We start from the raw sequence: 72,089 nt of genomic DNA on the forward strand, positions 1-72,089 counted from the left end.
GCACCTAGATTACAAATTCTCTTAGCTTCCCTGGTGGAATCCTGGAGTAACTGTTCTTGGTAGAAAATAATCGGGTTAAATTCTGAATTTTCTAATCTCTATATTTTCACATCGAAACATACAAGGTTTATTACGGCCGTCGTTAATGGAGAGACAGAGGTGATGCTTCCTCCAGTAATCCGGATAGGCCTATGGAACATCTTGGTGTATTATATACCATGACCTTTCCCAATAACTCACAAGTTACTAAGGTTATGAGGAAAATTATCATTTCATGAAAATTAATTGTAATTTTACATGGTCATTAGTTTGTTTGCATGAACCATGTTTTATGTGTTCTGTCTTGTACAGAAATAACTGTAAAGAAAACTGCAATTCAGTTGACCTCATAAAAGTAACTTTTCAAATACGTATGTATTACTCTTGTTTGCGTATGTCTATACAGCTTGCCACATGTGATGGCCGATGAACGCGCAGTCACAGAAAGCCGGACAGAGTCCTATCCTGGTAGCTAGCTGGTGGCCACGCCTTCCTTAGAAGGAGCGGGAATTCAAAGGACAAGGTACGGCTGTCACAGCCACGTGATGGCTATAAACACAACAGTTCTGTGTTGGTTTTATTTGTGCTTGCAAACCCGTAGATATAGACCAAAATAAAGCTTATATTTGATGGAATATAACCCATAAGAATCTCTCCCTCATTAGTTTTTATGAAGGCTTCAAGACCTATTTCAACATATGGGCCATCCATAATTTTAACTTTCATTTCAGACAAAGAAAATGGTGTGGTTGAAGCACTGCTGTTGCTGTTTCAGTTTGAGAACCGGAGGAATAGTTGTGGGATGGATAGACGCTGTAAGTACTAGGCTATTTAAAGTACTGACGCAATGAATTGGTCAATTTCACATACACACACACACACATTCGTGAATAAACACACCATTATTGGTGTCGTAAGGAATTTTTGTAGGAGTGTATGGTTGTTGACATAAAGTTGACTAGGTAGTCTAGTAGCAATATCAAATTACACAAAATTATGAAGTGGTTCCTTCATCTTGCTACTTTATCGAGCTAATTAACTGATAGAGGTAAAGGTGGTATTATGAGCCATTCATATATTATGAGCCCCCCCAATATCTGTTCATGTAGTGGCCTCAACCTGGCGGCGACGATTTTAACTGCTAATTTAGTAACGCCTTTTGCCGCCAGAGAGTTATCGTTCAGTTGCTGCTGATAGTTTATGAGTAAACGTGTTCTTTTTGTTTTCTCGATCTGAAAAACTTTGAAAGGTAAGTGTTTTGCTTTTAATTGCAGTACTTATTCATTTAAATTCATCCTAATGCATTATTGCATTGGATAAAGCATGTTTGAAAGATTGTTTTTGTGTAGATACTATGTAATTTTGCAAGTAACAAAGATTCGTTATGCATGTTCCAATTCCAATATGGCAAGGGTTGTAAAATGAGCCCCCATCGAGCTTGGTATATGAGCCCCCAAACTTTAAGGGGCTCATATTATATACACTACAGGAGTGGTTTCAACTTTGTCTTTTCAGATGTCACGAAAAGTGCTAGGTCCAAAAAACAAGACCAAAGGAAAAAAACTGGAATACTGAAGATATGGTTAAGGTGATGAAGACTGTGAGAAACAAAGATATGGGATTGAAAATGGCATCTAAAATGTTTCTTGTTCCAAGACCTACTCTTCAAAGGCTTGTTCGAGTTGACAAACCACCGGAAGAAGCCGCTTTAACAAAATTAGGGAGAAAACCTATAATGGGTGAGGAGCTGGAAACAGAGTTAGTCGAGTATTTACGTATCGTGGAAAGTAAATTCTATGGTCTTACGAGACAAGATGTTCGCAGGGTAGCTTACCAACTGTGTGAAAGAAATGGAATTAATCACCTATTCACAGAACAGGGGTTAGCTGGTAGAGTTTGGTTCGACCACTTCATGAATCGTCATAACAGTGTTTTATCTCTTTTGAAACCTGCTGCGACATCGCTTTCAAAAGCAAATGGCTTTAACAAAAAGGCAGTCGACAATTTCTTTGATATCCTGGAAGTCGAGTACGCCAAACACAACTACCCGGCAGACAGAGTATTTAATGTCGTTCAAAGCAAAATCCTTCGAATCATTGGGTTGGGTTGAGAGAAAAAGACAAGTGGGAGTTTTAAGTTCTGCTGAACGGCGGTCTCTCGTGACAGTAGTCTGCTGCATGAGTGCAGGGGGAACTTTTGTACCTCCTATCTACATTTTTCTTAGGAAAAATATGTCTGAGCTTCTCATGAAAGGCGCTCCACCTGGGGCAATTGGTGGATGTCACCCGTCCGGATGGATACAAGCAAACATTTTCACAGACTGACTAACGCACTTTATTGACAAAATTAAACCCTCAAAAAATTACCCTGTGCTCCTTATTCTAGATGGCCACAACTCCCACACCAAAAACATTGACATTGTGAATCTTGCTCGAGAAAATGGCATATCCATTGTAAGTTTACCCCCATACACATCGCATAAACTGCAGCCTCTTAACTGCGCTTTGAAACATCACTACAGTGAAAACATACGCAAGTGAGAGACCAGTTGGACCCTATGATATTGCCGAACTATTGGGAAAGGCTTATTTGACTTGCCAGACCGGATCCATTGCTGTGATTGGGTTTCAGGTTACAGGATTATATCCATGTAACCAGAATGTTTTTTCTGCTGTGGATTTTGTACCTTCCTCTCAAGAGGCACTGGATTTGGAAACCCTGCAAAAAGGCAAAGGGAAAATACCTAAATCCTCCAACAATGCAGTAAGAGGACAAAACACAGGTACTGAAACTCCACAAGAAGATGGTCAAAATGCATCTGGGACGACAATTGTAGAATCAAACCGCGCTGGAACTGCAAATTTACCAGTTTTGGAGAATGTGCAAGTAACAAGATTGCAACCAGCTGCTACAGATTTGGCATGGGCAGTTCCGGTCTGTGTAAAGATAAGGAGAAGAAGATTCCCGGACACACTGTGTCTCCAAAAGATATCTGGCCTGTTCCCGATCCAAAGAGGAAAGTGACTAACAAAGGTCCTAAACCCTCCAAGGCAGCTTTGATTACATCGTCTCCGTGCAAAGATGCTCTGTTGGCTACTGGAGAAAAAGAAAGAAGTCAGATTCAGCTGAAAGGAAAATAAAACTGAAGGACAAAAAGCAAAAAGATGATCAACAGCCTACTGAAAAAAACACAAACTAAAACAAAGCATGCAGTGAAACCGAAGCTTCATAAAGATTCAGATGAGGAATTCTGTGAATCAGATATCGATTCTGGGGAAAATGTCTTAGAAACACCAATCGGAGTGGAAAGTCCCGGTGATGAAGAAGCAGTTTGTCTGTTCTGCGAGGGTCTATTTTCGGCAGATGACCGAGAAGAACTGTAGGTGAAATGTCTCATCTGTGAAATGTGGGCACACAACGACTACGCTGGATGCGAGAAGGATATTTACATTTGCTACTTTTGTAAATATACATTACAAAGAATCAAAATAAAACTTTTCAAATGGTTTCTTAATGACCCTTTCAATTCATTTTTAATTACCCTTACAATTGGTTTTGTAATGATTTTTTCAATGATCTTGTTATGAACTCTTTTATGGCATTTCACATCATAATATCTTTTTTAAGGTTTTGTAATGAATAAAATGTTGTTTGTATGATTTAATTTGTCATACACTTTTCTAAACCAGTTATTCTATTATTTTTTTCCTAGGGGCTCATATTACCAGCACAAAACTTTTTTTCCACAAATTGACTTGTTTTGTATTTTTTTTTTTCATATCCTTAAAGTTGCTCAAATTGGTTTATATTTTAACAGTAGTTGTATGATATGTTGTAGTTAAAGTTAGCATAAGTATCTGAACAAAAAAGTTAAAAATCAAATTTTAAAAAATACAAAACAAAATGGGGGCTCATAATACCACCTTTACCTCTATATATATGCTATAATACTTTGTTACTTTTATCACTATCACAAGCATAAAGTTTTGCTTTTTTCGAGAATCTAATGGGGGATATCAATCTCTCGGCGGGGCTACTGACAGGCTTCCCCCACCCACACATTGTGTAATTCTAAGTTGTAATTGGGATATGTGGTGTTATGATTGTCAATCACTGGGAAAGACTTACTGTTCTGGGTGCCAAATGGCAAGCAATAGCAATAGCTTTCATTACTTCCAAGATAACTAAACACCTGAATTTATATTAGTTGCTATCGTCACACAATTTCTGACGAAAAACCAGTAGCGACTGCTGTCTATTCGCACAATCGCACATGCACATCCAAATAAATGTGTAATACAATTAATTTTTATTATATTTATTCATTCAATGACATTTCTTCAAATATCAAAACGTTCCTGGGCCATATCACCTTTCATTTAGGAAAAAAAAGTACAACACACATGTCTTTGCCGTTGCGTAGATACCAATTTTCGTTTCGTCTCCCTCTCTCTTAGCATCACGTGTTCTACCCTGGTCGCCAACCTTTTGTTGAAATATTGTAATTCCATTCCTGGACACACTCGCGCAAACATAATTGAAAACAATTGAATAGCGCTCCAGATCGCGGTTCACACCGTTCGGCAGGGACGGTAATGTGGCAATATAGCACGGCGCAGTGGTTGCTTCTTTTATGTAGTGCATGTTCATTGGCTAGCTAGTAAGTAACTAGTGTTGCCAACTGTAATAATGAAGCACTATTTCTGTCACGGAAGGGGAAAGGCAGGTCAAGTGACGGTGAGTTTTGTTGGATTGGAAGCACCATATTTTTATTTTATACTAAGTATTTGACCGGTTTGACGTTGTGTGCGGGTGCTTCTGAACTGTAGACAATTTACCGAACCCATAGCTGTGTTCAATGTTATCTACTGATTATAATCAGGGCTAGGATTTATAGGTAAATACATACTTTTAGTTTGACGAAATATCGCTGAAATCTTGTGATATCTTTGCGAATGGTAATGTTTGTAGTGATTTAAGGTACATTTTATTGTCAATATTTTTCCATATTTCTAACTTTAATAAATACTTACTTTTACATATTTAAGGAAATTATACTTAATTTTACATATTTCAACAGGTTTAATTCACAAATTGTTCATATTTCATAATTGTGGAATTGTTCAAAATAAATAATGTGGCTCCAACAGCATTTCAACTCTTGACTCCGGCACGTGTTCTTGTAGAAATTGCATAGAGGAGGCTGTCATTTTTGCTGCTTAATGCATATTGTTTTCTGTGTTAAAATTGCAATGCTTTGATGGGTGACCAAGTTCATAGTATTAAAATAGCATAAGAAGTCTCATTATTTATTTTATGGCCGAGTCTGCTGCCACGCACGTGTCAGCAGTAAGAATAAGCTTCAAATTTGCTCCTGCCACGTAATTCGTCTGCTAAGAGGATGATACAAATCTTAATAACAGATTGAGACGAGAGAAATGCAAATTTATGATTAGTGAGAATGAATGTACAGGTAATTTAGAACCTTTTTCTTTAGAAAGCATTTAGCAATATTATTTTAATGCTAACAGAACCTAACCTAACTACGAGAGCATTTATGTTTATTATTAGAAGAATGCTAAGGGACATAATCTTAAAACATTTTTGTGAAAGTAATCGCTACAACTTCACAGTATGTGTTACAGACGTAATTGCATACATAGCATGATGAAATCACGATAAGACAAGGAACGAGTCTGCTGCCACGCGCATCTTTTTTGATGTTCCAGCAGAAAAGAACGTGGCAGCAGACACTACCTTATTATATATTTTGATGTTTTACTTAGGAATATATTGATTTTCAATTTCCCGTTGCTGCGTAACGGGGGGGGGGGGTCGAAATGGAGCGACATCTGCGCCACCACCCAGGGAGGCAACTAGCGCCGGCCCTGGTTCATAGCAAAAGAAAAATCCGCGCAACTTATCGTCTAGTGGCAGTATATGTACTTGTTATTGTTGTGGAAACCGGCATCGTTTGTAAATGTACAACAAAGGCAACCGACTGTCGCCGATCACAGAGAGGAAATAATAATACTGCATGAGGAGGAGTGTTGTGGTCCAATTGTCGCGGTTTAACACGTTGGCATGCTATTATCTGCTGTTGCAGTTCCGCACCAGTGTATACGGGTTTTGGGAGTGAACAGTTAGAACGCCACCAGTGTATTAATACAATGAAAAATAATATATATTTTTTATTTTGTTTGAAATCACTCAAATAAGGAATCGTATGAAGAAGTCTTCTTTGCAGCATTTTTGGTAATTTTACGTATGTGTTAGTTCATATTTTGCAAATTTTTAGTCCATATGTATGTAGTTACATACAAAGCCACTTATTAGTACATATTAATCCTAGTCCTGGTATAATGCATGACGTTTAAAACTCAACGTTAGATAAACCTGAATTCTCTAATTTTCTTGTTGTACGTAACAGCTGTGCATCGGCGCACTGCAGCGATTTTTCTATCTGCTCCATTAGCAACACTGCTTCTTGAGTTATGTCGCGCATCGCACGGCAGAAATATCTGTGCTGGACTCTACCTGTTTCCGAGTCTCTGTTGTCGAATGAGGTTCGTATTAAGAAGGACCTTTCAAAGTGCTCACTTCGTGGCGCTGTTTTCAACGGCGAGTAGAGAAAGCAGAAAGGCTCTTATGGCTTGGATCAGTGGGATTTCGGACTCGCTTCGCATCAGAAATTGAGGTATAGTACAGTTCAACGGCAAAGATAATGGTAAGCAAAGTGTCCACCGCTATTTTCATTACTTTTTTTTATTCTACATCCTGTGTTGTTTTAAGGAATGAAACTATGTTGGTTCGAAGCAGGCATTGTTCTCTGCTTATTGACGTCTTTATTTCAATTCATTGTTATCACATTGTATAATTCAGACCTAATGAAAATGGCGGTGGACAATTCGCTTACTGTTTTTTTTCACCGTTGGGTGTACCTACAGGCATGCGCTGACTTCCCTCTTCGTCAAGCAGTGTTGCAATCCTGTTCCATTCCTTGTCGTGTGACGGAGTCGAGAGAACCCGCATATCATTGCAAATTGAGGGATTTTTTTAGAAAGGAAAATTTCGATAATATCTCTCTCACCCCACGCTGTTCCGAGCATAGAAATCCAAAAGCATTTGGTGCCTTGGCTTGAAAGGAAAGGGCGGGAAAGGAAGGGGAGGGGGAGTTGAAAACAAAGCATGTATTTGCCGACAAGTTTCGGGTGGATCTGCAAGGAAGGAAGAAGAACAAAGAGACTCAGAGACTCAGGAAACAGAAGTTGGATGGGTTGTAGTCAACGGTGGAAAGAGAGCAAAGAGGGATTATTGTCTCAGTCTGTTTTTTGAGAGTGGGATCAACAGGTAGCAAACATTTTTTTTAAAAAAATAGAGTTTTGACATATGCATTCGAGGTGTGTAGTGACGAGTGTATTCAACGATGCAAGGCCAGATGCGAGGGGTAGAATACATTGATACGTACAGGTGCCGAAAAAAATACGTGCATATAGTTAATCAAAAAATGTCAGCGGTTTGAATTAAACCCATTCATACGCTCTGACTTGTATTTGGAAATTCAACGAAAATGTCAAATAATCGGAGTTTAATCTTGTATTTTTGTCATAGAACAGTCAATCCAATTCGTTATTCAGTGCATATGAGAATATGTAACTTATAATATATCTCACTGATTTGAAATAATTTTTGTAAAGTGCTGGCAGAACTAGTTGCATTTGATTAGGGTTTCAAGGATCCTCATGACAATGACTAAATTGTACGACATTAAAAATGGTAATTAACTTAAGTTTATGGCCGCGGTGGCTCAGTCGGTTACGCGTCTGACTACCATGCTCCCGGGTTCGATCCCCCGCCGGTTCAAATCCGGGAACTTTTCTAACGTTGAAAGCGGCCCCGGCGCCCACCCAGCGTCGAATAACATGGGTACCTGGGGGTAAAGGCGGTCAGGGGCGTGGAGCTGATCACATCACTCCCACTCACGACCGGATCAAGAAGGTGTGGGGCGTTACTCCCACACCCCCTATACGCCTTCATTAGTGTTGCCCACGAGACGAGACGAGACGAGACTTTGGTCTGTCCCGTCCCGTCTCGTGAAAATGCTGTCTCGTCTCGTGTCTCGTCTCGAAAATATTCGTTTGTCCCGTCTCGTGTCCCGTCTCGAAGGGTTCTGTCTCGTCTCGTCTCGTCCCGTCTCGTTTTGTCCCGTCTCGTCTCGTAAAAGTTATCCGGGATATCATGCCAACAAAAGTCAAAAGTAGCAGAAACACGAAATATTTTTCCGGAAAGTGGGATAAAGCTCCAAATATTTTACCCATTGCGTGGTGAGAATAAATAAGGTTCGTTAATCATGAGGACATTAATATTAAAAATGCAGTTTGTTGGTTACTGATTGCTAGGTATCTTATGAAATCTACCTTGTGGTTTTTCTCGCTTCATACAACTGTCTATCCATCGTACATTTATACCAAATTTGTTAGAACCTGTCCCGTTTCCCGCGCTAGCGATCGCTCGACAGTTTTGGTGCCAATGGGAAACGAGAAAAAAGTCGTCTTCTGGGCAGCGAGGAGCGAATGGAAGCCAGAAGAGAGGAGCTTACGTAGACGTTGTTGCCACGTTGTGTATTTTAATTTGCTGCCTGGCTTTGGCTTTCCCCAGCACGGAGTTCAGGCGGTCTTCAGCAGCAACACCGCTTGGTTTATGCTAGAAAAGCCAGCGATCAGCTACCGCGGGAAGCCGGACAGGTTGTAACAAACACGATATAAGTGAGTGCTCTTTTTCATTACTGCTATACCTTTTGGAAGTCTTGAAATGTTTTCCAATAGACCTTCTTTCTTTCTGAATGTCGAACTTCCGTGCACTATGAAAATGTACATTTTTTCTTTAAATTCTAAGCTTGGCGCTGGGGAGCAACAAAAAAGTTTTTAAATGTGTAGTACGAACACAAAAGACTATTTAAAATTTCAATATTTAGTATATTACAAATAGAAAGCATTTATTGTTCTTAATATTGTTAAACATCTTCTATGACATAAGTTTCAAAAAGTGTTTCTTTGTGATATTGTGCTGTTTCTTATGCTCAGCTTATGACGCACATACTTCTTTGTTTTCCCTTTAGCCTCTAAGTCCGGTACCACCACCGCTTCATCTAATTTATCCTTCGGCAAGCACGCATCTAGAAATATATGTCGGGGGAGGGTGTCTGAGCCAAGTGTTCCAGAAAAAAATGATAATAATAACATTAACGACAACAATTAAGCAAATGTTTAAATTAATGCATTAATATACTTCATAGGTCTATTCACTTGAATATGTAAATTAATCAATTCTATTATTGTTATTGCATGACATGTTACAAAGATGGTAGAAGAATAGTAATATAACAGCACAAATATTAGCTAATATCTAGCTTACGTGTAGTTCAGATCGTCAAAATCTGCATAAAAACAGCTGTCCTGGCAAGAAAATTAATGTCAAAAAAGGTGATGAATTGAATATTTCCTGAATAACAAAAAAAGATGTTACATCCAGTTGACGAAAAATAAAGTTCCTGATTAATATTTTATGCTCATTATTATAAGTAGTAGCGTACATAAAACTTCATTCATCCCAATAGAATCCTTGTTTTCTAGTAAGTTCGGCAGGAATATGTAACCCTCGATTATGCTAAACAAATATTTTTTTGTTTAGCTAGAGCAAGGCCCCAGGAGGATGCAAGAAGCCTTTCCTGCAAAAGTGTATGTTTTACGAAGCGAAGAAACGTGACAAAACCACCACGTATGGAAGGCAAACCTGCATTAATTTTATATCGCACGTTTACAGAGCCGTGCCTCCTGAAGTTATAAAATTCCCAACTTCAATGATTCTTTTAGACATGCTATAGTTGAAAAAAATATGTTTAGATGCACCCAAAGTGCATCATTATCAGATTATGCATATAACGTGTTATTGGAATCAACATATTTGTGTAAATTGGGTGCCTCCCCGATGGCGTAGTAATAACGTCGATGTCTTGTAATGAAGGGTCCTCGCGTCGATACTCAATGGAGGCACAAAGTGGATCGGATCGCACTTTAAAGTGTAGGTCGGTTCGCGATTTAGCCTATTTGCGAATCAAGTGGACTTAAAAAAAAACCAATATCAACCTTAAGAATATTAGAATAAACTAATTCACCCGCAGGTAAGTCAAATTTCACATATCCTTCTTCATCCTCGTTCATAGACTTCCTGCAATACTATTGTGTTGCATCCCACCAGGTGCGAAAAATGTGAAGTTATTATTTCCCCGTACTGCGTTATTTCTTTTCATAACAGTAAGGCTAAATTCTCGTTTTATCTGAACTTTTAAAAAATGTGCAAAATACGTCTCTATCTTTAAACAACCACCCTTTCCCATGTATGTGTAAAATAATCCCACTCTGTCTCAGAAAACCTCTTCCTACGATCAAATGAAGGAAACAACTCTCAAGTCTCAACAATTATAAATTTTTGCTTAAATTTCCTATCATTTATACAAACAGTAGCACATATCACGTCCTTTGGTGCAACACTGTCAACAGCTAATGTTACTTTCCTCGTCCTAATAAATTTACTTCCAACCAGTGACGGCGCCAGGGAAATTTGACTGGGAGGGGGGGGGGGGAAGGCTGGCAACAAAATATTGTAAGGGGTCAGTCACATTAAAACGACCGAAAACACTACACATATATATACTTATATAATAATTATTATAATAATAATTATTATTATATTCATGTATGGTGTTTTGTGTGTGTCTTTTATTTAGAGTGGACGTTTACTGCCTAAATTTACTTCTTGATTACGAGTTTATCTCCACATGATTCGTTTTAATAAAGACATTAATTATTTTTTATTGGTAAGTTGCGTTGTCTCTAGTGGCCTATTTCAGTATTGAAAGACATTCATAATTTTATAATTCATCGTCTTTCTTGAGATGAAACTACTGATATAAATATTTAAGTTATAAGATAATAATATAAATGATGAAAATAATGCTTCTAAGAGTTTAATTTTCTTTCAAAATAAACGTGACGTTGGAAGAAATGAATCTTCTTAAGTATTAGAAACAATGTGAGGCACTTAGTGAAGTGCAATTCTCCTGTAGAAGAATTCTGCTCTATGTGCTTTGGAGAACACATTTCCCACCTTTGGTACGTTAAGGACTTGACATTTCTTCTCAATGGCAAGAACAGCCAAATGAGGCAGTTTGCATCCAGCATCCTGTTTCGAGCAAGCCTTTTCAAAGATTTTAAAGACAACCATCTTCGTAACGCTGAAGAGTTTTGGGCAAAACTTGTGTTTCACCTTTCAGGGAAACGTTATCACAGGATAAAAAATCAGACAAAGGTTACAGTTATCTCATAATTCAAGAAATATTCTGACCCTGGCATTACTTACTCTTACTCTACCACTCCAACGCACGTCTGTGCTACCCAATTACAGGCACCTATTGAGTTCGTGAGAAGAAGTTCTTCGATTTTGATATGTACGAGAAAGAACGAACCTGCATCTAATGATTGAAGAGTGGCAAATCCTAATAAGCGTTCTTTTACCTGCCCGCGATATGTTTTGAATAGATTTTTAAATGTAATTTGAATTTTAAGGTTCACGTTCAATACATTTCCAAATAATATCCCCTCATTAGCTTCAAGAGTATCGAAGAAATCCCCTTTGTTAAGGTTTCCTCAGACTCATCATCTCGAAATTCAAGTCCCTAAATAGTAAGAAACAGCGATGAATCCACAACAACTGACATGTAGTGTCGGTTTTTCTTCGATCACCTTTGGTCCTGGGTTCGATACCCAGTGGAGGCACTTTAAACTGTAGGTCCAGTCCCGATTAGCCTTAATGTGCATAAAGTGGACTTCAAACGCCAAATCAACCAACCAACCAAATCTTGAATCAACTTTGAATGTCTTTTAATAATCAGCGTTGTCACTAACGACCACGATTAGATTAATTTGCCCGTACTACAGATGATGTCTTGTGGTCCTCAAAATATTCGTGATGTTTTAAAATCATCCACATTCAACACTTTTTCCCAGTTCTTAAGACTGGTTAAAACTTAGGTTAATCTCGGCTATTATAGGACATAAATTAATGAGAAATCACCTATGCCCAGGTCGGCGCTCGAATCTTGGACGAAACAAATTAATATTTGTTAATCAAGTTGGTATTATAAGCAGGAAAGTGATATCATGCATAATACACCACTTTGAAAAGGTGAAAATCGTCATACTCTTATAAACGAACTCTCTTATTATTCGATATTTAATTAACTTCAGTTGGGGGCCCGGGTGGGGGGAGGGGCGAAGTGTCTGACATGGGGCGTCTCCCTGCCCCCACTGGGGTCGTCACTGCTTCCAACCCTCTAATAACTTCGCTGCTGATAGCCTCACCTTCGAAATGGAAGCTTGTGTGTCGGCGAATAATACAAAGAACTTGTGTTCACTGTCCCTCTTTCATTCAAAGTCTGCCGTTTTCCTTTTTAGCTTTTCCTGCAAAACTTCCTGTCAGCAAGCAAACCAAATTACAGAATTTTTATTGCCCCTCCCTTGCATCAACTTTCATTCCTACTTTAGGCCTGGATTTATGGCACGTACCCGCTACTGCAGGTCAACCTCGCCCTATGTTTGGTGTTTGCCCCCTGAAGCAACGGTGTCCATTGTTCAAAGCGAAACCTTTGTCAGTGGGGAACGGCGAAAAATAGTCTCGGAATACACCCTGGTCGTAAACAAGCTCCCGCCACCCTGACATTGCTGTCAGCTTCCCTCTGAAGTTCGATAAAACTACTTTGTGAAATGTGTTTAATAACGAGTGAAAATGTAGACAGTAGATACTACATGTATTTTGCTCATAAACTTGAAGGCTAAATTTACAGAATAAAAAGAACAGCTACAACATTCCTTCATCTGATTTACAGAAAGGCTAATCGGGACTGGACCCACAGTTTAAAGTGGGGTTCAAATCACAATGTGCCTTCACCGGGTATCGAACCCGGGACCCCTTGATTACAAGGCGACGATGCTACCACTGTACCATCGGGGAGTCCCCTCATAGAACAAAGTTTCCTTCTACGACGATTATACAGAACTTAGTGCACTTCCTTCATTTGAAATCTATTCTATATCAGTCTCAGTATTTCGTTATTACAATCCAAGGAATAGTATTCTCCCTAAATAAGAAATAAAGAAATAAAAGAAAAAAACATTGGAAATAATCTTCAAACGGACGTAAAAGAATCGAATCCAACCACCTGCAGAATGCCTGAGGGAAACAACAAGAATTTTCTCAACAAAGACATATCTGAAATTTCCATAACATTCTAATAATTTCGCAACCCGTGCAAATAATCATGTGGTAAAATCTTGTCGTGGTTCCCTGTAAACAATAAAATCACCAAATTACTTCTTTCCATATTTCCCGTATTATCTCCTCCTCTTTAGCTCTCAGCTGTTCGGAGTGGGATAATGCAAGATTATTTGTCCTAATTATCTACTTCTCTTAGTCTTGCTTATAACTTGGACTCCTTAATAAGTTTCCCAACAACTCCTTATCAATTTGTACTGCCATGTTTCCTACAATGCTTTTCCTACTTCCTAATAACAATCACTTCTGTACACCCTTTGATGTAAAAATTAAATAATAAAAATAAACCATATCCGTCGGTCCGTTTATTTTTCCAACCTATAGAGCTGAGACTATTTTTACAAGATAAACCTCGGACGTAGACATTCCACGATCTTTTGGCCCCTCCTTTCACCTTCTCTACCTGCCCTTTTACTTGATGTTATTCAGAATTGTATTAGTATCTGGAGTAATATCGTAACATAAAGTTATTAACCTGGAATAATTTTTTTAAAAAAATTGGGAGTAACGCTGTGTTTCGAAAGAGTATAGGAAATAAATTTAGGTATTCATTCATGCCTCTCTCTAGAATAGTCTTCTTATTTTGACTTAATACACGCTTATCAACGTTTCTAATAGAAATACTTTATTCCAAGCAAACAAGTATTTGCAACTGATTAAAAATTTTGCTTTTATTTTTTCGAGACATTCGAGACGAGACGAGACTTTTCAAAAGCCGTCCCGTCCCGTCTCGTGTCTCGTCTCGAAAACGAGACGAGAAAGGCATTCCGTCTCGTCCCGTCTCGAATTTCAAAAGGCTTGTCCGGTCTCGTGTCTTGTCTCGTTTTCGAGACGAGACACGAGACGAGACGGGACATGTCCCGTCCCGTGAGCAACACTAGCCTTCATGGCGTGGTGCTATGCACAGGGGATCACTTTACCTTTTTTCTCTTTTTTTTTACCTAATTAACTTAAGTTTACGCTGAGATGTTTGTGTGGCATTAACTTGGGATTCTGACGGAGCATATTTTTATTGAAGAAAGATAATATACATTATTAAAACATGGTAATTACACAAAATACTGGCGATATATTACCCCTTACAGACCATAGCAGTTTATCAGTGTAGCGTCGTGAGTGATTTTGTCAGGTCGTCGAATGCTGAATGTTCTACAGGTTACAAAAGAGACCAAACAATACATCTTCTCTCGTGATCGATTGAAGAAATCACTGTAATAAATCTTATTTTTATAAATGTTCTGTAAATATGACTGCTATTGTTTCATTTTCAGTAAAAGGTGCGTCATGACTACGGCTCGGAAGTTGAGGAAAAATCCTTTCTTTTTTTCTTAGTGTCCGAAGACGAGGTCCAACATAATATATGTTCATTTTGGGTCATTGCAGGCCAGAAAAGGTGGGTTTTATTTGTCCTTTTTTGCGTTTTCAGCTTATTGGTCTTTTTTAGCCTTTTTTAGGTCTTAACGGCCTTTTTTTGCAACTTCACCTTCTATCGATTACGTTTTTACTGCCCATTCTCAATTCGAATCGTCATCAGTTCATCACCTCTTAAACATCCTTTATGTATTAAAGAAATAAAAAAAGAAATAAATAAGTATATTTGAACCATACCTGAAACGAGAGAAAAACATTTTTGGAGGACTGAAGCAGGTACGGTACAAGGTCCTTTAACCGTAACTTGTCTGGAAGGTCGCGCTGTAAGTGGCAACTTTCTCTTGTTTTGAAGCGTTCAGCACGGTGTATACGCCCAGACAGTACGCGCCTGCAAAGATCTCAAGTCAGATAAGGATAACTGAATAGGTTATATAACTGATAATTAATAGGTCTTCAACTTCCGAGCCCTAGTTATAACTTGGATTACCAATACAATTAACAGAAACGTGTGGGAATAATTGGGTGGGGGGTGACAACACTTCTTCTGGACGTGAAGCTGAGGAGCACACGCATACCCAGACCACCAGCCGTCACTGCGATAAACTAAGATGTCAGAGAGGTGGAGGCAATACCTTCCTCTACTAGCCGCACCCCTCCCCCCTCCGTAATTCGTCCATGAAAGGGTATGAGCATAAGAAGGATTACCAAATTAAACTGTCAAATAGATTTGATGTTTTGCAGGATTTAAATGATGATGAAAATATAAATGAAACAGACGTAAATAAGAATTGGGAGCACATACGTAATGCAATAGAATCAGCAGCTAAAGAAAGTATAGGATACCATAAACCTAGAAAAAGTAAGCCATGGTTTGATAATGAATGTCATAATCTAATAGAAATAAGAAATCAGGCTAGACTTAGGTGGTTAAATAACTCTGATGATACAAATCTAAACAATTATAATAGAATAAAGCGAGAAGTTAACCGCACATTTAGAAGTAAAAAAAGAGATTACTTGAAAAGCAAAATTAACGAAATTGAAACAAACAGCAAAAATATAAATATCAGAGATTTATATAAAGGTGTAAATGAGTTTAGAAAGGGGTGGCAACCTAAAGTAAACTTGATAAAAGATAAAGATGGTGACCTTCTAGCTGACCCAAACGATATTCTAAATAGATGGAAGAACTACTTTAATGACCTTTTAAATGTTCATGTAGGAGATAAATCAGAAGTAAATGAAGTCCACACAGCAGAACCTATAGTTCCAGAACCTAACTTGACTGAAGTTAAAGATGCTATTAAAAGGCTAAAGAATAACAAAGCACCTGGCATTGATTTAATACCAGCTGAGTTAATTAAATATGGTGGAAATTCATTAATATGTCAAATTCATAAATTAATTTGTTTAATATGGAATAAAGAAGAAATCCCTCAATCCATAATTGTTCCTGTGTTTAAAAAAGGTGATAAAATGAACTGCAATAATTACCGTGGAATTTCTCTACTCTCAACAACATATAAAATATTGTCTAACATTATTTTAACAAGACTAACACCATATGCTAATGAAATTATAGGTGATTATCAATGTGGATTTAAACGTAACAGATCAACTACAGATCAAATTTTTCACACCAGACAGACACTTGAAAAAAAATGGTAATATAATCAAAATGTCCATCAGCTATTCATTGATTTCAAAAAAGCATATGATTCGGTCAAAAGAGATAAATTATATAATATATTAGTAGAGTTTGGAATACCTAAGAAGCTTGTTAGTATGATAAAAATATGCACCAGTGAAACAGAAAGTAAAATTCGTGTGGGTATTAATATGTCTGACAAATTTACAATTCATGATGGGTTAAATCAAGGAGATGCATTATCTCCATTGCTCTTTAATTTTGCCTTAGAATATGCTGTTAGGAAGGTAAAAGAGACTAAAGAAGGACTAAAATTAAATGGTGTGACTCAGTTGTTAGCATATGCAGATGATGTAGACTTACTGGGGGATGATGTGAATACAATTAAGAGTAATGCTAAAATATTTTTCAAAACTGCTAAAGAGATAGGTTTGGAAGTTAACAAAGAGAAAACTAAATATATGCTTACAGGCCGAAACCAAGTGTTATGTAATAATCAAAATCTAATTATTGATAACAACTCATTTGAACCAGTCTCCAAATTCAAATACTTAGGAGTAATATTAACAAATGAAAATGATATTAAAGAGGAAATAAAAAGTAGGCTTAATTCAGGAAATGCATGTTACTACTCTCTTCATAAACTTTTGTCTTCTCGTTTAATATCTAAGAAACTAAAAGTTAAAATATACAAAACAGTAATTTTGCCTGTAGTATTATATGGATGTGAAACTTGGTCCCTTACATTGAAAGAGGAACAGAAATTGAGGGTATTTGAAAATAAGATCCTTAGGAAAATCTTTTGACCTAAAAGGGATGAGGAGACAGGTGAGTGGAGAAGGTTACATAATTTAGAACTACATAATTTGTATTCATGTCCAGATATTATTAGAATAATTAAATCAAGAAGACTTAGGTGGGCAGGCCATGTGGCACGAATGGGAGAGGAAAGAGGAGTTTACAGGATTCTTGTTGGGAAACCTGATGGTAAGAGACCTGTAGGAAGGCCAAGACGAAGATGGAGGGACAACGTTGAGATGGACCTAAGAGAAATCGGTAGGGATGGAAAAGAGTATATAGATCTTGGTCAAGATAGGGAAAGATGGAAGGCCTGTGTTGCTGCAGCCATGAACCTTCGGATTTAAAAAGGCTAGGGAGTTAGTTTAGTTAGTTAGTTAGTGATTATTATTATTATGCAAAAATTAAAATAAATTAATTTTATACCAAATTTATTATTATTATGTTCTTGATTTCTACTCGATTCACCAGCACAACCATTTTTTACATTTCATACAGTCAGTATACTGAAATATGTAGTTAGTCTACTTTCTTATTAACTTTTGCACGCCTTGTTAAAGAAAACGATTTTACTTATAAAGTATATGTTGTATGACCTCTGACATAAAACTTTAATTTTTGAATGTGGAAACAACCTACCTCCTTGGAAAGTGGTCATCACAGTGCGCTACGCCGCAAGAGATGACGGTTTCGAATCCTGGACCGTGCATGGATGTTCTTTATAACGTCCCTTCATCAATTTCATCATTTGATCACAACTTCTTATCGTTGCGATTAGCCAAAAGTGGCAGAAAAAGCGACGCTCATTAACAAAAATGAAATAACTTGGATGCTTTTACACTCATTTCTTCGATATAACGCAGTTTTTTTTTACTTTGGACGTTCTGATCAAATACAAATTTATTTATGTTGTTAATAATAACAACACGCGTTCGATACCGGGTGGAGGCACATTGGGGTTCGGACCGCACTTTAAATTATAGGAACAAAAAATAAAACAAGCTTTCAAGCTTTCTGCTTTTTTGTAACTTGAAATTTACGAAACGAATTTCCAGGTGGGGAGGGGGGGGGTTGTCCGTCGGATCCCCACCCTCTCAACGCCCATGTATCTAACCCGTCACAGTTTAGGTAATATTTATATATGGGGAAAATCAGTTGTTGGATTTAAAAACCTGTCCCCCACCCCTTCCAAAACAAGTTCCGACGTTCCTGTGCACTGATCGCCAAATGGCGCCTAATATGTAAATACAGTTTGCAACGTCCCACCTACACAAAATCACCACACTCTAAACACTTCAATTAGGAGGACGGCAAAAGTCTACCCATAAATGCTAACTTCTTACCAGTCGTTGAACACAGATTCTAGATATCTCAGGGCTTGCTGGGTAAAACGTGAACAACAGCTTTATATATATATATGTTTATTATAAACTTATCGTACGAACGTCTGTTAGCACACTAGTCTTTAACCTTTATCACTTAAGTGCATTTACATTTACCATACACGTGCATTCACCACTTCTGGATTCAAAAGGGGGGAAGGGACCATTCATTTTATTCCTCGCAGTGAGGCGCCATGGGGAGTATAGGGACCTAATTTTATTTAGGGCGCTGTTCGCTGCTGACGTCACGGACTCCCCTGTAAGAGAAAGTAGTATGTGCGCGGTGCCCCCAACCACAGCTAGGAACTGGCCGTAGCCAGCCGGCACCTCCGACAAGCGGGCGCTGGGTAAAGGATTTAAGGATGCCGCGACACCCCCGGCGTTAGCTAGGAATCGGCAAGCCGACCGGTGTCTCCTGTACAAGGGCGGCAGGTTAGGAAGGAGGTCTAGGTGCTCCTAGACAAGCCAGGCAGGTAGAACCTGGCACCTAGACCGGGTAGTTAGGTTGCTGCTAGGCTCTTCTTCTTCTTTCTTCCTCCTTCCATCCTTCTGGGATGGCTGCTAGGCTTCTGGCTGGATGGCCGGTTTTTCCCAAGATGTTTGCCAGTTGACATCCGGGAGCCAACTGAGCTCCGGTCTCGCTGCGCTGGGTTTTATACTCGCGGTGGCGCATGGGTGGTGAAAATTTTAACTGCAAGTACGCGTTGCTAACTCATTTTTTTACATATTGCAAACTTCGTACTGACGAATATCGAGGTTTTGACATTGAGAAATCACTAGTGGGAAAATCACTAGATGCATGTGACAATATAAACTAAAACTGTGTGCATTCAGACAATACAATTAATAATGAGCCTCGCAGGACTCTGCTATTCTAAACAACACGTTGAACAATGTAAATGACAATAATTGATAACATTAAAAAGAATATAGCGACCACGCAAGGTCTAATAATAATTAAATGGCGACCAAGCAGGGTCGTTACATATGCCCCTTCCTCGGGCGAAAATTTTGAAGAAATTTAAATCTTACAATTTATGAAAAAATTTCATGAAACATTGATTTCAAATTCAACAGAAAAAAATGACAGTAATAAGAGTCTGTTTCTCCTACACATTAGTCACTAGGTCATCTTCTTCCCCTACCACTTCTCTTCTTCGCTCCGATGAACACCTGTAGAGGCGAAGGTTGTCGAAGTTCACTCGGTCGACGGGTTGCCTGGTCCTGGGGTGAACTAACATTGCTGTGTTGTTCCGAAGATCAGTGGCTAAATAAGGTCCAATATACACTTCGAAGAGCTTAGCTATTGTTTTATTTTTCTTCGAACTAAGCTTATGATTTCGAACAAGAACCAAGTCGTCTTCGAGCAGCTCGAGCGCAAGGCCTTTAGTCTTAAATTTTCGTTTGATATTTCTAGAGCGCTCTTTGGACTTGGCTAGAAATAGCTTTTGGTTCCAGTTGGAGATTTGCGGGTCTACTTCGTTGATAGGCCAGTTGAAATGATCAAGGACTTCGTTAGGAACGGGTCTGTTGAAGAATAATTCTGAAGGAGCATAGCCGGTGGCTTCAGATACCGAATTATTGAGTAGCCAACAGATTTCAGTTAAAAATTTAGACCAACTTAGATGTTCACGATGGCAGAACAATCTGAGTAACCTTACAATTTCTTGATTCATCCTTTCGATTGTATTACTGCTTGGGTGGTGGGCGGTCGTGAAGAAATATCTTATGCCTTTCTGGTCAAGGTAGTCTTTCCATAGTCCTGAAGTAAACTGGGTACCCCTGTCTGACAATATGGCCTTAACTTTTGGAAAGTGGGAAAAGTATCCTCTCTCCATTATATTTATTATTTCTCTTGCAGTCCCTCGCCGTAAGGGATAAACTGAGACAAACTTTGTACCAACGTCTACCAGGGACAAGATGTATTGGTATCCCTGAGATGAAGGTAACTTTCCAATTAAATCTATGGACAGCAGCTGGTGAGGATCCTTCTGATTTATGTGCAGCTTGTCTTTAAGAATTCCTAGTTTATTCATCTTAGTCTTAGCACACGTGAGGCAATCTCTAACATGCTTAACTACATCTGCCTTCAATTTTGGCCAAAAATAACGAGTCTTAATTCGGTTTAAGGTTTTGGTTAGACCAAAATGTCCCTGCTCGTCGTGATTTTCTTTCTTAACTTTCTCCTTGAACTTTTCTGGAACACACAACTTCCACGTTACTTCATCTCCAGAACTCTTCCTAAACAAAAGATTACCATACCTTTGGTACAACTTCTTAACTTTTGTTTCTGCAGGCGAATCTTGCTCTTCCTTTTGTTCTAGGATTTTGATGACAGGCCGGCAAAAGTCATCAGCTTTTTGAGCTTCTATCCAACTTTCCACCTCCTCTATTTCATCTCGCTCCTGCCAGATGTAGTTCACATGGAAATTTCTGGTTTCTGGTTCCACATCTTCATCTTCCGCTGGATATCTGCTAAGCACGTCAGGAACTAAGTTTTCTTTTCCTTGGATGTAAATAATCTCGAAAGAGTAGGACTGCAATCTGAGGGACCATCTAGTAAGACGGAAATTCCAGTTCTTAGAGTTTTGTAGCCATACTAATCCACGGTGGTCAGTATAAATCTTGAAATGTCTACCCTTCAAATAAATTTCAAACTTATTCACTCCAAATAAAATGGCCAAACATTCAAGCTCATGAATTGAATAATGCTTTTCACTGTTCTCAATTTTCGACTAGCATACTGAACAACAGCTTTATCTTCTCCTTGCTCTTGAAATAGGATGCATCCTAAACCTTTAGTTGAGGCATCGCTCTGAATACAGAACTCTTTATCTAGATCCGGCTGCACTAACGCTGGAGTACTTACTAATTCTTCTTTTAACTGAGAAAAAGCTTCTTCTTGAGCTGGACTCCAATTCCATTTGGTAGCTTTGGAAAGCAGCTGCACCAGAGGTTCCGTCTTCACAGAGAAGTTCTTTATGAATTTTCTTCTCCAGTTTGCTAGTCCTAAAAAATTTCTAACGTCCTTTTTACTATTAGGGCGAGGGAACTTTAGAATGGCTTCATTCTTCTTTGGATCTACCTTGATCTGATCACCAGAGATTAAATGTCCGAGATACAGTAGTTCTCCTTTCACAAAATTACATTTTTTTAATTTCACCTTAAGACCGACTTCTTCCAGTCTGCGAAGAACTTTTTCTATGTGTGTTAAATGAGTTGGAAAATCCGAATCACAAATTAGGAGATCATCAATATACACCGTTAAATAACTTTCAGTCTCAGGTCCAAACACACGGTGCATAACAGATACAAAAGTAGAAACTGCACTCGATAAGCCGTAGGGCATTTTTAGGAATTCATATTGACGACCTTTGTAGGAAAAGGCTGTATATTTTCTACACTCTGCTCTTAGGGGAATCTGCAAGTAACCTGAGGCCAGATCCAAACTAGTGAAGTATCGTGATCCTCGGAATCGTTGTAAAGATTCGTCAATTGGTGGAACGGAGCTCTTAGGGACCACCATGATTGCATTCAGTTGACGAAAATCCAGACAAGGCCGTACACTTCCGTCAGGCTTGTCGACCACTAATAATGGGTTCAGATACGGAGACACAGATGGTTGGATGATATTCCATGCTTTCCAGAGATCTAATTCCTTTTCCAAAGCTTTTCTTTTGGAAAGCGGTACTGGGTATGGGTGGCGGTAAACTGGTTCAGAACTTTTCAGTACGATCTCGCATTCAGCACTTTCCATGGTTCCTGGTTTCTCTGAGAATACCTCTAGATACTGCAGCAGCACACTGACTAACTCCTGTTTCTGGGAATCGAGCAAAATATTTATCGTATCGACCTTCTCTCTGAGGTCAGTGGGTTTATACATTTATACATCCAATCCACTTCTTCATCTTGGATTCTTTGGATATACCGCACTATATCAATATTTAATGGATTCCCCTCTCTCTGCTCAGAAGTTTTTCCGAACGACAACGTTACCATATTTTTCCTGAAGTTGATTTCAGCCTCGTGCTGTTTCAAGAAAGGCATTCCTAACAGAAGATCAGTTCCAAATCCTTTTAAGATGAAAACCTCAGTACTGAAATTTAAACCACCAATTTCTAATTCCACACGCCTGCTTCCACATACACGCTTCTTATGACTTCCAGAGAAATCTACCAATCGCACCTCTGGAACCTTCTGGATCTGTATGCCAGGTATCTTATCCACTAACTTAGTCCAGATTGAATAATTAAGGATCGAGCATTCACTTCCAGTATCAATCACACAGGTTACTGTAAAGTCCATTAATTTAGCTTGCACCACTGGAGATCTGTATCTAATTTTGGATTCCCTTGCAGACTTCAATTCCTTTTGTAAAATGGTCTCTTCAGTTTCTGTTAGCTGGAAATTTACTAGTAACTCTTGGACATCTTTATCTATTAATTTGGGCCGCTCCATCGAAGTCCCTTGCCTAAACAGGAACGAAGCATTTAGACAAGGTCCTAGTTTGTCTGGCTAGACTGGGACCTTTGATTTTGATGAAACTCCCGCGCTGTTTCTACGGCCTCCTCCTGCTCCGATGTAATGTTTTGTCTAGGAGATGGAGGTCCGCGAATCTCATTCTGCTCACCCGTAAATCGTCGTCTCGGAGGACTAGGGCTACTTCTACCCTCACGGATCCTTCTTGGGTCAGGAGATCTACGTCTTTGGTTTTGGTAAGGTCGGAAAGAGTTTCTTCTAAAATCACTCCTGCCTCCTCTTTCATTAGTGAAACGTTGAGGGCGCTGATAATTACCTTCTGACCTCGTTTCTATGTTCCGGACTTTATAGTTTCTTGAGGGATTCTGTTCTTTTCCCTTCGGTTCATCTTTGTTCCTCCATGCATCTGGCTCATCGTAGATTTCAAAATCCTTCAGGAAATGAGTTAGGTCATCTACCGTTCTAGGCGCATGTGCTAAACAAAGGTTTCGCATTCTATAAGGAAGTTGTCCGATGATCAAATTAAGTACTTCTCCCTCTTTAAAGTTATCACTCAGGTTTCTATAGGCCGCATAAACGCTCCAGGCAAAGCTCTCCATAATTTCGTGGACAAGTCTGGAATATCTCCTGTTTCTCACAGCTGTTAACTGCCGTTGTCTAGCCTTCTCAGAAGCAAATTCTTCTTTGAACCTGGCGCAAAAGTCAGCATAATTCACGAAACTATCAATATTTCCTGCAAGCCAGTGTTCTGCTTTATAAGTGAAGACTCTAGGAAGCAACTCTAGCCTATAATGTTCGGGTACCTGCATAAGTTCAAAGCTGACGTTGAGCTCCCGAAGATATTTTTCAGCTGACTGAGCCTCAATGTCGCCTTTAAATTTAGGAATGTGGGCGATATCCGCCATTCTAGGCATCTTAAAATCTGGCCTTCTTCGAGGTGGCGATCCATCTGAAGTATCATCGTATCGAGGCCTCTTTCTTCCATCAGCCTTCATTCTGTTGGCAGCGAATAGAGGTTTCTCAGCTAACCTGGGCGGCTCATAAGGAGTAGCATCCGGATTCAGATCTCTATCCGGAGTAAAAGGGCTGGAATGAACATCTGGAGTGGGTTCTGGCTGAACATTCAATCTTTGGAACTGAATCTGAAGTTCACTTACCCTCTGGACAAATGTTCCTGTCTGATCTTGCATTTCTCTTCGCAGAGTTACTTCAAGCTTCCTTGTCTCTACCCTAAGAGAATTCACCTTCTCTTCAGCTGCCTGCTCTACGTCCTTCCGCAGAGTTGAGGTCATTGACTCCATCACTTCCTTCTGTTCCTGCACGACTTTCTCGATGGATTCGGTCTTCTCTCCCAAATTTTGGACAGCTTTCTCAATGGACTCCACTGTAATCTCTACTTGTCCGCGTCACTGAGATAATGGTTCTAGTTTTCCTTGAAGAGCCTCTTTTAATCTTTCCTCAACCTTTACTATATCTTGCTGACAAGTAATTTGGATACTTTCTACTCCGGCCTTAAGACCTTCTATGTCAGTTCTCTGCTGGGCAAAGAGGGCTTGCAGTTCATTCCTACGCTTCTCTTCTTCTTCCTCTTTTTCTCTTCGTTCCTCTTTTTCTCTCTTTCTTATTTCCTCTAGGCTCTCAATTAAAGCTCGGAGAGTTTCAAAGTCCTTTTCCCTTTTCTCTTCAATTTCTCTTCTTTCTAGCTCTCTCTTCTCTTTAATCTCTCGTTTCTCTAGCTCTCTTTTCTCTTCAATCTCTCGTTTCTCTAGCTCTCTTTTCTCTTCAATCTCTCGTTTCTCTAGCTCCATTTTCTCTTCATGAAACTCTATTAGGGATCTAAGTTCCATCAGTTCCTTTTTTCTCAGCTTTTCAGCCTGAACTGCCTCTCTCTTGCGCACTTTCTCTTCTTCCTGTTTCTCTTTCTTCCTGCGCTCTTCATCTTCAAGCCTCTCTTTCTTTCTATCTTCCCTATCTTTCATCAACCATTCCAATAACCCATGGTCTGATGGAGGATTGGGCAGCGGGCTTGGTTCTTGTATTGCGGTCTCCGATACCTGGGTCCGCGGAGCAGATTCACACGTCTGGCATTTAACTCCTACAGCAGGGAAGGTAGCCACATCCTTTCCATCACAGCTCCAGTGAATTTGGCGCTGGCACTGGCAACACTGGAAATGTGCTGCCTCTTCTCCCAGTTCTTCACAGCAACCGAATCCAGACTCTGAATCCATGGTCTTCCTCCCTCTACTTCTCAGGTTCATACCAGTAAATTCTTGATCCATGTTTAATAAAGTCCACACTTTCACTTTCACTGGACAGTCCTTTTAATGCACGGTTCGGTTGGCTTCACTTAATTGCACAGTTCTGTCGGGCCCCACGTTATGGCGCCAAAAACTTTATGCAACAGACGGCCCCCCCTCCGCGCAGAAACTACACACAGGGGCTACGCAGTGCCCTTACACAAGGAGCTACACAGAACCTTACAAGAACCTAGCTCTTGAGGCGAGGCAAAAGTCTACCCATAAGTGCTAACTTCCTTCCAGTCGGAGAACACAGATTCTGGATATCTCAGGGCTTGCTGGGTGTAACGTGAATAACAGTGAAGCTCGAAATGAAAACCATGAATATCCTTTTTGAGTGTGAGCAATGGTCATTTATATTTTACCGCAAAAAGTGAATACAAGGTATTTACAGAAATGGTGTGTTAAATGATAATGAGTTCGACCCCCGGGTAAAGCATTGACCCGTTAACAAACTTATTACATGACAAAATAATTTACCTTACATTTACTCTGGTGGTTGCATACAATTTTATCCCTGATATATTTCAGTTAATTACCGTACCAGTTGGATCCAAATAGCCAAAGTTTATTTCAGTTAGGGACCTCCTGTTTTCATGCCACGTGACAATTTTATTCAACTTAGGCACCAATAATAATAATAATAATACAAACCTTAGCCCACATGGGAACAACACACTACTCTACTTTATCCCAGTTAGGGTTTCCCACTTGATACAAATACGCGAGTTCCGTAATGTACTAATAATTATCCGGGGCCATGTGACTAATTAACAAAAACCAATTAACAGTAAAAAGGGTCCCACGTGATTACATAAAAGAAAACCCCACGTGACCAAAAGAAACGCCCTCTATCAAAATTGCCAACTGTGAGGGGGGGGAAGAAATAGAAGTTAGAGAAACAGGATGCACAGGGTCCGCGGGTACCTCCTTTTGGGCGTGAGCCAGGTGACAAGCGTCGGTACCTCCCAACGAATCAGGACGGACGGTGTGCGAGAACCTGGTCGGGGACTCGTCCGAGGTTTGAACCTGGAACCAGGATCTACGGGGAGAACCGGTCGGGGGCTGTCCAGGGTTTGCACCTAGGAACCGGTTCGTGAGGGACTCATTCATTTCAGTTCCTTGGTCGGGGACTTTCCCGGGGTTTGCACCTGGGAACCAAGGTACTGTTGAAGAAAGAACCCGGTCGGGGACTTGTCCGAGGTTTGAACCTGGAACCGGATCAGTAAGGGGGAAACATCAGTTAGGGAAGATCTGGCCGGGGACTTATCCTAGACCGAAGTCTTGGGGACCAGATCTTCCAATCCTTCCGCAGTTGGCATCTGGCAGTCAACTGAGCTCTCGGCCCGTCTGCGCTGCTTTTATAACGTTTGGGAGTGGCGCATGGGCGGCGAAAATCCTAACTATGAGTACGCGTTGCCAACTCACTTTAAACAGAGATACAAACCGTACGTTCAAAATTCTCTCAATCCTACTCGGTAAAAATCCCCAAACATAAAAATAACTAAGAGCACATTGCATTGTACCGATTCTATACAGAAGAAAATAGACAATTCTTTATCAGTTACAAACCAACAACAATGGGAAGAACACATTATTTGACCGAAAGAGAGATAACTTAAATCAATAGCGTCCTTCTTACAAAACTAACATGTGAGCCATCGACAGTGTGCCGGCAGAATGTTTTTAAATATATATACATCATTATACCAAACCATGCCACACTTTACCACACCACCATGTAACGGTGGGCACGTTACAAGTTTCAAATCTTGGTTGTGTACATGTTCGAACATTTACTGTCTCCGTTTTTTTTCCCTTCCAGATTCTTAATTCGATATTTTGGATAATTCGCTTCATACTCGTTTTTTATCCATATGTATTCGTTCCAAAAACTGACACAAGAATTGCTGCGGATGGAGTTCACAATGTTCTGAACAACTGGAATACACGGACTGAACTATATGAGACAGAGAAAGAGCAATGGAGATCACGTAAATAAATTATTATTAGCATCTGTATTCTCTAGGTAAACTTAAGAAATAGTTAACATGTTAGCAAGGTTCTTGGAACTGTGGTGTTCTACGGTATAATCGGTCCAAAAGATGTGGACGATATCGAATATTAGATATCACGATATACCTCAGCAATCAGAATTCATAACATGACTGTTGGAGATTCTGACCACGATATTTATGTTGTGCTGAAGATATTTTAATTTCGTCAGATTTGTGCACTCATACTGTGGTATGAGATGACCCGACAAACACTACTGAGCATGATTTGTATCAAATCGCTTTAGACCGAATCACACGGAACTGGATTTCCAGTAGGAATGCCCTAGTTGGCGCTGGACTGGCTACCTATCTGCTAGCTTTCGCTTCACATGTTATCGTACTTGTCGGTAAACTTTTGTTCCCATAAGACATTGCGCAGGAGACAATCTAATAGATGGACGAGCAATTTAAAGAACGTTGTAGGAGAATTAAAAAATGAAAAAAGAACATTATGGACTAGATTGGCTCGAAAGAAAATATGGTATTCAATGCGTACTGAACAATGAATGAACTCGGGTATGCATATTCACACACGAGATTCGCAGGTTTCATTCACCAAAAAATATTTTGTTCAACTAAATATATCAAACTTGTAATAATAAGGATTTTTATTCGGCTAATCAATTTGTCTCGCACAAATCTAATCGCTTTGCGTAAATACCTAAAGCTTAAATATTAATGAACTAGACACGAATGCATAGCTTTTATTGAGAAGCGAACAAAAACAACCGACACTCGGAAACAACCTTTCGCAAATTCACAGATCATGTTCACATGGACAAGTTCGCTCTGATTGGCTGTTTCCACAGAATCCAATCGAGGAAAGCCAGTTGCAATTAGGGTAGCCGGACAATTGCGATGACGGACAATTGTGATGAACACAGTTAGAAGTGAAAGGACGGGTGGACAATTGCGATGACATTTTAAATCTTCTATCAAATTGAAGAGTGACTTAACACCCCGTACAATACCTCTTACAAGATAATTATGTGAAATATTGATATTTTCGACTGGGAATTTGGTTCAATCAAGTTCATGAACATGGGCTAGAGCCAACAAATACCTTTGGAAGTGACCCATTTCCTCATATTATGTGCGAATACACTTATCAACTCTCTCGTCGATTTTAATGTCACGCTTCTTCCTTTTCTGACCTTCTAGATTAAGTTCCATCCGCATGTAGGCCTACTCGATGTTGGTGTCTTCTGCTTGGCTCTTGAGGCAGGCCAGAACATCATGAATTTTTGGATGTGGTCTTCCAAACCACCATTTATTTTGTTGCTCCAACCTTCTACAGCATTATAAGCTCTGTGGCGCCTTTGGTTAGGTTAGGTTAGGTCCTGATCGTCGCAATTGCCCTACCATTAATTTCTAAAATGACCTTCACCGTCAATATCATCGCAATTGTCCATAATTTTGGCTTCATCGCAATTGTCCGTTATCGCAATTGTCCGTTATCGCAATTGTCCGTTATCGCAATTGTCCGCTATCGCAATTGTCCTCGATTTGCAATTAGAACCTGGCCTATTCCTCAAAACCAGTTTATTTATTTGCACGTACTTAGAACTTATTTGCATAATTTTGAATAAATTTGCATATCATTAGAATAATTTACATTTATGTATTTGCATGTTTATAATTTTTATGAATTTTTAATTATTTATTTTATGAAAAATATGTATATAGAAGGTAATTAGAGGTACTAAACGCTATGCATATGGTTTCATATTCATTACTGCAAAGTATGTAATGTAGCAAACAATAATATTAATGTTTATAGTATTGAAAATAAGAGTACGAAAGAAGACGGTCCCGGTACTCGAACCTGCGATATGCAACGGTAATAAATGGTTTTTAGTTTACTATGTATGTAATAATGTATGTTATTATGGTATGAAAGACGATGGTACGACATGCCAGACAGAAGACTGTGAACTCAGCGCAGGTAGACGAGAAAGGAATTTGGGGGATGTGCGATCTAGGTCAAATGACGTCAGAACGCCAGAACAAAGAAAGAACCCGATTGACCAATCAGAACCGGTTTTCCCAAGGTTAATCAGAACGCAAGAACAGGTGAAAGGTATGCAATGCCGTATGGCAGGGGAGGGATTGAACCAAACAGCAAAGGATGTCTGAGAATGCGCAGCAAGGGTCAATTTTTTTTAAACTGTGCGTCGCTTGCATGCTAGAACATGTTTCTGTCAAAGTAGGCCAAGGTTTTCTAGAACACTAGAACAAAGAATGATGGGAAGGAGTTCAAGGTAAACTAGAACGCAAGAACAGGAGAAAAGTATGCTACACTGTAACAGAGGACAAGGGCGGAATTGAACCAGACAACAAAGGATTTCTGGGACTGCGCGATCTAGGTCAAATTTCTGAAGCTATGCTTCGCTTTCCAGAACCGGTTTCCGCCGCCAATTAATATTCCGCTCAGGTTTGCCTCTAAGGCACAGGACGCTTTAGCGCAGGTTTTAGGCTAGAGCGCTTGCATGTCAGAACAAGTTTCCGTCAAAGTAGGCCAAGGTTGCCCAGTACACAAGAAAAAAGGATTTTTGGATACCCAATTAGATTGGAGCGAGAATTTTACCTTGAACAAGGAGAACGAAGCGTAAGGGTTTTTTATCTGTACTATGAAGAAGGGAGAGCTATCAGGGACTGGGCCTAAAGTTTTCACTATTTGCTTTTATCACGGGATAACGAACCTAGGACCCTTTGATTATTGATTTAGGTAGTAAATTTATGTTACTGTGTGCTATTTAACATAATATTGAGTTTATTTTTTACCAAACTTTAACTTTATGTCAAACATTTTCCCAGCTTATCCTTATTTTTATCAAAATAACACAATTCAATCTGTTCAGGAAAGACTTTTAGTTACATTTTCGACACACAAAGTGTGTGTTCTCAACTTCTGTCTGTTTATTTCACACGTTTAGGCTTATTATTACCAAAATAACACAATTCAATCTGTTCAGGAAAGACTTTTAGTTACATTTTCGGCACACAAAGTGTGAGTTCTCAACTTCTATCTGTTTATTTCACACGTTTAGGCTTATTATTACCAAAATAACACAATTCAATCTGTTCAGGAAAGACTTTTAGTTACATTTTCGACACACAAAGGGTGTGTTCTCAACTTCTATCTGTTTATTTCACACGTTTAGGCTTATTATTACTCAAATAACACAATTTAATCTGTTCAGGAAAGATTTTTAGTTACATTTTCGACACACAAAGTGTGTGTTCTCAACTTTTATCTGTTTATTTCACAAATTTATACCTATTTTTACCAAAATAACACTATTTATACTATTCAGGAAAGACTTTTAGTCATATTTTCGACACACAAAGTGTGTGTTCTCAACTTTTATGTGTTTATTTCACAAGTTTAGCCTAATATTTACTTAAATAACACGATTCGAACGTGTTTTTTTATTACATTTTGGACACACACACACTCACACACGCACATCCACACACATACACAGAGAGAGAGAGAGAGAGAGAGAGAGAGAGAGAGAGAGAGAGAGAGAGATTTTTTCCAAGTTTACAGGATTAATCTCTAGTTTTCTCAAATAACACAATTTAGATGTGTTTTGAATTAAATTTTGTACACATGAAGTGTGTTTCGTCAAGTTTTACCCTTTTACGAGGCGTATTTTTTAAGTAAGTACCGTTTTGATATGTACAAAAGACAAGTAAACTTTTTGTAACAATTTTATTGTTACATGAAAGACCACACTTTTATCTACTTTTCCACATAATTGCCACCAATATTAAGGCACTTATCATATCGAACAACAAACTTTTGTATTCCGTCGTCATAGAAGTTTGCCGCCTGATTTGACAGCCACTGCAACACGGTCGTTTTGAGGCTATCGTCGTCATCGTGGCGCTGACCTCCGAGATGCTTCTTCAGTTGCAGAAACACGTGGTAGTCACTGGGCGCTAGATAGCGGCTGTATGGAGGATGATCAAATTGTTCCCAGCCAAATGATGCGATGAGATCTTGAAAAGAAAAGTCAAGGTGCTACCTAAACGTTTGCTTTTGTGTGCCTCAGTTAACATTTTTGGTACCAATCGTGAGCGCAATTTTCGATAGTTTAAGCGTTCGGTAACAATTTCGTAGATAACACTTCTTGAAACTTCAGGGAACTCCTCTGATAACGAAGAAATCGTGAAGCATCTGTTCTCTTTAACTTTTTCGTCGACTTTCTGCACCAAATCGACAGTGATCACTGAGGGTCGCCCACTCCGTTCCTCGTCATGAACATTCTTTCGGCCATCTTTGAAAGCTCTTACCCATTTACGTACCATTCCATCACTCATAATGTTTTGTTCGTACACTTCACAAATCTGACGGTGAATTTCAACTGCTTTCACGCCTTTAGCACTAAGAAAACGAATAACAGCGCGTATTTCACAGTCGGCGGGATTCTCAATCGACGGAGGATTTTAAATACGCAAGAGCAAATGTATACACGATCGATTGTTGCCGCAATGGCGTCTGTGGCTTGCCAACAGATGTAGGTACACCTTCCTTCCTTCCTTCTTCTTTGGTTGGCACACACCGCCTATGAGCGATTTCTTGCCATGGGTCCTATTTGGTTTGTTATGAGAAAGTTTGTTTACATTCCAAGTATCTGTTTGTTTATGTTACAATGTTGTGTTTTCGTGCAGAGCTGTACAGTATCCACATGACATCAGACCGTCGTTCGTAGAGTAGAGTCGAAAGGGACATCTGAAATGGGATACCCACACGTTGTAACTGTTTGTATAGAGTATTGCGATGTTGTTATCGAAGTGGGCATTGTAAAAACAAATGTGTGGTTGATTGTATAGGTTCTCCACACTGACAGGAAGTTGCAGGCACGGTATATGAACTGGTATGTATAACAACGTGACCTGTACGCATTCGCATGGTAAACACTAAAACTGCACGGGGTAGGTTAATGTGTTGAAACCAAGTACGTTTGTTGCCGACTTGTGCATGCCATCTATATGTATTGGTATTGAGGAGTTGCTGGGTGCACCAATCGTCCCATTGTTGTTCTACTTTGATTTTTACCCGTGGGAGGAGGTCAGTGTACGGCAGTCGCATCGGGGTAACAGTTTCTTTCGTTCTTGCTTGTTCGGAGAATAAGATAGGGAAATACCGTTAATTTATATGCTGCCCGACGTGCTAACGTTTGAAGTACGCTCAATGCGTTCGTAAGAATTAAAGAATTTTGCGGGGCGATACCTTTAAAGGTCGAGTCTCACCTGTACGCATGCACGGGACACCGACCGCAGCGCTGCAGCGGCGGAATTTCAAAACGGTACTTACTTTAAAAATACGCCTCGTATTTTACAAGTTTAGGCTTAATATTACTCAAATAACACAATTTAATCCAGTCAGGAAGGATTTGTTATTATATTTTGAATGCACAAAGAAATGTTTTCAACTTTTTTACTGATTTTTTGCAGGGTATGTATTAATTTTTATTTATTTTGTTTTGTATCATATACAGGGTGACTGGTACTTAGATGTATTCCCTGAAAGGGGTTAAAGTAGAGACAATTTGCAATAAAAATGACCATATGATACCCCATCCGAAAATTAGTAGTTTTCGAGATAATCTAATTTCAATTGTTTCTTTAAAAAATGACAATTTTCCACATAAAAAAATGAATTGAGAAAAAAGTGCTCAATGTATGGAACATATTTCAGCATTTTCTGATAGCTAACAAATAAGTGGTGTGTTGAGAAAAAAGTTTTTTCCCAAATAACAATCACATGTAAGTAACGGGTGGGTCTAAACTTACAAGTGATGATAAAAAAATGCACCCTTAGTTCACTTGGCAACCTATTAATAACAAAAATGGTATGACACGAAGCGTACAAATTACTTAAATTACTTCCTTGTGACATCTGCTTTCCAACAAGGTACAAATGTTTCTAACATTCACATTTGTGTACAAGAAATAACACTTCATTCATCTTCATGTGAATGGAATCAATGAACAATACAATTAAAGAAAATTACACGTCTTGCTCAAAGTGGGCACCTCCGTTACGAATTCAGGCACGCAGGTTTTTACGGACATTTGGTCTCTTAACTCGTGATGTGATTGTGTCCTCGATGTGTTGACCAGCTGTTAAGATCCTCTCCCTGAGCTCTTCTTGCGAGTTTACCGGTGTCTTGTCATGTGGCTCCAAATGTTAAAGTCGCAAGGCGGCAAATCGGAGGATCGAGCCGGCCATGGAATCGGGCCGCCTTGGCCAATCCATTTCTTTGGGTAATTTTCATCCAGCCACTGTCGCACGCCCAGGCAGAAGTATGGATGGGCGTAATCAACAATCATTTGATTGAGCCATTTTTAATGCCCTAAATTTTAAATGGCATCACTTATGAACATTTTTTGAGGAACGGGATGGCAATGTTGTGGAGGATGTGCCTCTAGCTACAAGACGTGACATGATTTATCAGCATGATGACTGCCCAGCTCGATCCCCCTCTCGATTTGACGCCTTGCATGAATTTGATTTAGGTTTTTTTTTTCTTAGATCTTTATTTGTTCAGTATTTTTTAATTTTACATTAACTAACATATTTTACTTTAACAACAAAAGAATTTACTCTAGTATAAAAACTTCTACTAAACAAAAATATACTATTATAACTTTTAATTTTAGAAAATTGTATTTTTAAAACTTTAACTTTGAAAAATTGAATTTTAACACACTTTGACTTTAACAGTGTACTTTGAATTTTTTTATGTAAAGGAATATTAAAAAAATAAAAAAATACTGAACAAATAAACAAATAAAGGTCTAAGAAAAAAAAGCAAACAACCTAAGTCAAATTCAAGCAGCAAGAGGAATACACATACACCAACATGGCATCCAGAAAGAGAAATCAATAGTCACACCCATAACACAGTTTAAAAAACTACATAGCTGAAACCTTAGAGAAACATAAAACTGCAAACACAATATATCTAGATTCTTCCAAGGCATAGGATAGAGTAAAAACATGGCTTGCTTATGGACAAACTCAACAACATAGGAATAAAATAGACAAGCAATCTTTTTTTCAGTAGAAAATTCCAATTACTCAAGTAAGCTACATCATACGTAGTACATAAGAAGAGCAAATTATCATCATCAGCACTAAACCATCATGCAACTTCTACCTGCTGAAACAACTAAGTGAGTATAATTTATCAGAAAAATGCCTACATTTCAGCCTAATTTACCTCTACATTAATAATACTACCAGAATACTAAGGCTTCAAAAGTGAACACTAAGAATAATGTTCAGACTAAAGTATAGGGTATCTTGCATAGGATTATTACTCCCTACATCTTCAAGTCAATAACAATTATTCTAAATACTACGAACTTGGACAAAATATAGTCAAATACACAACACAAGAAGGAAAATAATTACAAGTAAAACGGTAGACACTCAATATCTCAAAACAATCAGGTAAAAATATTCTACAACAAACTGCCTCATAACATAAAACTGCTAAGTCCCCAAAACATATACAAATACAATCAATAAAAACTACTTGAAATGGGAAAACTGTCTACAGTCTCACAGAGTTGATGTGAAATAGCAGCAAAACTTAGAAGCATGCACAGTCAATAGTGCTCAATTTGCATACACATGCAAACTCTCATGAAAAGGTTCAAAACAGTCTCCCAGCTCAGTTCTCATCTATACTTGGACAACAAAATCCTGAAACAAATTCTCAGAAATCCTACCTTTCCTACCCTTGCTTAAATAGCTAAAGTGCAATCTTCATACTAAAATATTGAAAAAAGGCATATAAATTTACATAAAAGTGTGTACACATGTGTTTGTCTGCGTGTACTCTTAGATAAATTGATAAAAAAGCAATATAGTTATAAATCAAAGACTATACCTAATAATATTAATTTCAAAATAAGCTGACAGAAAAAAATATAATAACTACAGTATAAGCTTTTAATTTTTGTTAATTACAAAAAATAAAAGTTAAATACAGTAAATAAACCTGGTCCCTTACATTGAAAAAGGAACATTAATTGAGAGTATTTGAAAATAAGATCCTTAGGAAAATATTTCGGCTTAAAACAGATGAGGAGACAGATCAGTGGAGAAGGTTACATAATTTAGAAGTACATAATTTGTATTCATGTCCAGATATTATTAGAATGATTAAATCAAGAAGACTTAGGTGTGTAGATCATGTGGTACGAATGCGAGAGGAAAGAAGAGTATACAGGATTCATGTTGGGAAACCTGATGGTAAAGGACCAAAAGGAAGACCAAAACAAAGATGGAGGGATAATGTAGAGATGGACCTAAAGGAAACTGGTAGGGAAAGAAAGGAGTATATAGAACTTGCTCAGGACAGGGACAGATGAAAGGCATGTGTTGCTGCAGCCATGAACATTCGGGTTTAAGAAGGCTAGAGAGTTAGTTAGTTATACATTAAATAAGCATAATATTTGGATTGTAAGTAGAGAATATAACAAATGTACAATGCATTGTGCGAAAACTGTCAACTTTGCATTATAAGCAGAAAATTAAACCAGTTTGCCCTAGAAATACATTTTAAGAATAGCCCAAAATAGCATGCGTAATAGAAAATTAAGAAAACTTTCTGATGCATAAAAGTACTGACTAGTGCTGAATGAATCAATTACTGTAAAATATTATTCTCTGATTCAAGTAATTTAACTGTAAACATTATCTTTTGTGTGTAAAATATAATTGTTAGTTGAACTGATAAGTACAAATATTAACTTTATACGCCTTCATATACTCTAAATAACATAACTTTGATATATAAATTAGTAACAATTTGTTAAAATTAAGTTAAACTGTAGAATTGTTTTCTTAAATAAATATAAAGTAGTAAAAATACTAAACAAATAATTCCTTCTTTTCCTATTTAAAGGATGCCAAACAGTGTAAACCAGTTGTTAGTGGCTAAATAACATAAAATTTGAAGGCAGTAACAATATTTTTTAAAAATACTGTTTTTTACCTAACTTTGTGAATTAAATACTAGTACATTTTGTCAAATTATAAATAAAATATACCTATTTCTTTGGTATTTGTACTAAAGTGAAGAAAATGTTACTAAAACTTGGCTACTACAGTAAATCTGAGAGTTTTAGCTTTATTTGTCCGTAACTGGATATAATTGTAACTTAACACAATCTTTACCTCAATTTTGGAAGCTAGCTGAACTTTAGCGTTTCGAATTACGTATAGTGAAGGCCTCTATAGTGGAAAAATACACCCAGTCTGTAAAAATTTGGAAATGTTGTCTCCTTCTCTGTCGAACCAGACCAAGAGTGTTCTCAAGTGTTTCAATATATTCCTTAACATAACTAACTTTTCAAGAAAAGAATACCTTGTGCCCAGATAGCTTAGTTGATATAGCGTTAGGCTTTTAACCTATCTGTCACACAATAAAATATGTTTACAGTCTAACAGATTATTATTTATCTTAAAATTTTGCAAATAAGCTTTTTAAGTTTTTCAAATATCAGCATCTTTAGCTAACAGTACAGCATAACCAGTATTATTATGATAGAAAAGTTCTGGTGGTAGAACCTACACCTACTGTAATATCTCTGTGGTATTAACTTACATGCAGCCCATAACTTTTGGGACTGTTTCTCCTCCGTTACATTTCCTCGCCATTTACCCTTAGCGTCGCGATTAGCCTCAGAAGCAAAAAAAGCGGAATCGTATATTTGTTCTTTTTATATCTCTGAAACCACATATACTATAGAACTACATTTAATGAATTTTGCAGTCTTAATGTTTGATCTGTTAAATAATCCAGTCAATACAAATATACTAGCATAGAAAAATCTGTTGTTCAGATACTTTAATCGGGTAATCTGCTTTTGCGTACTTCCTCAGAAATATACACAATCATAGTTCCTTATAAATTTAGCACCTGATATAGAATAAGTCGAAGTCTAGTTAGAGTTGGCCTGTAAGTGCTTCTGGTACATGTAGTTACTTGAAAAAGCAAATATTGGGTGTATAAAAGATAGCATTCTTGTGAAACAGTAAAAATCAACCTCATTTCCTCGTAATATTAGCTATAAGTGCTTCTTGCAGATTAACAAAGCTCTGGCGTGTGGTCCTACGTCACCTATAATCCTTTGTAAGGTTCGTGTTGTCCTATAAATTGTCGATATACATACTAAGCCCATAGTTACAGCCTAAGCTTTTAGTTTCAATCAGAGGATTTCAGTGTTCAGATAGTGATTGTATCCTCGTATAATAAACCAAATGGAAATAACCCAAGTGTTGATGCACCCAAAAAACCAGCAATACTTCAAAAATACCTTGAAAAAGGCTATAAGGCTAAATTATTCTTCCAGCATAGAAAAAAGTTTAGCAAGTGGACCTATGGTCCATATAGTCAGTCGTCTGTGAACTTCGTCTTGTCCTGTGAATTGTCAATATATTGATAAATAGTTATATTTTTTTTTTTTAAAAAAAGGAACAATGTTGGTAAGCGTCCAGTTATGGACCCATCGGTAAAGGAATTTCAGTCTTAATAGACACACAATAATTTTCGTTACACTAAAAATTTGGCCTCGTATAAAGGTAAATAGTCGAAATAATAAACATTTCGTGTACTTTATCCAGTAAGCCTTAGCTAGAAATACAATAACAGCGTTACAGACATAAAAATTAAGCAAGCTTTGATATTCTAGTGGCACATTATAAATATAAAATATCAACATTTTCAACCCTCTCTCCTGCATAAATAGGCTCTAGAATTCACTAAGCCTCAAAATAATATTGGGTACATAAAATAAAAAGCAGATGGAGAATGATGCTGATCGCATCATCTCCAAACAGCAAAAACAAAAGTATATGAATGGAGCCCTACCTGATATATTTTGGAAACTTTACCTAGTATAAGAATAACAAAATACTCAGCAAACTCTAAAATAAACAAACTTTCCTACGTAGCAGGCGTAACCTGACCTAAATAAATACATATAGAAATACAGAACCAAAAATAGCATAGTGGAAATCAGTAAACATTAATAATAATAATAATAATAATAATATATTCTGTGGCTTACATTTTAGCTAAAAGTACTTTTTCTTTAGTGTTTTTGAAAAGATTTAAATAAATACTAAACTCTAAGTTAAAAATTTGTAAATGTATATATGATACAAAACAAAATAAATAAAAATTAATACATGCCCTGCAAAAAATCAGTAAAAAAGTTGAAAACATTTCTTTGTGCATTCAAAATATAATAACAAATCCTTCCTGATTGGATTAAATTGTGTTATTTGAGTAATATTAAGCCTAAACTTGTAAAATACGAGGCGTATTTTTAAAGTAAGTACCGCTTTGAAATTCCGCCGCTGCACCGCTGCGGTCGGTGTCCCGTGCATGCGTACTGTGTACCTACATCTGTTGGCAAGCCACAGACGCCATTGCGGCAACAATCGATCGTGTATACATTTGCTCTTGCGTATTTAAAATCCTCCGCCGATTGAGAATCCCGCCGACTGTGAAATACGCGCTGTTATTCGTTTTCTTAGTGCTAAAGGCGTGAAAGCTGTTGAAATTCACCGTCAGATTTGTGAAGTGTACGGACAAAATATTATGAGTGATGGAATGGTACGCAAATGGGTAAGAGAGCAAAAGTAAACAGATAAAAGTTGAGAACACACACTTTGTGTGTCGAAAATGTAACTAAAAGTCTTTCCTGAACAGATGGAATTGTGTTATTTTGGTAATAATAAGCCTAAACGTGTGAAATAAACAGACAGAAGTTGAGAACACACACTTTGTGTGTCGAAAATGTAACTAAAAGTCTTTCCTGAACAGATTGAATTGTGTTATTTTGATAAAAATAAGGATAAGCTGGGAAAATGTTTGACATAAAGTTAAAGTTTGGTAAAAAATAAACTCAATATTATGTTAAATAGCACACAGTAACATAAATTTACTACCTAAATCAATAATCAAAGGGTCCTAGGTTCGTTATCCCGTGATAAAAGCAAATAGTGAAAACTTTAGGCCCAGTCCCTGATAGCTCTCCCTTCTTCATAGTACAGATAAAAAACCCTTACGCTTCGTTCTCCTTGTTCAAGGTAAAATTCTCGCTCCAATCTAATTGGGTATCCAAAAATCCTTTTTTCTTGTGTACTGGGCAACCTTGGCCTACTTTGACGGAAACTTGTTCTGACATGCAAGCGCTCTAGCCTAAAACCTGCGCTAAAGCGTCCTGTGCCTTAGAGGCAAACCTGAGCGGAATATTAATTGGCGGCGGAAACCGGTTCTGGAAAGCGAAGCATAGCTTCAGAAATTTGACCTAGATCGCGCAGTCCCAGAAATCCTTTGTTGTCTGGTTCAATTCCGCCCTTGTCCTCTGTTACAGTGTAGCATACTTTTCTCCTGTTCTTGCGTTCTAGTTTACCTTGAACTCCTTCCCATCATTCTTTGTTCTAGTGTTCTAGAAAACCTTGGCCTACTTTGACAGAAACATGTTCTAGCATGCAAGCGACGCACAGTTTAAAAAAAATTGACCCTTGCTGCGCATTCTCAGACATCCTTTGCTGTTTGGTTCAATCCCTCCCCTGCCATACGGCATTGCATACCTTTCACCTGTTCTTGCGTTCTGATTAACCTTGGGAAAACCGGTTCTGATTGGTCAATCGGGTTCTTTCTTTGTTCTGGCGTTCTGACGTCATTTGACCTAGATCGCACATCCCCCAAATTCCTTTCTCGTCTACCTGCGCTGAGTTCACAGTCTTCTGTCTGGCATGTCGTACCATCGTCTTTCATACCATAATAACATACATTATTACATACATAGTAAACTAAAAACCATTTATTACCGTTGCATATCGCAGGTTCGAGTACCGGGACCGTCTTCTTTCGTACTCTTATTTTCAATACTATAAACATTAATATTATTGTTTGCTACATTACATACTTTGCAGTAATGAATATGAAACCATATGCATAGCGTTTAGTACCTCTAATTACCTTCTATATACATATTTTTCATAAAATAAATAATTAAAAATTCATAAAAATTATAAACATGCAAATACATAAATGTAAATTATTCTAATGATATGCAAATTTATTCAAAATTATGCAAATAAGTTCTAAGTACGTGCAAATAAATTGTAAACACGTGCAAATAAATTCTAAATACGTGCAAATAAATTGTGAATATTAAATAGCGATTGACTTTAACTAATTCAACTACTACTGAGTTAAACGTGTGTCATTCCCCTTATGCTATTAAAAAGAGTAAGAATACCATTCGTGACAAATGTTAGCGTGTTAGTTTTCTTCCATTAATATAGAAATATAAATATTTTTGCATTTCTTTCTTTCAGTCTATAATTTTTTTGGAATTGTGGGTCTGGTGGTGTCCACCCTTTCTATAATCTCAGATGCTTTTCTCATATTAGGATCCATTAAGGTAATTAACTGATTTTTTTCTTGCTTTATGAATTCTTCTGTTTACAATTTGCGAATAAACCTTTTTGCATTTGGAAAAGGCACTGCGCGCCATACATTTTCGATTCATTTATAAGCAGCAAATATACACTTTCAGGGAAACCTACTCGTTTGGGGAGGAGAGAGAGTTAATGCATATTATTACGTATTACTACTAGTAAAAATATCGCTTAGATAATGTTAAAAAAGTAATATATAATAATATAAGCACTACATAACGAACCACTCGTTTCATGACATACACGTTTACCGCGGTACACTTAATTTTTATTTTGACTCTCGTATACTACGAAGAACACTGGGAGAAGAGTGACAAAAAATACTGTTATGTTTCAAGTGGAAGATCAGAAAACCGACATTTAGTTTTACATTTTTTGATACTTTTCTAACGTCAGAAAAAGAAACACCGACTTGTGGCAAGTTTGCGGTAGTTTGTTGGTAGCTTGTCAAAGCCATTTGGATATGGCAAGCTTGAATCAAAAAGGCAGCTTGATTCAAGATTGTCATGTCAAGCTTGGTGCAAACTTGCCATGTGAAGCTTGCTGTACTTTTAACACGTGGTAACTAAGAAATCATTTTGTTATTGAATCACTGCCTCCTTCATTTACTACAGAAGTGCAGTTATAATAATTACAAAAATTACCATCATTAATAAAAAATAATAACCAATTATTTTATTATTAGCCCAAACTCACAAAATCCATATTAATTTTTCACAAATGTTTTTTTTTTATGTAGGTGCAGTTATCTATTAATTATAGAGCAAGTGTACCAAATGTGGGCCCCCATTTTGTTTTTGCAGCATTTCAAGGAAACCATCAGGCCAAAGTGAATGTTACTAAGGCCTGAAATAGTATGTTATGTACGTACTTGTTTAGTTATGTCTCCTTCCATAGCGAGAAAAAATGGCTTCATTGTGAAAATTCGATTTTTTCGAAGAGATGCATGTTTCAACATTGGGAAAAAACCGTTCCTATAGTGATCCCCCTTAAATTTAGTACAATGTAAAACAGCATAAAATTATAGTGATATAAGCTGAAGTACAATGCATGGAAGACTGTGGAATAATATAAAATGTTTTCTGAATGTTGAGGACACAAAATAATGCAAGAACATTAGCTTTTTTTTTCAAATCCACCGTTTTAATTCGTATGGCATCTATGTGGCCAATGTTATCTTGATTTCCCGTTCTCATTTTCGTCCCTGTTTTCGCCATATCTATTCCCTTGGAACTTGTACCAGAATTCCATGATTAGAATTTGGGCGAAAACACATTCTGTGCTGGTTTAACCACAACGCAGGGGGCCCATTTTAGGAATGACGTGGGGGCCCACTTTAGGACCACAAGTGCTCGTTTTTTTTCTTGCTAATTATTTCTCTCGCATTCTTGTCAATGGCTTACCAATTACATACAAAGATAGCTCCTATATTTAAGATTATGCATGTAGAAGAGTTGACGCATTTACTTCTCAAATTACAGAATTACAGCAATTGAACGTGAGAGTAATAAAACTTTCTACTTGCACAAAATCAATCAGGAGGTAATTGGAGAACAACACACGTAGTAATCAACATGGGCGCAAGTACTGCATGCGACAATAACGTAAACTACCTGCTTCCGCCAGGCTACAGCACCATCCGGAGCAGAAATGCAGGGGGCCCGCTTTAAAGACGGGGCCCGCATTTGGTACACTTCCTCTAATAATAACAAAAATTTCCATTCTCAACAACCAATTACACAGTCACTGGCACGAGTGTCAAGAATAGCACGCATCCAAAGGGGTACCTGATAGGCTCACCAAGTGAATTTTGCCTCCACGTTACGTTTGTTTTTATGAATAAAAGTAAACAGAAATATTGGAACCACTCTAGAGAACAATGTAATTTATTTTCAGTTTTTAATGAAAATTTTCAGTTGAAACTTCGAAAAACTAGAGGTGGTGGGATGACTGCCCAGGGTTAACACAGAAGTATGCACAAACGTATCCTATGTATTGTTCACAAAATATGGTGCTAGGCCCAATTTTAGTCCACTTTAACGGAAGCTAAATTTTTGAAAGTCGTGATGTCAACATGAGAAACCTGAAATGGGCTGTGTTCTAATTGCGAATAATGCCTAAACTGTCCCAATTGCGAACACATAAAAATGAGAAGTACCTAATTCCATGTCCTAATTGCGACCACATGAAACTGAAAAACCTGTTATAAAAAATAAGGCCAGTGACCCAGAGAGACAGCTCGGGTGGCTTGTGTCTTCCCGTTTCGCCGAATTCCCTTTTGCCGAATGGCCCAGAGGCACATTATATAAGATTTCCCAGATGAGAAAAATATTCGGCGAAAAGGGAATTCCCGTTACGCCGAATATTTTGAAGGGAAATTATAGTTGTTCGCGGCCAAAATACACTTCAGCAATTCTTTTAAAAAGCAAACAGGATATTTATTTGAGAAGTTATATGGCGAAAGATACCTCGAGGAGGAGTAGGAGAAGAAATGAGAGAGGGAAGTGAAATTGGGAGAGAAGTACGACAATGATGCTGCCTATCCCATCATCTACATTATTAAACATCTACTTAGAATTAATCAAGAACTGTTTACAAAATAGGGGGCTAATAATAGGATGAAGAACTACGTATAAGATTCCTTTGTCTTATAAATTCACAACATTTCTTGCGTGATGTGGACAAATTTACTAGTAAGCAACACTGAGGGTGCTGCTTTTCGAACATTTACTTCGAGTGTACTGCCCCACTCGATCTCCGACGCTGGACTTCACATCAAACGAGTATGCTACGTACTATATGTGAACAGAATTGTACAATTAGTTTCTGAACTCGCTGAAATTATCTTTCACCCAAGTTCCTGAAATTTCCCAGCGGAGGGAAAATTCCATCCATTCAAAATATTCGGCGAAACGGAATTCCCATTTGCCGAAAGTTTTCCTTAGATGAGATACAGTGATGGACAAAAGTAATCATACAGTGGAACTGAAAGGAAGAAAGGACGAATTGCAGCAGCTAGGAAAACAATAAGGAAGTCAAAACTGTTAATGCTTTACCATGTATGCACCAAACGATATATTGACAACAAAAATAAATAACAGATGCTGCTTGAAGACAAATAAAATACAAACCATTCTCAATACCCGCTTCTTTGGCTGGACAAAAGTATTCATACACCAACATAAAAGTTCACTTTGAAGAAAAGAAAGAAACAAATACCATGTCGTCATAATTTAGTATGCATTCCTCTGTTACGGAGAACAGCTGTCAGTCTCTTTTGCATAGAATGAACAAGAGGCGTGGTTATTCCAGATGTAATATTGTGCCACTCATGCAAAATGACCTCTTTCAGTCTATTCTTGCTTGTTATGTCATGTTTTCGGAGTCTGGTTTCCAAATGGCTCCAAAGATGTTCAATGGGGTTAAGGTTGGGGGACTAAGGTGGAGTTTTGAGTGTGTGGGGAGTATTATATAACAACCAAAGGCGGACAATCTCAGCTGTATGTTTAGGGTCGTTGTCCTGCTGGAAGTAAAAATCATTCCCAAGACCCAAATGATCGATACTCTGCTGCAAATTGTTCTTCAGAATATCCAAATAGACAAATCTATCCATAGTTCCCTCAATAAAGACGAGTTCTCCAACACCTCAGGCTGACATACAGCCCCAGACTATAACGCCACCACCTCCATGTTTAACTGTGGCCAAGAGATTTCGAGACTCAAGCTCAGTATTGGGCTTTCTCCACACCAAAATGCTACCATCACTATGGATAATATTAAATATACTCTCGTCCGTAAACAACACTTTATCCCAGAAGTCCAAACCTTTACTCACATACTCCTTTGTAAATGTTAATCTGGCCTTCTTGTTCTTCTTACTGAGGTATGGCTTCCTTCTAGGTACCCTAGCTCTGTACCCTGCTCGGTTGAAAAGTCTTCTAATACTTCTTGAGGACACTTGTTTTCCCAAGTGTTCGTGAACATGTGCCAACACTGCTGACGATGTTAATTTTGGGTTTTTCTTCATCATTCTCAACAGTCCTTGTTTCTCTCTCGAAGTAAGTTTCTGAGGATGCCCAACCCTTTCCATATTTACCAGCATTTTAGTGTCTTTATATCGTTTGATGACACTTTGCACAGTCGCACGACTTCTCCCAACTATGTCTGCGATTTCAGAATATGATTTCTTATTGTGGTATAATTATATCATAATTCTCCTCTCTTCGATCGTGGTTTCCTTCCCTTTGCGGCCCATTTGACTTCCTGCAGCACGCCAACACCAAACCAATCACTTCCTTACACAGGTGCAAGTGCAGTAAACACATATCTGGGACTGAATGATGGAAACGGTTGTTTCACGAACTTTTTTGGGGGTTTATAACCTGGCGTATGAATACTTATGACCACCCAGAAAGCAGTTTATCTAAGGATTATCCACATTTCTCACGACAATTTCAATTGTATGCACACAATTGCTTTGCGTTTCTATTCTTGCCATTCCAATGGAGCATATGTGCTACAGACTTGACTTGCCTTTACGGTCTTCTTTGTATAAAACATGTTTCATTCAGACAATGTCTTTGTATGAATACTTATGTCCATGACTGTATTTGTCTCTGAGGCATTCGGCGAAACGGGAGTACTGATTAACTCATCATGGTTTTCTACTTTGTAAATCCCTCCAAGGTCATTTCACCCTTTCAGTCTGTCGACGTAATCTGACTTTCATTCGTGTATTAATGTCTTGAAAACCCCTTTGTGCCAAAAGAGACGTGGAACTACTTAAACAGGAGGCACCGGACAACTAATATAGTGGAGGGATGGAACCACAAAATCAACGTTAAGCTAGAAAGGCTGAGGCAGAAAAGTGTAATGAAATAGAATTTCTAAGTACGGAAATTAATCTGAAATGTGTAAAGCGGAAGAAAAAAAGCGGTTTTATTTTTTTTGGAGCAAAGGATGGCGAGGATCACTAAGAAGTGTAAGGATATTGGTGATATTCCTAATTTTTTAAAGAACAGTGTCACATGTTTTCGAATTCGAATTTGAAATCTAGGTAGAGTTAATAATTTTTTCAGCTAAGAACTGTGCAGTACGTAGTCGTATAAAAAATAGGCCACACTTTTATTATTAAATTATATAAACTTTAATCATGTAGAATATTCTATGTTCCAACTGTGACAGACAAGGCACTCACCTGCCTCAAGTGTGGAACTGAGTCCCTTTCAAAAATTCGTTAAAAGAAGTTGTAGGTCCAAAGGCAGAAACAATGTGTTCGGAATTAGGATACAGGTTTTCCAGGTAATATGGTTTTATTCCTGTTCAGGCAGCAAGTGTTCGCAATTAGGACGTCACCCCTAAAATGGGATGAGAGGCTATAAGCCAAAAGGTTTGTCCTGGCCCAGCTCTCGCTATTAAGTGGCCTGTCATCTGCGTACCGTCTCTTGTTGTTGAGTTTGCACCAATGTTATAATCTTGAACAAGTGTTTATACAACAAGAGAGGATAAGTGTTGATATTAATTTATATGAAGAAAGGGTTGGCAATCTTTTCAACTAGATTACACCAGAATTAATGGATAAACTTATATATATTTCCCCCAAATCTCTCAAAGATATCAACACTAGTCAATTATAAAAAATACGTCTCCAAATCACTCAAATATATTAGTCAATTATCAAAAATATATGAAAACAGCTCCAGAACTTAAACGTCAAAAATAGGTTTAAAAAGGCTACAGAAAGTTGTTCCACAATATTATGGCGTCTACATTCTAAAACACAGTCGATGAAGGCCCCATGTCTTTCTTTGGGTAGTTTTTCCAAATTTACAGTCATTTTTGTATTATATGCAACTTAGCTGTAAAAAAGGCCCATTTACTCATATTCAACACGCTCAACCTCAACTGCATAAAGCAGGATCTACCATACAGAGGGACAGTGAAAGCAAGCTGTTATCAGAGTCCATTATTCTAGGAAATTAGTTACGAATTCATAACCAGAAACTTAGATCTTTTCCTTTTTATTTTAACAGTGCAAAGGTACTTTTATAGAATGGTAACAATCAAAAAGTAAATATATTCCCTTTCTTTATATATTCTTAATCAGACAATTGTATGATATGCAACTTAAACTGATAAATAATTAGGGGCCAATGCGTGTATAGTGAATGCGGCCATACGACCGAGAATTTTAAGAATAGGTTCCTCAACACCAAACTAATATTAATTTAATTAGAAGTTAGAATAACAAAAACCTAATATAAGGTAAAGAAATGAACAAATAAACTATAGAATTTTAAAGGAACCACACTACGTAAATTCCCCATCATATCGCCACACTTACCATACACGTTTACAGTCAGAGCTACACTGCTCTTTCCCCCGTGACCGTTGCCTCAAGACAAACGTTCTCGTTTTTCTCCTGGCGGCTCTGAGCATTACAGCCAATCAAATCCAGGCATGGCATCAGTTGCAGTGTTACCAGCACATTTAGTACATTTGTGGGCAGAGGGTTATATATATTAAACGTAATTCCAAATGGGTGTAAAAGTGAGTGTAAGAAGATACGTCAAAGGATTCTTACAAAATGTTCACTTTTGTAATACTCTTAATAACTTTATGTTATTTTTCATTCAGGGAAATCGTTACATGCTTCTCTCTTGGCTGAATATGAAAATACTTGGCATTGTTTCTTCCGCGAGAGGAATTTATGCAGTAGCATCAGTGAGCATCAAACTTGGAGTTGTAATTCTCATTGTTGTTTGTAAGTATCTCCATTTCCAACTCTTGACATTTTAATAGTGTTTACAGTTTTATTACCAAAGGTATAGCCTCCTCAATGACGTAATGGAAACGCTGTTGCCTTTTAATGAAGAGGTCCCCGGTTCGATCGCCGATGCAGGCACATTGCTCAGTAGTTCTGAGCCTGTCTGCGCACAAAGACGACTCAAAATAAACCAAACGTAAGTGTTTGCAAAAGGTAACATCATATCAGGTTAGTAACACCATTAAGCCTTGTTTCCATGATATGAAAAACTCAATATGCTGACCAAGGCAGAAATTTATTTTGTTATAAAACATAAACTAAACGTAACGTTTCAACCTTCTAGCAAGGTCTTCTTCAGACTCGGCAAGGTCAGCTGCTGGAATGTTCCAGGAAAACAACTTTCTAATAGTCTTGCGTCTGGAGGGGAGTAATTTTTGTGTATATATATCGTCCTGTTTTGTACCTTGTTTCATTTGTACATGGTACAGAGTCTGAAGAAGACCTTGCTAGAAGGTTGAAACGTTACGATCAGGTTAGGAACATTTTTTGTTCATTCATCGTTCTCTGTCTTCATAGGTAAGTTTTGCAGAGCATCCTCCACTCTTTCTCATCTTGGGCTTTACGCTTCACGTCAGCGTAGGATCCACTACTTCCCCGGACCCTTTCGTCATAACCATTCATTCCAGTGCGTCTTTTAGCAAGCAAATTATTTCTTCTTTCCTTGATCATTGCTCTTCTTCATCAACTCTGTCCCACACAGACAGCGTTATTTCTTACTTCGTCCATTTCGCATGCTGAATTCTTCGCCATAGCCACATTTCTAAAGCTTTTAGTCGCTTTTCCTCATTTTGTTTCTGCTCCATAGGACGCTACACTCCACACAATACACTTCATTAGTCTCTCTCCTTGTTGTTTCTTCTAGTAGAGGCTTCTTTTGCTATTGCTAGTCTCACTTTGACAGCAGCTCACGTCACTGCTTATGATACATCAATACTTTGACCTTGAATTCTCACGTTAATTTTCCTTGGTTTCTTCCAAATCAACATTGCCTTTGTCTTGCACACATTTATTTTCATCCCGAATTGCTCAAAGTGGGCATTTAAGTCTTCTAACATAGAATACACCGTTCTTTCATAAATTATAAAATAAATTGTGATCTTTGAATGTAATGATGATTTGTATTGTTGTTATTTCACGTCTATAGTAGAAATATACAAGATTTCTACGACGTGTACTTTGTAATTTGTGTATGTGGTATGAAGCAATGATACTCACAGAATATCAATGTAAAGATTATTTTAAATAAATTAAATCCTCCTCACAACAAGCTACCAGTAGCATTTATTGAGCTCTTCTTTTATTTTTTATCTAATATATAAATTTCTTTGCAGGCTTTTCCCTGTATTTATGGATCTGCATTCTGAGTTTGTACCAAGAAATTGCGCAACAGGAAACCAGACGTCAGGAACTGTTTGTTATGGAAACTATAACGAACACAGAAAATATTTATCCACAACCAACAGTGTATGATAAATCCAGCGGACAAAATTTTGTTTAAACATAATTATTGTTGTTAATTCTGTGAGACATGCATAAACTCTTCTTTTGTGCATAAGGTGCTATTTTGCATTTCATAATGTTCCTTCGTTTATACTGATTATTAATATTTTTTTGTTAAATGTGTATGAATTTCAGTTTATCATCTTTGAAACATAATCTTCAGTGACTTTCTTATACAAGCCGAGACTTTTATAATTCGGGAAATATCAATAACACTGTCCAGCATGGATTTCTATTAAGCTACTTCGATAACTGTTGCTAATTTATCTTGTTAATTTGAAAATACAGTGTGATTATAAAGTCATTATGCATTTCTGCATTAGCAGGTTTCATCACACAACACACAATATGTACTGAAACACATATCACAATAGGACACAGAATCAGTATAACACATTTGATCGGATCACCCCGAAAGTATAGATACAGCTGCCAGCGATCCACGGTGATCCGAAACACCATCTCCAACATAGCGGTATCGTCTCAGCAACTGTTGCTGTTATTTCAATTCATCAGTTGTGTGATGTGAATTTTCACCTTCAGACAAGAGAGTTTAAGGGAGTCAGATCCGCTAACCGGGGGGGGGGGGGGGGGGGGGGCAAGGTCGTGGTCAGGCACGACCAATCCATCTACTGGGTGAAGTCCATCCTCACCTGTTCAAATGTCATCCCACGCAGACTGGCAAAAACACCGATACCGAATGTGTTTTATCTACTGTTAGCTCAGTTTCACATCACCAACAAAAGAAATGTGTTGCGCCACGTTATCACTGAAATGTACAGTAACTTTATAATCGGCTATGCAAAATATTTCCTGCCATCACATCAGCGTGTATATGTGTGTATGTGTGTGCGCGTGCTTGTGTCTAAGTACTCTCGAATTATACACCTCAGACTTCTGCACTGTAACACTGAGGCAAAATTATATTTCCTTCATGACAGTACTCTCGGTGAACAACAATCACAATATCCATAATATATTCATAATAATACAGAAGGAAATCACATCATACCATATAAGAAAGGGAATTAGGATCAGACCGAAACATTTAATATTACAAAGGCTGTAAAAACGACACACAGTGAAAAAAGCTACATTTATTAGTATAATAAGAGAACTTGCACAGAAATGACCATCAGGATACATAACGTAAAAAAACCAAAATTATAACTAATTAAAATGGTCCATTCTGCCCTGCTACTGGGGTTATGATGGACCCTCCCCTTCTAGTAGTTAGTTTCATATTATGATAATTTATGGAGAAAATAGAATTGCATTTTTTAAATGAAAACAACTTTTTCTTAGAAGGCCCAAAATTTAGCATTCACCACAATTACAAATTTACCATATATTTATAATGCATTTTTAAAATTTTCTGTCGCACTGCTAATAAACATAATGTGATGCAAAAACTTAGGTTCATATTTTTAATCAACACCGTCGATTTATGTAAGATCATCAAAAAAAGTGTAGGCTAGTGATATAACATTGATACGAACAAAAAATGTCAAATGACAATATATGTAATTCAGATTTGTAATTCTAAAATACCATAATTGTGTACATAGTGGACCTAACGTACATGTGTTTTCCAAGCATATTTAAGCAAATGCCTTATCTAGAAGTGACTTTGTTATTGATTTCAGGTGAAAATATGGGGTAATTCTTCTTGAATATGAACTTGTTTATTTCTTCTAAATGTTCGGCAATTTTGTATCGGTGTCCAACAGAGGTGCTAAAGATATTTGGGGCTCCGGGAGGGTTTGAAATCTGGAACCCGTTGTAGGCCTATATAAACTGGTGTACAAATTCCACTTATTCGTAGTGGCATTGTGTGCTGTCCACATGTGTAGGTATGTGTAAAGGTTTTACGTTATAAAACATAATTTAAAAATATACTACTGTGATAGTGGCGCACCCGAGGTGGTGGTGGGAATTATAGCCCACTCCTTTGGCTCTGTATTCATAAAAAATAGAATACGTAACATCCCCTATCGAAAATCATGGGCACGCCACTGGCGATACTAATTTTGCAGCTCGCAGCCACTAATTGAGGAACTTTTTCCTCCCGTCATGGTGGTGAAGGTAAATGGTGGATGAAGGAAAAGATATGTGAAAATAAATTATTTGATTTTTGTTATTTAGTGCTTCGCTTTTGGAACTTTTTGGTTAATTGCAACGATGACGATGAGTTGAGGCGCTCAGTATAATAACGGCAGATCCCAACCGACCTCGAATTTTGAGATACAAGTATGACGGTGTACTGCTGCCACCTACCTTTCATATGCTGAAGTATCAAAAGAATTGGGATATGCCAAAACTCTCATGTTCCACCTTTAAAATTCGTCCGTAAGGAAAATGAAAATATTATCAGTGAAAAAATTACATATCCCAACTGTGTGTGCTTTTGTTTATGTCCGCTACGAGTTCGGTGGCGTTGTAGACAATATGGCAAAGGTGTATATTACATATCACTGTGTCAGAAGGCATTCCTTAACAGATTTGGTATTACCGTACGTCGTTACCTTCTTTTTCGGAGATTCTGACACAACAACACACTCAGTCAGGACTGTGCGAGGTAAGTGGTTTAAACATTACGTTACCTAGTGAGGTTATGTTTTACATTGCTTGTTTACATGCAATTCGACGTATGTTTTACTGATTTTGGCCGATTTCAGAGCAAACTACGATTACACCACTGAACATTAGAGAAGTGCTGCAACTTTCCTGATTCAACTAGCGTGTTTCAACGTTTCTCTGGCGATGTGAAGTGACACATTGTTTTTAGAGTTTTATGGCCTTGGTGATTATAATAAGCAGAATGCCTATGTTTGATTTAATCGAGAAAAATTAACCTCGAAAGGCATACAAAATGGACAGAATAATCAGAGACGAAAGTAGGCGCAAGTTTACCAATAAGTATCATGTTACGGTGAAATGAAATTCCAGCTTCCTCCGAATAAAGAAAATCCTACGTACGGTAGGGACATGAGGTGCATGGTGTTCGGTTGGGTTCTTTCTTGAACATAAGTTTTACCCCATTTTTCACTTGTGTATATATTTTCCTAGTAAACAGCACAAAATCTGTGCAACTATTAACCACAATGGGTCAAGAATTTGCAAAAAAACTTGAAAAACCATATTTGAAAGAACCTTAAAAAATTACGTCATAATGTTAAAAGTCTCCTGAGTTTTGAAATAAAACAGATAATGTCATTTTTCTCAAAATGAACTTTGGTTGGGATCTGCCGTTATTATTCTGAGCGCTTCAGTTATGATTTGAAGAAATTGATGAAGGGACGCACTCAAGAAACACATATACCCAGATCAGAATTCGAACCTGGTACCGCGCTGTGCTACTAACCATTCCGCCACGGAGGTCGGCGAATTAAAGCAGCAAATAAACGTATAATGAAATTCCTTTCTATCACATTCACCTTAAGCTAGAAATTTCGAAGATAAACTGAGCGTGAGGAAAGTCCTAATACCGACATTATCCACGTTTGGCCCAATCTGTTACATTTCCCGTGCTAGCGATCGCTCGACAGTTCCTGCACCAATCGGGAACGATGAAAATGCCACGTGGTGAACCGAGAGCGAATGGGAAGCACAGAAGCAGCGCTTACGCACACGCTGTTGCCTGTTTCCAGTTTAACCTATGTGATGTCTTGTTAAGAAAGCTTGTTGTGCCAATGTTTCATGGAAGTGGTTTAGTATGCTGCACGTACAGTCACCGACAATAAAAATGGGACTTTACATCCTGAAATACTAGCTTCCCTGCAAGGCGTTATATGTGTTGCCTAACTCTACGGCGCTAAGTGGATTTTAATAGCAAATTTTCAATGTAACTTCTAACACTGCCCTAGCGTTAGGCAGCTTGCAAAGAAGCGAGTATTTTCAGGATCTAGATGTCCCTTTATTATTGTCGGTGACTATAGAGGAACCACGAGCAAAACAACCTGCGCAGACCCGCGACTCCTGTGCACCGTACCCCCGCGAGTAGAGGAGGGGGAGAGTGGACCATGCTTCCTTATGGCCCGAGGTGGAGGGAAGAAGGGAAAGCTGCTCGGGTACTTTTCGTCCCAAGGTTTTTTCCCTTGTGATCGATCTATACATTTGTGCATTCTTGTGTAACCGATCCATACCGTAGCTTCTATTATTCCCTCAAACCCAGGACTGGCATTAGACAGCGTATGGAACATATGTAGCCCTGAAAAGTGTGATCTCTGCTGCTATTCGACAATTTATAATTCACGAGAAAGCATTCGTCAGCCATCCATACTCCGTCCCAGGAGCTTGTGATACAACGCTGCGCATAATATTAGAGAAGGGGAGAAAGCGAGTGGGCGGAGCAAAGCAATATGCGCTGCTGCAAACAGATGGTAGCTGCAGCCGTGTTTTCCCCTCCATGCACTCACTTCTCCTCTCACGCGCTCGTTGGTCGAGCCCTCTCGAGTGAATACTTGCGGAGAGAACATATTTCCGTTCGTTTGCTTGACAGATTCCTGACACTTTGCATCTATTCTCTATTTCTTTATTTCCTCTACATGAAATTCCATCTCGCCTACGTTCAGACGGGTTAATGGTGCTCTGCCCATCTTGGTTGATTGATTTGCTTTATTTTACTTCGCCTTTTGTGCCACTTATGGCTAATTTGCGAAGATGGGGATGAGTGATGATATGATGACATTGATGAATGGACACTTACAAACATCCATGCCCAGCCAGGATTCGAACCCCGGACCCCTGGCGTCGTAGCGCGATGTGATAACCACTCTGCCACGGGGGCCGGCTGCCCAAGATCGTATAACATTCACAACCAGTGATTTTGTTTTCAGCCAGAACACACCCCAACGGCGTTGTGGTACCTTTTAGGTGTAAAATGTTATTTGCTCCTACACGGTCAATTCATACGGTTCATTTAAAACTTTTAGACAGTGTTATTTCAAAGTTAAAATCATGGCGATAGATATTGTCCACCCTAACACATTTTGATCTTTCAAAGTATGTGAAGTCGGTCGTGTTTGCTGGGACATTACTCAGCTGTGGTCACTGAAAATGAAGCACAAAAAAGGGAGAAGCAACAGGACATAGGTCAAAAGTATGAAAATTGTTTTAAAAGGAGAGTCTTAAACACATTTTTTTGTTTATTAGTGTATAGTAGGCTCTAATTGGGGAGCAATATTCATGCGTTGTATATTTATGAATTGTGGAAAATTATAAAATATATAGTTTGATAAAAAAAAAAAGTTCCTGTATCTTGTTGTAGAAGAAGAGGCATGTTTACAACAATTTTATGGGTTATAAAAATATATGTAAATAAATTATTTTCAGAAGATGGTTTGCGTCTTTAAGGACTTACTATTTTCCTGCACACGGCTTATTTTTTAAATCATGTTGTAATTTGTATGGTTTCTCACAAAGACCGGTTTCCGAACTATCTGAATATTTAAATTGCAAAAGAAACAACGCATCACTCATACTTTAGATATACCAATAAAGGACATTTAGATTGGTTGAGTTGGTGTTTTAAGTCCACTTTATGCACGGTAAGGCTAATCGGAACTGGACCTACAGTTTAAAGTGGGATCTGAACCAACATATGCCTCCACCGGGCATCGAACCTGGGACGACAATTACAATGCGACGACGCTACCACTGCGCCATCGGGGAAGCTAAAGGACATTTAGATGAATGGAAGGATCAAATTCGCGAAGTCCAAGTTGATACGCTTTGTTTATTTTGACCATATGAAATATTTTATTTGTTTTCTGTTAATTTCACATTTGATTTATTTGTTAGTTTCAATACCGTTGTTTGATATTTTGATATTGGCTTAAATTTGTAATTTTTGTTGTACATTTGTTACATGCAATATCGGAAGCGGAAGTCATTTCCGGTTTGTGAAGATGTCTAGAACTGTCCAATCTTTTATTGATTCGGTTGCGAGGACAACAGTGCAAAAAGAGAAAAAAATAAGTCGAGTTGCGGAAGATGACGTCTATTTTGTGAAAAACGCTGTTTTAAAGAAAAAGCAGCAACTTAATTCAAAAGTGATTGTGTTGGTGAATATTGTTATTAATTTGCAGTGATTGTTTAAAGGTAAAATGTTTTATTAAATTTGTAAAATATTAAGAAGCTAATTTTTTGTTCAAATCGTTTCGTCCTGAGAACCAAGTGTAGTATACATTAAGGTGAGTCTCATAACTCCGCCGCACAGCGAGATTGGGTAGCTACCGTGACGTAGTAATCCGTGATCCAGTGGCGAACACCAGAAAGGAACGTCACAGGTAAATTTGGCGCTCAACGTGAAGGCATCGATGATGTAAAAGGATAAATTGTAACTGTAATATCGTGTGAAAAAAAAACGTGTGTTTTGTGCCGTGTGAAGTCATGAGGAAATTGTCGAGCGTTACAAAGTCTGATAACACATAGATGTAAGTCATGTGATCGATTTTCCAGAGATATCAAGGTATGAGTAGGAGAATTTTGAGAAGCCAGAGCAAGAAGAAAATGGATAAATTGAGTTGTTGTGATGATAAAGATAAGCCCTTGGACGAAATATTTCAGTGCAGGAAATGCGAGGCGTATTTCCATTTAGGGTGTGCAAATTTGCCAATATCCAGAGAATTCCTTCCTGATGGTGACTTAGTTTGTAAAAATTGCAAATCGCATAGTGCTACTTTAAATATGGAGGTACTTTGTGGCTGGTTAAAAAGAATTGAAGAAGGAAGGAAAGAAGATCAGAATGAAATGATAAAGAGGTTTGAGAAAATGGAAGAAGGAAGGCTAGAAGATAAGGATGAATTGAGGAAGATCATTGAAGAAGGAAGGAAAGAAGATCAGAATGAAATGATAAAGAGGTTTGAGAAAATGGAAGAAGGAAGGCTAGAAGATAAGAATGAATTGAGGAAGATCATTGAAGAAGGAAGGAAAGAAGATAAGGATGAATTGAAGAAGATCATTGAAGAAGGAAGGAAAGAAGATCAGAATGAAATGATAAAGAGGTTTGAGAAAATGGAAGAAGGAAGGCTTGAAGATAAGAATGAATTGAAGAACATGATAGAAGAAGGACGGAAAGAGGATAAAAAGGAACTGATGAAGATTATTGAAGACGGAAGAAACGAAACTAAAGTAGCTTTCAGGAACTTAGAGGAGGTATTTAGGAATGATAAGGAGGAAATGATGACGAGAATGAAAGCAGACCGAGAAGAATTGATGAAGAAGATTGAGGATGAGCGGAAAGATGATAAAAATGAAATGATGAAAGTAATAGAAGACAGAAGACAAGAAAACAAACAAGAATTGGAAGCTGTGCGATGTGATTTGTTAAAACAAATTGATGAAGGGAGAGATGCTCTAAATAAGATAGAAGAAGTCTGGGAAGTAGACAGACGAAAAGTAATGAATGAATTGGACACCGTAAGGGCAAGGATAGAATCCGTCGTGGATCAGCAAAGTACTTCAAGGAATTTGTGTATGCAGGACAGTGAGAAGATGAATAAAGAAATTAACCAGAAGTTCTATTTTATGGAGGAATTCCTTTTAGGGAAGTTGGAGAGATTACATTTAGAATCTGTGCAAGGAAAGCCAGGAATGACTGCTGGAAATACTGACAGATCTGTGGAAAATATTGTAACGACCCTGCTTGGTCGCCATTTAATTATTATTATTAGACCTTGCGTGGTCACTATATTCTTTTTAATCTGATGAAAGAGTTAAGCGGAATGTCCCTGCGAGGCGTACGCTTTTAGTTTAAATGTAAACGTTAACGGTTCCACCTCTACGTTTACTAGCTTCACTCATTATTAGACCCTGCGTGGTCGCTATATTCTTTTTAATGTTATCAATTATTGTCATTTACATTGTTCAACGTGTTGTTTAGAATAGCAGAGTCCTGCGAGGCTCATTATTAATTGTATTGTCTGAATGCACACAGTTTTAGTTTATATTGTCACGTGCATCTAGTGATTTTCCCACTAGTGATTTCTCAATGTCAAAACCTTGATATTCCTCAGTACGAAGTTTGCAATATGTAAAAAAAAATGAGTTAGCAACGCGTACTTGTAGTTAAAATTTTCACCACCCATGCGCCACCGCGAGTATAAAACCCAGCGCAGCGAGACCGGAGCTCCATTGATTATGGATTTGAAGTTATGACGGTTCACCAAATGAGCCAGCGTAACCCAAAAGGTCCCGGAAGGAAGAACATACCGCTATTCCTGATTACTCTCAAGAGATCACCAGCAGCATCAACGATCTACGATTTGGAAAGTATTAACATCTATAGGATTGAGGTCGTAGAATATCTGCCCCCAACAGTCATACAATGCCATAAATGCCAACGTCTAGGCCACACCCAGCAACAATGTTTTACCATACCACGCTGTGTTAAATGTGGTAAACCACATGAAGCATATAAATGTCAGAAGAAGAGGGATGATCCCCCCACGTGTGCGAACTGTGGGGGAGAACATCCCGCAAACTTTAGAGGCTGTCGGATCTTCACTGTAATAGATCAACAACAGAGAAAACCTCAGATGATAACTGCCAGACAACCTGTCAGAACCAGCACTACAGCTCCAGCAGCTTCAGCTCCAGCTCCAGCTTCAACATCTATCAGGCCCACTGAAGCAGCACGTTATACATCTTATGCATACAGAGCTGACCCACAGTCACGAATGGGACAACGTCACCAACCTACAACAAATACTGGGCAAGCTGGCCAAGGTCTTCAAATACTCCTGGATCTGGCTAATACATGGAACTTTACCAAGATATGGCAACATGTATCCCGAGGACTACAAAAGATCTCCCAAGCAACCTCGGGAATGTCTATAATACCAATCATAATACAAATACTGATGGAAATGCAATCTGATGGCTGTTTTTAGTCGACATAATTTGCTTCAACATATCAATTTGCTGATATACAATGCCGATGGCATAGCAAATCAGACACCTGAACTCACTCATCTACTTTGCAATAAAAATATAGATATTGCACTAATTAACGAAACTCACCTCAAACCACATATGAAATGGACCATCTCTCGTTATAGAATTTTCCGTGAAGACCGACTCCAACAAAGAAAAGGCGGACTTCTCATATTAACAAGACAAGGAATCAACGCGGCAAGAATAGCACTACCCACATTTACATCAATTGAGGCAATTGCAATTAAGGTGCATACTACTTCAGAAGATCTGATATTAGTTGCAGCGTATCGGTCTCCAGCTACAGTGCTGGATTATCAAGACGTACTACAATTGGACACACTGGGATCCAACGTTATTGTTGGAGGCGATCTTAATGCCAAGCATCCTATATGGCACTCCAGAATATCTAACCCGTCTGGAAATATTCTACTGCAAGCGCTGCCAGATACTGAATTTTCTATATCTGCTCCATTGGACCCTACTTTCTACCCTAGGGGTAGAGGAACACCTGATGTCTTAGACGTACTTTTGAACAAAGGAGTAGGCATTAGTACTGCACCATATGTTGAAGACGCTCTTACCTCGGATCATCTCCCTGTTATCGCAGCTATTGCCCAGGGCATCTACTATCATAGGTTCCAGGCACTACAGGAACCCAAAACAGATTGGAATGCTTTTCGCCGGCAATCACATACGAGACTGAACCTCCATCAATCAATGAATACGGCTGAGGAGATCGATGAAGCAGTAAACAACTTTACAGAGGTTATTAAAACATCTTGGAGCCGAACAACGATTACCATGTGTACTTTACCTACGCCAAACACTTCTCCAGTACTGGAAATTTTACTTTGTTTGACACGATGGGCCCGACGTCGCTGGTATAGAACTCAATCACCCCACCATCTTTACGAATGGAGGTTGCTTGCCAAAGAATTACATAATTTCCTAGTAAGAGAGCGGACCTCCCAATGGGATGAACGTCTACGAAAACTGGAACCACAAGATAGGCAATTTTGGAAGTTAGCGCGCACTCTCAATGCAAGAGATAAGCCAACGTTGAATTCCTTAAATTCTCCAGAAGGACCTATAGTGAATCCTCAGGAAATAGCGGAAACTCTTGCAGACCAATTCCAAACGCATTTCAAACTTAATGCAGAACTTAATGATCAAGAAACAGAGCAAGAGGTTCAAAATATATCCGACCAACTTCTACAACTTCCATCGATTCTTGATGCTCCACACGTAACACCTCGTGAAGTCCAAAGGCTGACAAAGAAGCTTAAACCGAAAGCAGCACCTGGCCTAGATGGTATTCCACCTGCGGCACTTCAGAATCTCACAAGAAAGGGGTTTGTGTATCTTGCCAAACTTTTTACTAACATTATACGACTGGGCTATTTTCCAACACAATGGAAAATGGCAAAGATCATAGCTATTCCAAAAATGGGAAAGAATCCGCACGAGAAGACAAACTATAGACCTATAAGTCTATTATCTCATGTTAGTAAGCTTTTCGAAAGGGTGTTGTGCCAGCGTCTCACAGTTATTATAGACGAACATCAGCTAATACCAAACCACCAATTTGGCTTTCGGAAAAATCACGGTACTACCGAACAACTTGTCAGAGTCGTTGACTATATTGCTGTTCATAACAACAGAAAGCATCGTGTCGCTGGTCTATTTGTGGACGTTCAGCAAGCATTTGATAGAGTATGGCACGGTGGACTAATGCTCAAATTACAACAACTTCCGCTACCTCAGTGCTACTTAAAAGTTATGATGAATTATCTGCAAAACAGAAAGTTTATAGTAACTGTGCAAGGCCAGAAATCTACTTCCAGATCTATTGAAGCAGGGGTGCCTCAAGGCTCTGTCCTTTCCCCTACGTTATACTCATTATATACGGCAGATATTCCATATCCGAAAGAAGGATTACTAGCAACATATGCAGATGATACTGCATTGTTAGTACATGCAAAATTACTGTCCACTTGCGAAAAACGAATTAACAAGTATGTGCCAGAATTAATAAAATGGACTCAGAAATGGAAAATAAAAATAAATCCAACAAAAAGCAACACCATAGTTTTTGCATCGAGTGGAGCTAGGGAGAAAATCAAACTCCAAATATTCCAGACGCCAGTCCCTACGGTCAATAAGATAAAGTACCTAGGAATAAGCCTTGATACAAGACTGACTTTTGGCCCACATCTAGATGAGGTGGCAAGAAGGGCAAAACAAAGAACAGGATACCTCATGCCTCTACTAAGATCACCAGCGTTGTCAATTGAAACAAGACTCCATCTGTATCAAATGATGATTAGACCTATATTATTATATGCCGGCCCTACATGGTTACAGGCCGCTAAATCGCATTTACAGAAATTGCAATATGTACAAAACAGAGCACTCAGATACATTGGACATTACCCGTTAGCGACACGTATACAACAACTCCACGAAGACATGGACCAGCCCAGGATTGAAGATTTACTAAATATTGCCCGGGATAACCTGTGGAGGCGGATTACGATGCATCCAAACCCATTAGTGCAAGCTATAGGTCAAATAAAACCCAGAGTAGAGAGGGTTTCACTTCCCCGTCCATGACTGTTTATATAAACCAGATAAATGAAATGACAATCAATTTAATGTAATGATTGTGATTGTGAATGTTCATATATATGTAGTAGTGAGTAGATTTTTGGGATTTTCTGGGAACATTGTATATTGTACTAACGCGACAGTTGCGTTAGTTTCTGTAAAATATTGATGTAAAGAAAAGTAATTATTGTAACAGTATTGTAAATTATTGTCGATTCCAGTTAATGTTAAATAAACAATATGCTGGGATACACAAATCCTGACGTCAAATCCAAAAAAGAAAAAAAAAACCGGAGCTCAGTTGGCTCTCTGATGTCAACAGGCAAACATCCAGGGTTAACTGGCCTCCCAGCCTGAGAACTAGAAGCCATCCCAGAAGGAAGGACGGAGAAAGAAGCAAGAAGAAGAAGAGCCTAGCAGCAACCTACCTACCTGGTCCGCTCGCTTAGGCTGATAGGTGCCCAGGTTCTACCTGCCCGGCTTGTCTGGGAGCACCCGGACCTTCCTTTCTAACCTGCCGTCCCTTCATAGGAGACACCGGTTGGCTTGCCAATTCCCAGCTAACGCCGGGAGTGTCGCGGCATCCTTTAATCCTTTTACCCTGCGCCCGTTATTCGGGAGTACCGATTGGTTTCGGCCAATTCCCGGCTGTGGTTGGAGTACTACGCACAACTTACTCTCTTTTACAGGGGAACCCGTGACGTCAGCGGCGACCAAGGCCCTAAATAAAATTAGGTCCCCATACTCCCCCTGGCGCCTCACAGCGAGGAATAAATTGGATGTTCCCTGCCCCCCTTATCTCTTCGAGACCAAAGGTGGTACAGGTAAAAGAACGTGCGTGGTACAAGTAAATGCACGCGCGTGGTAAGGATTTCAGGTAAAGACACTTGTGTAAGTGTGCAAACGGACACCCTGGTGTTGAGACTATAATAAACATATATAAATATATATATTAAGCTGGTATAGTCTTTCCTTACACCCAGCAAGTCCTGAGATATTTCTGAGTCCATGTTCTACGGCTGACAAAAAGTTAGCGCATATGGGTAGACTTTTGCCGTCCTCCTAATTGAAGTGTTTAGAGTGTGGCAATTGTGTGTAGGTGGGACGTAGCAATATTCGATGGGTGAGAGATGATAATGACCCTTTGATTTCCGGTATATCTTCAACAGAATCTGTATCTTCTGCTGAATTGTTGACTAAAAGGAACCGTAAGAGGAGAAGACGTATCCAAAGTACAAAAGGGATACCCAGAGAAGATATTGATAAATCTCCTGATTTCTCTCATAGTCCATCTTACACTGGACATTTTTTTAGAATGTCGGATATTAACTCTCTGAGCAAATTTACCGGAGAAATAAATTTCATATCAGCGGAGCGTTATTTGGAAGAACTGAAAACGTCCATGGACATAATGAGAATGCCTATGCACTATAGATTAAAGGTGCTTCCTTCTGTAATGAAAGGGAAAGCTAAAGCCTGGTTTATTGCCAACGAGAGAAGGTGGAAGTCTTTTGAACAATTTTGTGCCGCGTTTAAAAAACAGTATGCCTCTGCAGAAGCGAAGCAGAGAGAGATCCAGATTTTAAGAAACAGAAGATATTCCAAATCCTCAGGTCTTTCTATGGAGGATTATTGTTGGGACGTCTACGGGTCATACTGTAACTTGGTCGAACGTGTGGACCAAACAGAAGTGTTAAGTTTAATTATTCATCAGCTCACATACAGAATACGGCAGCTAGTATTAACAAGAGATCCTCGAAACTTTGACCAGTTCACCAACTTCTTGGGGAAGTACGAAGCCTCAGAACAGATAGATGGGTGGAGAGGCGACGATAACAAAGCAGAAGAAAGGAGACCTAACCAACCTCGAGTTCGCAGAGTACAGATGACAACTTCTACTAATAATCCTGGAGGATCCCGCAGCGCAGAGAGCGGAAATGGGAAGGAACCAATCACCAGAAAAGGACAGCGATTCCCGGGTGGAAGTTGGAAGAATAGAAACTGGACAAGTAACAGAGTTTATAGAAGGACTACGCCGTACACAAATAGTTGGAGAAGAGATCAAAGAGCTCCAGAACGAAAAGAGTGTGCAATACAGACGGAAGAGCTACCTTCCAGTAATCTTAGAGTTACAGCGTCGCCATGGGAAATTAACTGCAATGAAGTTCTGGATTTAGCCAGCGCCCGTTGTAAGCGGTACTCTTACGCTTGCAATGAAGGGCATGCAAGTACAAGAAAGCGACGAAAGTGAAGACCCATTCCTAACAGAAGATCCGTTAGAAGTATTGTACTTGAATATCGAAGCCACTCCTCTAAATTATTTAAAAATTAGAAAGACGATAATGGAAGAAGATAGGGATAATGTGAAGAAACCTGAAATTTCAGTCGAGGTATTAGGATTCCAAATAAAATGCACTCTGGACCCTTATGAATTATAATATTTGGCTTCAAGTACGAGAGCGATTACCTGGTCTTAAATTGCAGAAGTGTCCAGGCGTAATATTAAAAGATTTTGCTGGAAAAGAAAGATCACGGATAGCTGGTTGTAGGCGAATAAATTTTGAAATTGGCGGTTTTATATTTGAAGATTTGGTATATGTGGTCAAGTGCTTAGAAGCTGACTTATTATTTGGTTATCCTTTCCTTCGAAGATACAAAGCCACTCTGGATGCAGGCGCAGAAAAATTGTATCTGATCAATGGCGGACACACAGTAGAGCAACATTTACTTCCTAACGCTGGAGATTCAGAGAAGGGCGAGTCGCGGGAGAAGACAGCCTTAATACAGTGTACGAAAACGGAGGAAGAAGCTAACGCTGATGAGTGGACTGCAACAGAATCAGACATAAGAGATAAAGCCTTTGCTTCAAATGTTTTGAGAGTTGAGGAAAAGGAGCAGCTATTTAATTTATTGTTGAAATATAGAAGAATATTCGCCGACAAACCAGGATTATCTAGGAATTCTATCTGTGAAATAAATCTGACCAGTGAAGAACCTGTTTTCTCCAATCCTTATCCTGTTCCGTTGTCCAAGAGAAAAAAGCTGGAAGAAGAATTATAGAAGTGGCAAGAGTGAGGAGTTATTATACCCTGCAACTCACCATATTTAAATCCCTTATTAGTAGTGGATAAACCGGACGGGTCGGTTAGACCCTGCATTGATTTTAGAAAACTAAATAAACAAATTGAAGCTCCCAGGAGTACAGTACCTCAAATTCAGGAAGCTCTACAGAAATTTAGAGGGAAGAAGTATTTCTCCTGTTTGGATCTTGCTTCAGGATATTTACAAATTCCAATTAATAAGAAGCATCAAATATACACAGCCTTTACATACAACCGAAGATCTTGGTGTTTTACGAGAATGCCTTTCGGTTTGACCAATGCTGTAGCTGTATTTATGTATTCCATGCACAATTTGTTTAATCCATCTACTGAGAAATTCTTGACAGTTCATATAGATGATCTTTTGATATTTGATGAAACGATTCACAAACATTTTCAACACTTATGATTCGTCTTGGATACTCTTCAGAAGGAAGGTTTTACAGTGAAACTTAAGAAGTGTGAATTCGGAAAGGAAGAAATTAAATATCTAGGCCATATTATATCCGGAACACACATCAGGGTTGATCCTAAGAAGAATGAAGCCATTTTGAAATTTCCACGCCCCAGGAACAAGAAGGATTTGCAACAATTTCTCGGGCTGATTAACTGGAGACGTCGTTTTGTAGAGAATTTGGCACAAAAATCTGCCCCTTTAGAACAATTGTTGTCAAAGAACGTTAAATGGGAATGGACCAACACGAGAGAAAACTGTTTCAGAAGATTGAAACAGGAACTAGTGCAACTGCCTGCGTTAGCGCAACCCGATTTTTCTAAGACGTTTTGCATAATGTGTGATGCTTCTTCGTTAGGACTTGGATCGGTTCTATTTCAAGGAAACCACGAAACTCCAATAAATCTGACTGAGATTCACATTATTCAGTATGCCAGCAGAAAATTAAAGCCCCATGAAAAGCATTATACAGTGCAAGAACTAGAGTGTCTAGCTGTGTTATTTGCGATAGACCATTTTAAAGTTTATCTGTATGGTCAGAAATTTTTCATCTATACTGATCATAAAAATCTAATATGGTTAGAAAATAGTCGTAACTGGAATGGCAGATTAACGCGATGGGCTCTGAAACTTCAACAATATAAATATGAGATCATTCATGTGGAAGGAAAGAGTAATAAGATCGCTGACGTACTAAGTCGTTATCCTGTGGCTGAAGAGGTTCTGGAGACAGAAGGCAACACTCCTACCATTCTACAGGTGTGGTCAGCTAAGAAAATTCTCATGCCTAACCAGGAGATCCAACTGTGGAAGGAGTCCCAAAGTCAAGATCCAATGTGTAAAGATATATCAGACAAGTTAAATAATGGAGATGAAGGGACTAAATATTTTTTGAGGGAAGACCTTTTATTTAAGAATTCTAGAGGTAAAAAGAAATTCCATTGTATAGTGGTTCCGCAAAGTTTAAAGGATAAAGTGTTGGAGGCTGAACATGATAACACTGGCCATTTTGGGTTTACAAAAACTTATCAGAGAGTAAGAAAAAGGTACTTCTGGAAAAATATGAAGTCTGACATTTCACGATATATTCAAGAGTGCTTGATATGTTCAAAGAACAAGCCCGATAAGCTTGGGATATGTAGAGAGAGATTGACCACGACTCAAAAGAAACCACATAAAGTTCTGTCAATAGACATCATTGGCAAACTACCTAAGTCTTCATCGTTCTACTATATCCTGACCTTGATTGATGTAGGAACCCGATACTTAACAGCCTATCCGTTACGAACAGCCACTACTGGTGAAATTATTAGGAAGTTAGAGCAGGGATACTTCACCCATTATCCGAAACCTAGGTATGTGCTGTCCGACAGGGGAAGTCAATTTCTGTCCAAGCAATGGCTACAATTTATGGCAAATCACTCTGTTAGACCCATCAGGACCACTCCTTATCACCCAGCAAGCAATCCGATTGAGAGAAGCAATCAGGAAATTGTAAGACTTTTAAGGACGTTTTGCAATCGGAAACACGACTCCTGGTGCAAACAAGTGAGGACTGTCTGTTGGCTCATCAATAATTCTATATCCGAGGGTACCGGTTATGCCCCAGTGGAGTTATTTTATAATCGACCTGTAGCAGCTAACTTACTGCAGGAATTAGTTTGGCCTGAAGACAGTGAGTGGAAGACTCTAGCCTGGGAAACCAAATTATTCATCGCAGAAAATCGAAACAGCCGACAGAAGAACAAAAAGAACATACGGATCAATCCCCATTCGTTCACACTAAAAGAAGGAGACCTGGTTTTAAAAAGAGACCACCGGTTAAGTTCAGCTAAAGATAAAGAAATATCCAAGTTCTTTGAATACTTCGTTGGCCCGTATGTAGTCGAGGATGTCAAGCACAACACAGCTAACTTGCTGGATCCTTGGAAGGACAAATTAATAGGAAGGGAAAATTTTTCCAACCTGAAGAAAACTAATTGTTCACCCGAAAGAACACAGGAATTATTGCAAAGATGGCATCACCAGATCAAAAGGGACTAATTTCCGTAGCAAAGAAAATTTCGTACATAAACATTACCTCAATTTTCTTTGTTTGTATGGGAGGAGAACTTGATACGCTTTGTTTATTTTGACCATATGAAATATTTTATTTGTTTTCTGTTAATTTCACATTTGATTTATTTGTTAGTTTCAATACCGTTGTTTGATATTTTGATATTGGCTTAAATTTGTAATTTTTGTTGTACATTTGTTACACGCAATATCGGAAGCGGAAGTCATTTCCGGTTTGTGAAGATGTCTAGAACTGTCCAATCTTTTATTGATTCGGTTGCGAGGACAACAGTGCAAAAAGAGAAAAAAATAAGTCGAGTTGCGGAAGATGACGTCTATTTTGTGAAAAACGCTGTTTTAAAGAAAAAGCAGCAACTTAATTCAAAAGTGATTGTGTTGGTGAATATTGTTATTAATTTGCAGTGATTGTTTAAAGGTAAAATGTTTTATTAAATTTGTAAAATATTAAGAAGCTAATTTTTTGTTCAAATCGTTTCGTCCTGAGAACCAAGTGTAGTATACATTAAGGTGAGTCTCATAACTCCGCCGCACAGCGAGATTGGGTAGCTACCGTGACGTAGTAATCCGTGATCCAGTGGCGAACACCAGAAAGGAACGTCACAAAGTGATCCAAATCACTGGCTGCTTGCTCTCAATTGTGCATCCTGACAACAAATATTGACTCTTGAAATCAATAATCCAAAAGGTAAAATAAAGACGTCAGAGAAGGAGTACTTGCAGTTCTCGAGGCGCAATGGATTGAGACAGACCTTTGGATATCTCATTACATGAAATCAAGAAACTCATATACCTCCCCTCTCGTAAGAAAGTCGAACTCTGCAAAATCGTTAACTGAATTTAATTCATGAAGTTGTAGTGATTCCAATTCAAACGGTGGTTTATTAACATTTGGTTAGCAACTTGCTCTAAGTTTTAAGTCACGTTCCCAGAAAAATGAAAAAAAAAACAACAGAAAGTTTCAAAAGAATTAGAGACGGTATCTGTGATGCGTGTCCACAGAGCTAAGCCTAACCATACAGAAGAATTACTATAAGATTCTAAAGTACTATTTAAAAAGACTAAGTCCTTCCTTCTATCTGCTTCTAAATGAGTTACTTGAGCTCGGTGTACACTCATTTGCTAGTTCTTAGAGCTCAGGGTCAAAATATAAAACTTCAAAACTTTATAATTTTTTTTAACATTCTTCAAAATTTTGAACACATTTTTAAAAAGTTAAAAAAAAATCTATCTTGTTCAAGTTTTAAATATAACTTCTAGATATCTCCTCAATACATTAGCAGAGATTGGTGAATGTAATACTACTTTTAAGGGAGATATTCTAGAAAAAGACAGGACACACCCGCCAAATCCACCGGTTTTTTCATGTTTACAGCAAAAATAGAAAATGCGAGAAAGGCAGAGGTTTTCCATTACACATGAGGGATGAGAAGGGAAAGAACCTCCTCCTAATATTGTCAAAAATGTATTTCGCCATTCCATGTGAAATCATGGAACATTTGCCACTGTCCCTTCTGACTTTGATCAAATTTACTCCATTTGTTTTCTCAGGCGCCTTAAGTATGCGCATAAATTTTCGGTGAGAACACACCCATATCAGGATTAAGGCATTTTGAAATGCCAGCAGGTTTTTGAAAAACGAGGTTCTCTACTTGTAAATAAGAAACAGACCTCTGCTAACACCCACTCTGTAGCTTTTAGCATTGTTGAAAATTTGGAACATAGGCTATATTGCTGAAAAATATATGAAAGGAACAAAATCGACGACGGAAAATATTCGAGCAATGTGTTCAAAAGATGGACTTTTTGATATTGCTGTAAAGCCATTCCAAACGGTTGAGTTTATTTTTTAAGTCCAATTTATGCACGGATAGGCTAACCGGGACTAGACCTACAGTTTAAAGTAGGATCCGAACTATGTGCCTCAACCAGGTATCGAACTCGGGATACCTTGATTGAACGTATCGGCAGGTATTATCGGTGATCATGTGGTCGAACCTCCTACCATCATGCGGTTCCTGGCCTTAGAGGCCAGCACTGACTCAGGATCATTCCCTAACACACAACTTCGTATTGTAAAATTGTTCTGTGTCTAGACATGCATTGATTCAACACCATAGGTCGCTTTCGTGACAACTTTGCGTGTTACTACAGATGCATCCGTGCAATGGTGACACAAAAAAAGTAAACAAACCTTGGAGTACTCGCACGTGGATATTAATAGAATGCGGAATAACTGCTACATTCTGACTATACACTACAGCCTACGCACAAAACTTCCCGTAATGTTACATATTTTCATAAATGAAACATTACGCTTGCTTATGAAGGTGGCCGCGGTGGCTCAGTCGGTAACGCGTCTGACTACCATGCTAAAGGTCCCGTTTTCGATCCCCGGCCGGTTCAAATCCGGGAACTTTTCTAACGGTGGAAGCGGCCCCGGCGCATACCCAGCGTCGAATAACATGGGTACCTGGGGGGAAACCCTGGGGGGTAAAGGCGGTCAGGGGCGTGATGCTGATCACATCACCCCCACTCACGACCGGATCAAGAAAGTGTGGGGCGTTACCCCCACACCCCCTATACGCCTTCATGGCGTGGTGCTATGCACAGGGGAACACTTTACTTTTATGAAGTATAGCAAGTTTTATAAAGTTTTAAATTATTAATTGTAGAGTAATCTGAAAATTTTGAAAGAAAATAGCATCTCACTTTCAAAAAAGAGCATTGAAAAGACACGAAGAACGTTAACGTTGAGATGGCTCTTGCTCTTGTTCTCTCTCTCTCTCTTTCTCTCTCTCCCACCCCTCTCGCAGGCCAGGAGATGGAAATTTCTGAGGATGCAGTTGCAAAAGTGATAAGCATTGCACGTTCGAATCATAGGCAAATTATGAACGAGGGGACAGGTGAGTGGAGAAGGTTACATAATTTAGAACTACATAATTTGTATTCATCTCCAGATATTATAAGAATGGATAAATCAAGAAGACTTAGCTGAGCAGGCCATGTGACACGAATGGGAGAGGAAAGAAGGGTTTACAGAATTCTTGTTGGGAAACCTGATGGTAAGAGACCTGTAGGAAGGCCAAGACGAAGATGAAGGGATAGCGTTGAGATGGACATAAAGGATATCGGTAAAAATGGAAAAGATTGGGTTGATATTGCCCAGGATAGGGACAGATGAAAAGCTTGTGTTGCTGCAGTCATGAACCTTCGTGTTTAAGAAAGCTAGAGAGTAAGTTAGTTAAAATTTCAATAATATATTTAAGTGTTGTATAATTAATCGACATTTTAGTTTTCTTTTTTTTTTGCCACTAGTAAGGAATAGTTACACTAATTCTGGGCTCTGAATATGAACCATTGTCAATTCCTGTAGGTGAGTGTCAATCTACATTCCCACACACAGGGTGTTTCCGTGACCTTGAATCAAACTGGCCAGGGTGGATGGAGACTGACCCACGTACTAACAGGAGATAAGGGATCCCGGTCCGGAAAGGCGTCATTAAAATGTTACAAGCCAAAACAAGTTGGGGCTCCCTATGACTGTGTATGACCTTGGAATAAGACAAGTGAATGATGAGGCTTGTAGATGTGATACAGACATTCGGGGTGCACTGCATACATGGGCTGTTGTGCCTGCCTGCATCGTGAAGCGGGGACCGCCATTTTGAACAACTACTGTAACGTTTTAATCGGCAAGGATGGCAAGTTTGGATTGATCTTGCCCAGGATATGGACAGATGGAAGGCTTCAGGTCCGTAACGAGGATCCTTTTTAGAAGAAAGGCCAAGCTGTAAACTGTGGACTTTCTGACCAGACAATCACAGTACAGTCGCTTACAGAGAAAGGGTGTCACACCATGGGCGTCCGGAAGGGGGGGCAAGGGGGGGCCGTGGCCCCCCCCTGGAAAATGAAAGTCAACCAAAAATGATGTATTTCACACATATAATTTCATTTTAGCCACAATAATATGTGTTAATTATTGCATGAACATCATAAATTCAAATTTAAGCAATGTTTTTTTTAGAGAACAACACTTTTTGGAGAAAATGTGCCTTGTTTGGCCCCCCCTGGAAAAAAATACCTTCCTTGCCCCTCCCTGGAAAAAATCCTGCGGACGTCCATGTGTCACACGGTGTACAGCTTGGTGCTTATTGCTTACTTTCTATTCTCAAAAATATTCGAATAGTGCAGTATTCCAAAATTAACAATGTTTTCAATTTTCCTTTCACTGTCTTATACCAACACCACTGAACAGTCATGATTTGATTTGATTTGATTTATAATAATGATAACCTATGTTTAGAAATTGATACATTTATAAGTTAAATGATATGTATTAGAAATTATTTTTATAGTGAAGAACATGTCTGAATGTGAATTAACAAAAAGAAAAAAGAAAATTTTCTCATCAACACTGCAGTTTGAAAAAGTCAGGAGAGGGATTAAAAATAGTGAACTGGCTTTACCAAATTGGGACGTCTGGTAGCCTTGCATCAATGATTATAACACCAAAATTACTGAATATTGTATACTGCAAAATCGTCAATGTTATTTTTGTTCGTTTTTATAGGTTCGCATTAAAATATTTCATGGTTCTAGGGGGGGGGGGGCTGGAAAGCTTGTGTTGGTTAGTGGGCCTCCCAGATGGCGTAGTGGTAACGGCGTCGCCTTGTAATCAAGGCACATGACACAGTGGTTCGGATCCCACTTTGAACTGTAGGTCCGGTCCCGATTAGCTTTCTGTGCATAAAGTGGACTTAAAACAACAATTCAAAGCATATTCGAACGTCCCGGCAAACGTCCACGTGGCCCCGGGAAACTGTTCTGTATTTGCTGGAAATTTTACTTTGATGACAAATATTGCAAAATAATTCTTCGGTAAATTTTGCTTGTAGTTTGAAACACTTCTTCAATTTTCAGTAGCGCGAACCCAAGCAAGGCATTTCTTTCCTATTTCCCTGTTTCTTGCTTGTTGAACACAAACAGGTGTATTGGGAGGGGATGCAATTAATGTTTTTGTGGTCCGCTCCGGTCAGGGAAGTTTGAGACCTATTGAAAATGCACTTTTCCTCCCTGCTGCACACCAGATCCAGAATCCCCCCCCCCCCCCCCAAAACCCGCACTTTCTCTTCATCTGGCCCTGCACTGACACCATAGGCGCCGAAAGGACGACACAAACAGGAAGATTTAGCTACGGGTGGCTAGAACTTTCTGGGTTTATTATTTTATAGTTCAAAAAAGATATCCACATGCGTTTCAAATTCCAAGAACAGAATTCAATTGCTTGTCCCTTTTTCGGCGCGGGAATGAATGACTTGCGGTTCTTCTCACATGCACTCAACCCTACTGCTAATGACCTGTCCTGCAAAGGAGGGGAAAGACCACTTTCTGAAAATTTGGGGAAACATCGAAGCGGTCGGTTCATCTGTTGATTTGGTGGACAGTTGATATCTGTCAGATAGTTTGAAGTAGGATTTGTGGTTCGAGCGGTGGTAAACTTCTGTAAACGCGAGAAGATAGCATCACGAAGTGTTTGTCATCTCGTTTTCCTACATCGCGAGTAAAATGTCGAATGAGAAGCTGCCAGATTATCTTCCTCTGGAAACAATGGATCA

General features: G+C 38.6%; 1 protein-coding gene across 1 annotated transcript; it reads left to right on the forward strand.

Annotated features, from left to right (window-relative positions):
- Nucleotides 1-775: 775 nt before the first annotated feature.
- Nucleotides 776-49,872, forward strand: LOC145995192 (uncharacterized). The gene is made up of 5 exons (XM_083131748.1): nt 776-854; nt 27,229-27,397; nt 40,848-40,933; nt 47,607-47,733; nt 49,128-49,872. Exons 1-5 carry the CDS (start codon nt 780-782, stop codon nt 49,292-49,294), a joined length of 624 nt encoding a protein of 207 aa, XP_082987874.1. The 5' UTR covers nt 776-779; the 3' UTR covers nt 49,295-49,872.
- The last annotated feature ends 22,217 nt before the right edge of the window (nt 49,873-72,089 follow it).

Source organism: Lepisma saccharinum, chromosome 11 (genome assembly GCF_977018435.1).
Source record: "Lepisma saccharinum chromosome 11, izLepSacc3.1, whole genome shotgun sequence".
NCBI lineage: Eukaryota > Metazoa > Arthropoda > Insecta > Zygentoma > Lepismatidae > Lepisma > Lepisma saccharinum.

Excerpts from the sequence above, each read along its gene's own strand:
- LOC145995192 (XM_083131748.1), top strand. The coding sequence starts at position 780 with ATGGTGTGGTTGAAGCACTGCTGTTGCTGTTTCAGTTTGAGAACCGGA. Across the intron at positions 27,398-40,847 it reads GAAAGAGCAATGGAGATCAC|TCTATAATTTTTTTGGAATT; the intron begins GTAAATAAATTA and ends TCTTTCTTTCAG. Across the intron at positions 47,734-49,127 it reads TGTAATTCTCATTGTTGTTT|GCTTTTCCCTGTATTTATGG; the intron begins GTAAGTATCTCC and ends ATTTCTTTGCAG.